Source organism: Phocoena sinus, chromosome 5 (assembly GCF_008692025.1).
Source record: "Phocoena sinus isolate mPhoSin1 chromosome 5, mPhoSin1.pri, whole genome shotgun sequence".
NCBI lineage: Eukaryota > Metazoa > Chordata > Mammalia > Artiodactyla > Phocoenidae > Phocoena > Phocoena sinus.
In genome coordinates this window covers 9,877,759-9,949,847 of record NC_045767.1, presented here as the reverse complement: position 1 = coordinate 9,949,847, position 72,089 = coordinate 9,877,759, and positions in this window count along the sequence as shown.

The following is a 72,089-nucleotide window of genomic DNA, read 5'->3' as shown; positions in this document are numbered from 1 at the left end:
ATTCAGAAATGGAAGGAGAGGAGTAATCATTGCACATTTGCCATAACAATAACTTGCTGTCCAGTGGGGAAGCTTTAACCAGAGCCTATCCCATATGGGAAAGGGCGTCTGTCCTTCTCCAGGTCTCACCTGAAATGGGGAAGAGGGAAAGTTAAGAAACACTTGTGAAGTGATAGTCCAGGGAGACAGACCCACTAAAAGACTGGGATTTAATCGTAATGATATGAAATATGCTTTTGCTCCTCAATCCCTACCACCACACCAACAGGCTTATAGTTGAATAGCGAATGACCGCTGAAGGCTGCAAGACACAGACTCTCTCAAAGGGGGAATACTTGAGCAAACTCAGAGTCAACATGGGAGACAAAAACAAGAACATTAGAGGAAGTAGAAGCCTCAGGTGCCTACAACTATAGCAATATTAAACACAGTCCATCTCTCTGCCAGCTTAAGTTACAACTTCACACCAAAGTCCTACTTACTAAATTTTTTAATACCAACATTTTTGAGTCCTAAAAAAAAATTACAAGGTGTGCTAAAAGGCAAAACAAAGCACAGACTGCACAAAGTGTGCTTAAGAACTAGACTCAGATGTGGCATAGACTTTGGAATTATCAAACAGGGCTTAAAATAACTATGATTAATATGCTAAGGAGTCTAATGGAAATAAACAATATGTAAGACCAGATAAATAATGCAGGGAGGGTGTGGAAACCCTAAAAATTAAAAGGAAGTGCTAGGGCTTCCCTGGTGGTGCAGTGGTTGAGAGTCCGCCTGTCGATGCAGGGGACACGGGTTCGTGCCCCGGTCCGGGAAGATCCCACATGCCGCGGAGCGGCTGGGCCCGTGAGCCATGGCCGCTGAGCCTGCGCGTCCGGAGCCTGTGCTCCGCAACGGGAGAGGCCACAGCAGTGAGAGGCCCGCGTACCGCAAAAAAAAAAAAAAAAAAAAAGGAAGTGCTAGAGATTATTTTACTGTAATAGAAATGAAGAATGCCTTTGATGGGCTCGCCACTAGATTGTACACAGCTAAAAAATGAAACAGTGAGCTTAAACATTAGTTGTAAACACTTCCGAAATGAAATGCAAAGAGAAAAAGAATGAAGAGAACACCCAAGAACTGTGGGAAGCTTTTTAAAGTATTCACATGTGTAACTGGAATATAATAGTAGATGAAAGAAAGAATGGAAAAGAAGAGGTATTGAAGTAATAATGGCTGAGAACTTCCTCAAAGTAGTGATGGATACCAAACCACATATCCAGGAAGATTTGGGAACACCAGGCAGCACAACAACATCAAAAATACACCTAGGGCTTCCCTGGTGGTGCAGTGGTTAAGAATCCACCTGCCAATGAAGGGGACATGGGCCCGAGCCCTGCTCCAGGAAGATCCCACATGCTGCAGAGCAGCTAAGCCCGTGTGCCACAACTACTGAGCCTGTGCTCTAGAGCCCACGAGCCACAACTACTGAAGCCTGTGTGCCTAGAGCCCATGCCCTGCAACAAGAGAAGCCACTGCAATGAGAAGCCTGCTCACTGCAACAAAGAGTAGCCCCAGCTCACCACAACTAGAGAAAGCCCACACACAGCAACAAAGACCCAATGCAGCCAAAAATAAAATAAACGATTTTATTTAAAAAAAAACCTATCCTAATAAGCATCCATTATTTAATAATCAGCATTAAGTATTTTGAATAATGGTATAATTATGAAATGTAAAAAATGTCTTCATCATTCTCTTCGAAAAAAGTTGAACATGTAAAGATCCTCAATTAATTTTAATTATAGATGTGTGTGTTTGAGTGCAGAATTTTATTTTGATGTTTGTACCATAGCATAGCAGTAACAACAGGTTGTAATTTGAGATGGCTTTTGTTTTTACATTTCTTGGGTTTTGCATTTCTAGCATTTTCTGTTTGCTTGACCCATGCTGATGCACTTCATTTTAGCTAGCTGTAGCTTTTTACCCTGAATTGCCTATTGTTGTACTTCCTACTGATACTACTCTGTGGTTAGAAATCTAGCATTAGTCTTACAAACCACTGGAGGACTGGCCTTTGGCTACAGTTGTCTGTAGGGATTCCAGGTGCCCATGCATTCAGCATTAATGTGTGATATAGTCCATTAGCCTCAAGTCTTTATGAGATCCTCTGAGGTTAGGTGAATGTTCCAAGCTGACTTTAAATAAAACAAATTTATTGACCTAGTGTAGAAATTTATTGCCTGAATCATTTTCGGACTGCCTTTGAACATTTTTATTTGTTAATGCTTTTGTCATTTTTACTCCTTACATGCTGTTGAATTCTGAATATTTTATTGTCTGTGAATATTATATTTGGTTATCTAGTGTTCTCACTTGTAAAATCTGTATTAAATTGGAATCATACACACAAGTGTTTTGTTTACCATTTTCCTTTAATGTAGAACTACATAAATTTAAGAAGTATAGAAAATTTTTCTGTAAAAGTGAAGTGAAACACAAATGTAATAATTCTTTATATTACTTAGCTAGAGAGCGCTTTTAGGCAAAATACCTAAGGGAAGAAATGGGAAAGTTGTAAATTGGTACAACCACGTTAATATATTGATTTAATAATATTTACTTAATAATTTGAGGAAGGTGGTAGAATTGGTCTTTGGAAATATGATTTTTCAAGATTCTTTTTCTAAAATGTTACATTTATGAGTCTTTAACAACTTCCCATTTACTACAATTTTCTTACCCACTGATGTAACCATGTGTGTAAATCTATAGCTATATGTCATGTGACATATATATTTTATGCTTACAGAGGTAAATTCTATTTTTATGTAGATGGTGACTTTTGGAAAAATTAAACACAAACACAAACTTTCAGCATCTTCTGCCTAAATTACAATCCAAAAACCAGGTCATCAAGAAGGGAAAAAAAAAACTGAAACACTACTTAGTTCCATAGCAAAATGCAGAGGCAGGGTGTACTACAAGCTGTTTTTGTATAAGTATGGAAACATTCTATACCATCGGATCCATTTCTGGAGCCCACGAATAATCAGGTAGAGACTGCCCAGGAAAGAACATTTCTCAGAACCCTAAGCATGTTGATACACAGATAAAATCACATTCAGAAGAAGAGTGTCCCATCTTGCATGGTGAAAATACTGGGAAAGGTCTGAGATAGGGTACATTTGAACACTGGAATGTTGAGAATTGAATGGAAGGAGCTTGAGAGGATGCTGAAGCTGAGGAGACAACCTTAAGGAGAACCACTCAAGCTAATGGTCCTACGAAATTAATAAAGATGAATAGAGATTCACAAAATCAGAAAAAGGTGAAAATGATTAATGAAATTGCACCAGGCTATACTAAGAAACAAAGTCACTCTCAATGTAAGAAATCAAGTCAGCCACACAGGACTGTTACTCCTGCCTACATAGAATCACTTCTTATTGCTGGTCAGTTTCCAAATGAACAGAAAACAGCTAACAACATCTTTACAAAACTTTTATAAGAAGAAAAGAGAAAACAAGAATAAATTTTCATGATGAAAATCCCCACTCCATCATCCCCCCACAAACATAAAAGCAAACAAAGAGCAAATGAAAAGTATAACAAGATGCCTCAAACACATCTTTAAAGAAATATGTATAGGAATAAGTACAAATCCACTGCATCTGAAATCAAACACAAGAAATCAGAAATGACAAAATTAGAAATATATCAAATGAGAGCTAATGGAACTCTGTAAAAATGCAAGTAAAATTACTGGAGAAATGACTAAATTTCAAAATATTCAAGGGAGAATAATTTTGATTAAAATGTTAAAGTGCATTTTTTTAAATTTGCAAATCACATCTCTGGTAAAGTAATTTTTAAATTTAATTTAATTTATTTTTTTATACAGCAGGTTCATATTAGTCATCCCTTTTATACACATCAGTGTATACATGTCAATCCCAATCTCCCAATTCATCCCACCACCGCCACCACCCCCTTCCACTTTCCCCCTTGGTGTCCATATGTTTGTTCTCTACATCTGTGGAAGTGCATTATTAAAACATAATGAAGTGCAGTAAAGTGCACATTGACAAGTATTAACTGATAAACCAAAATTAATATAAAAATTAAAATGAAAAAGAGACAAAATAATGATCAGAGAAGCTATGATGGAAGTAAAAGACCAAGAAGATCTAACATGCATTTAAGTAAAGTTTGTGAAGACTAAGAAAAATAAATGAAACAAAACTAATCATTAAGACTATAATCTGAGAAAATTTTCCCCAAATAAAAGAGAGCCTGAATCTATATATTGACAGTAACCATATACACCTGGGTGAATTGATTCACAGCCATCAATTTCTAGGCTTTACCCAGGTAAATTAACAGACTTTAACATTAAAAGAAAAAAATCCTCTGAACTTTCGATCAGAGAAATCACTTGTGTGAAAGCGAATTTGGCTGTAACCAGAATCCTTGTTAGCAATGTAAGAAAGAAGGGCAGGTTGAGCAACATTTTCAAGAAGCTCAGGAGAGAAAATGCAAATCAGGCATTTAATATCCAAACAAACTATCAAGTCAACACCTAATTAAAGCAGAAACTATAAGAAATGAAAGAAGGAATAGACAGAAATACACTAATATTAGAAGACTAACACATCACTGAATCAAAGACAGGTCAAGTGGGCAAAAAGTAAGTAAGGATAATACAACTCAAAATAAATGGACATGTATATCAAAATTTCCAAGGTGATAATAGAGAATATACTTCTCAAGATCACATGAAGCATCCTAGAAAATTGACCATATGTTAAGTAAAAAAAAAAAAAAAATTAGAAAAAGCTTCAACAAGTTCCAAAATACAGATATATTACAAATACAATCTGGTCACAATACAAAAAACTAGAAATTAATATCAAACATTTTCTTAGAGAATTTGAAAGTCTTAAATAGCTTATGGGTGAAAGAGAAATACAAACCCAAAATACAGTCTTTATGTTAAAATTGATCATTAAAATATTTGGTATAAAAATTTATGAGTTAAAATTAAAGCAGTGAGTAAAAGAAAATCCATAGCATTGTGTTATCAGTAGAAACATATATCAATAAAAAGAAAAGAAGGAAAATAAATTTTAAAAAGTCTCAAAAGGAATTGGCTGGCAAATGTTAGTGAACAAATAAACAGAAGAGGAAAGTGATACACATAAAGCAGAAGTTAATACAGTTTGAAATAAAAGCAGTAACTAAATAGTATATAATATAGCTTAAAATTAAAGCAGTAACTATGTAGTATATAATATACAAATATGTGTGTGTATATAGATACATAGATAGATGGAGTCTTCAAAAAAAAATGAAAAAAAAAATAGGTAAACCACTACCTAATCTTTAACAGAAAAAAGGAAAGTAGATTTTTACAGAATAGTAAATAAAAAGGAAAAGCCATTTAAATAGAGTATATCAATAATCTTGACTACTTGAAAATTAACTTAAAATCTGGATAAGCAAATATCTTGCAAAATTTCATTGACAAAACTTTTTAGAGGTAATTTTTAGAGATTTAGAAATAGAGATGGTTTAAGCAGATACATTTCTATAGACAAAAGAGAACAAAAGGAAAAAGCTAAAAGAAACAGAGAAGGCCTGATATTCAAATTAACATTATTAATATTAATGTACACATGTATGTCATGCATACCAACATGGAGAGTTAGATAGATGAGGTGGGAAAATGATGATAGTTGATGAATTTAGAGTGAAGAGTATGTGAGTGATTATATTTAACATCTATCAACATTTCTGTAAGTTTGGAAATTTTTAAAAATGGAGGAGGACAATAATACAAACATTTTCAAAAATCTCTGGCTAGATTCAATTAAAAAGAGTCATTGCTAAAATAGCAAAGGCATTGACCTACTTTTTTTTCTAAATCGAGTTCCAGAGGAAATTTCTAGGAAAGGAATTTCTTATATTTCAGTGACAAATTCATGGGATCAAGACCACTAAGAAGCACTTTGGCTGAAACATATTCAAAGTGTGTCAATCTCTGAAAATTTGTGGTTGCTACAGATTATCTTAGTTATATTAACCACAGATGACTGATTTTATGAACAAATCTAGCTAAGCATCCTGAGTATTTAATATTTTATTAAAGCATTTAGTATTAAGCATTTAATATTTTTGTAAAATAGTTTTTACAATTAAAGTATATAACACTAATTAAGACATGTTTCCACAGTAGATTATGGTGCTCCCAACATGGTTGGAATTAAGGATTATTTATTTATTTATTTATTCATTTATTTACTTAATTCTACCTATGAGTAAAGTTATACATACTTATCTTTCTTTATCTGACTTATTTCACTTAGTATAATACCCTCAAGATCCATTCATGTTGTTGCAAATGGAAAGATTTGTTTTTATAGCTGAGTAGTATTCCATTGTATATATACACCATATCTTTATCCATTCATCCATGGATGGGCACTTAGGTTGTTTCCATATCTTGGCTGTTGTAGATAATGCTGTTATGAACATGGATGTACATATAGCTTTTCCAGTTAGTGTTTTCTTCTTCTTTGGATAAACCCACAGAAGTGGAAAAGTTGGATCATAAGATAGTTCTATTCTTAATTTTTTGAGGAATCACCATACTGTTTTCTGTAGTGGCTTCATCAATTTACATTCCTACTAACAGTGTAAAGATATTTTTTAAACTGAAAAGGAATGATAATTGTAAAAGATAAACTAATAAAATATTTAAAACATGAGACAGAATTACCTAAGGTCTGCTATTATGCATAATAATTCATTATCTTATAATATCATAAAATTTCTTTGTAGTTTGTTATATTTCTTAAATCTTGGCCTTGACTTTTCATATAAATTTATTTAATTAAACTTTCTAAAATAAGAAGTGGAGGTCATAAACACTGAAACAACATCAGAGCATCATTTTCCTAGTTTTATGAATAGTTTTTCTTTGTCCCTCATCATCTTTTTCATGATTGTTTATATTCCCTTCCCTATTATGCCTCTTTCGTTGTTATATATTTTCTATATGATCAACCAAGCTTTCATTAACAAATAGAAAGTCAAACAAAGTATTTATTAATATGCAGAGCACATGGGGAAAGAGAAGATTTAGTCTTAACTCTTATTTCTTAAACTTAAATAAAGGAAATTACATTGTTCAGTGGGATAAAAAAGGATCATGGAATTTTGGTGATACAAAATTCTGAGGAGAGTTGGTTAAATAAAATCTCCTCAATTTAACTCTTTTTCTCCTATACTCACTTTGAGAATGAGAGAAATTGATCAATAACTTGTTAGAAATCATTTGTCATGACATAGCAAGCTTGAAGAAGCATCTTTTCAGCCACATGTTTTTAAGCTAATATATTACTATTAAGAGTATTTCATAATTCCTGTTAATCAGGTGTGATTCATCAGGTTTGAATGGAAAGACCATGCAGTTGGGAGCTATAAAATAGAGCTGCTAGTTCTGGCTCTGAAAATGATTAACTATCATTTGGGACTAAGTCATTTCATTTCTCTTGCCTTGCTTATAACTGTCAGAATCTGAAGTAGGTGAGAACTGTTGGGACTGCATATATGTTCAATTTTGGAACTCCAGCAAAAAAGAATTCAATGATTTCATAGGAATTTAATTTAATTAAAAGTGAATTATTTAAACAATAATACTGGCTAAATATCAAGTGTCTGAATAAAATTTGTTAAGAAAAAATTTTGTTTTATTTTTACATGTGTTTTGTAGTTTATTCATACTCTAACATTGCAACAAGTCTAGAAAAGGATCTGTAAAATAGTATTGGGAATTAAATTATTTATGATTATATCTGTTGATAAAAGGCAAAATTTCCAATGAATAATCAGGTACATTGATATAATAAATGATGTAAAAACATATATACTTTATCTAATGGAATTATTGAGCTGTAAAATTTACTGGGCTCAAAATCTTAGTTTTAAGTTATTGAAATAATAAAAATAAATCCATACATTTTTGCTTTAGAAATTACTGAAATGAAACTTTCTGCCATTTAATTACATCTTTCAAAGGACCATAATCTCTTAATCACCATGAGCTTCTCTTTTATCCCAGTAACTGGCATTTATGCACATTGCATTAATATTAAACTTTTCATGTCAGAAAGTAAGGCTGGCTGCAGAATTAGAGGCTCTTCAAAAGTAAAGCTTCTGCTCTTTTAGTTTATGATATATGAATCCCATTGAATATCCCACCAAATATCACCCTTTGATGGGGTTAATATATATGTTAATGGTTTCTCTATTTTTTGTGATATCTTGGCCTTTTCATTTATTTAATACATTGTATTTTCGCAGTTTATATTGTTTAAAAAGAAAATTTGCAAATCAGTGAAGAGGACAGCATACTCTTTGATGACAGGGAAATTGCATTCTGTAAAACTTGTTTAAATACTGTTAATATATTCAAATTATGTTAAAAACTCCTTTGAAAGGGTTTTTTTTTTTCTGTAATAGAAAGACTTATAGGAATTGCAAATAGATCATGACAGGGGCATAAGGGGAGAGTAGGTACTAAGTATAAAACCACTGCATAGGACCTGTATAAGGTCTGTCATATTTTAACATTCAAAGAAGAAAGCAAGCTCAAAAATTATAGCTAACTGACTATACAACTCTATACCCAGAATACTGAAGCTTTAGAGATTGTCCAAAATCCCCTCACAGCTGGGCAGATACAACAGGATAAGTAAGAAAGAAAGTGGCAAAGAGAACTGCTAGGCCATTAGGAAAAATCACCTCTTCTGGAAACTTGTTTTATCTAAGAAAGCACAAATAATAAGGAAATGAGACCTAAGATAATGAACTCAGCTTCGGAGAGTTTTCAATAATCGAGTCATAGTCTCAAGCTAGCTCTTTACTTTAGAAATAAATAACATAGACTATAAAATAGAATACCTGAGTTTAATCTGCACTTCATTTCTATCTATGCTTTCTCAGTGGAATTAGTTTCAAAATTCCTATGTCTCAGTTTCCTCATTTGTATAATGAATAAAATATGTGTCTGTGGAATGAGTTTTTGAAATATATGAAGACTAAGTGAGATGATGCATATTAAATTCTTAATATTTCCTGGACAATGAATATCAGCCAATATTGGCATTATTAAGATAACTTTAGGGACAGCTACAACCTTATCATTATGCTAAGTGTATCAGCTACTTGAGATCAGTCGCCTAAATTTGTTCCTCTCTATGCTAATAATTGGCCAAACTGAGACTGAACACACAGAAGTCATCTGGGTTTATTTGCCAAAATTAAATGCATATAACAGGAAATATTTGATTGCTTTGGTCTTAAGAAAATTTGGACTAAATGTGTAACTAATTCATTCCACACAGAAGTAATGTCACAATATACTTCCACATCTCTGGAATGACTTACTTTTTTTGTATAATTGAGATTTCATTTTTTAAATATATACATTTTAAATATTACATAACTCGCTATATTTTACTTATTATAAATTAAAACGTATCAACCAAAGCTAAGTCTCGTTTGACTTTGTCCTCTCAAACGAACATCCACTATTAAACAAATGGACTGTTTTTCCAGTATTTTTGCTATACATTTATATGTTTTGTGTGTGTGTGTGTGTGTGTGTGTGTGTGTGTGTGTGTGTGTGTGTGTAGGAGGGTGGTTCTCTACATGGAAAGTATCATGCTCCTTGAATCATTATACTGTTTTTTCACTTAGTAACCCATTTCAGGAATATTTCTCTGTACATACAGATCTGCCTCCCTTTGCAATTGTTCCAGAATCCTTACCTCACAATATTTCTTTGGTGTGTAAACTAAATGTGATATGACTTTCTTTCTGTTTCTGAAATTGTCCAATCCAGTTAAAAGTTAGTCCTAGACAAAAACTTAAGAATGCCTTTTAGACAGTTTTTGTTTTGGTTTTATAAAATCAGTTGCTGAGATATCCTCTCTACTCCTTGAGCAGCTCTTGAAAAACAGATTTGAGGGTGTCAGGTGACAAAACTAAAACAATTTAGTGATGAGTTTTATGTCTTTTATTCAAGGCAAAACAATTTATGGATTGGGAGAATACAGTTCCTCACAAGCAGTGGAGCATTCTTCCAGAGGAATCTGGGACAAGATCGAATTTTATAGAGAATTAGAAAAGGCAATGGGGAAACAACATGATTGGCTAGGAGATCAGGGATTTCCTCATAAGGTTAACAGGTCCTGTTTTCTAAGGTAAGCTAACTAAAGCTGAACTGGAGGATTGTGATTAGTGTATGTTAGCTTTCTTTGACAGTGAGGCATTCCCCAAAACTGCGGGCTGACGGGTTTAGTTTAGTGACGTGGGCTGGGCCACCGGGGCAGCATCCCTTTTGTGGGTCCTGATATACGAATCAACTTTACTATAATGCACAGACTAGTGAACGTAGCCACTTAGGTACATGATACACACACTACGACACTTCTTTATGTAAGTGAGGGGTGGAGGGTATACTGATGGAGAAGTCTCAGCAACCCCTCATCTCTCACTTTCTTTTCCTCCTTAGGTCAAAGTCCTGAGAGAAGTTCTGTTCACACTTGTCTCACCATTTTACTTTTCTGCCTCTCTCATTTTGATTTTTTCCCCAGATTTTCATTATCCAGAAAAGAAGCAGTTATTCCTTTACCTCCCCCAAGACATAACACTGATAGTGTCTTAGAGTGACAGAGGTGACATATGTGAAATGAGTTTATTCTCCATACTAGAGGAGAACTCTAAACTGGGTTTCAAAACCCTTAACTAAGAGGAGAAAAAAAGGTAAATGAATTATTTTTCTCTCAAAAACTCTGTTCCTGATAGATATCTTTTTCTTACATTACAGAAACAGTACTTTTATGTTTGCTGATTGCATTATTTTTTAACTCTTTTCAAAGAGATAGATGATTTGGGTGAACTGGAGTACAGAGGGCAGGTAAACAAAAATGAATAACATAGTTTTTCAAAATATCATTCACTTTTATCTACCCATTCCCTTAATCATGAAAAATCTTGAATATTTTCACTTTTTTCTATTAAAGCAAGGTTGGAATGAATAGCCTTGTATGTGTCTTCTGTGTGTATGTGATAGCTTCTTTAAGGCAGACAATGAGTGTTGGAATTGCAGGATCTGAGTGCATTTAAAATTTTTATTCTTATGGATAAATTGTCTTCCAAAATGGCTGTACTCATCTATAGTCCAAGGAGCAATGTCCAAGATTATCACTTTTCTCACATCATTAGCAACAGTTGACATTAGCAAACAAAAATCCATTTTACTATTTATCATTATTTTTAATATTATTAACATGTATTATTTATGGTATCTCACAGATATATACATTTTAAATTTTTATTTTTTTAAATAAAGTATAGCTGATTTGCAATATTATATTAGTTTCAGGTGTACAACATAGTGATTCAGTATTTTTACAATTTGTACTCCATTAAAAGTTATTATAAGATCATTGCCCTAATATCCTGTGTTATACAATATATCCTTGTTGCTTATCTATTTTTTACATAGTAGTTTGTATCTCTCATTCCTGTACCCCTAACATTCCTCTTCCCCTTTGACACTCCCCACTGGTAGCCGCTAGTTTGTTTTCTGTATCAGTGAGTCTGTTTCTGTTTTGCTATATGCTTTCTTTGGACTTTTTTTAGATTCCATATATAAGTGACATCATACTATATTTGTCTTTCTCTGTCTAACTTATTTCTCTAAGTATAATATTCTCTAGGTCCATCCACATTGCTGCAAATGGCAAAATTTCCATCCTTTTTAATTTTATATACATATATATATATATATATATATATATATATATATATATATATCTCACATCTTCTTTATCCATTCAGCTTTTGATGGACTCTTGAGTTGCTTTCATATCTTGGCTATTGTAAATAGTGTTGCTATGAATATTGGGATGCATGTATCTTTTTGAATTAATCTTTTAGTTTTCTTTGAATATATAACCAGGAGTGGGATTATTGGATCATATGGTAGCTCTATTTTTAGTTTCTTGAGGAACCTTCATAGTATTTTCCATAGTGGCTGTACCAATTTACATTCCCTCCTGTAATGCATGAGGGTTCCCTTTGCCAACACACATTTTTAGACCTTTTGATGATAGCCATTCTGACAGATGTGAGGTAATATCTCATTGTTTTGATTTACATTTCCCTAATAATTAGAGATGTTGAGCATCTTTTCATGTGTCTGTTAGTCATTGTTAGGAATTTGTATGTCTTCTTTGGAAAAAATATCTATTCATGTCTTCTGCCTATTTTTTGATTGGGTTTCTGTTTTGTTTTGCTTTTTGATATTGAGTTGTATGAGTTGTTTGTATATGTTATATATTAACCCCTTTTCAGTCATATCATTTGCAAATATTTTCTCCCATTCCATAAATTTCTTTTAATTCTGTCGATGGTTTCCTTTGCTGTGCAAAAGCTTTTAGGTTTAACTAGGTCCCATTTGCTTATTTTTGCTTTTATTTCTTTTGTCTTAGGAGACAGATCCACAGAATATTACCATGATTTATATCAGAGTGTTCTGCCTATATATCTGCCTATATATATATATATATATATATATATATATATATATATATATACATCTCATTGATCTATTTTATGCTTTATATCAGAATGTTTTTGGATTCAAGTAGTAAACATTATCTCTATTCATTAAATAATAGAAAATGTATCACATAATAAGAAGTCTCAAATATATGGTGTCTCCAAGCATGGTACATAGGCAAGGCTCCAATTCCACTTCTCTGCATTTCCTTTAGTTCTGATCTGCTCCCTGTGTTTGTTTTGTCCTCAGGCTATATCTCATTCTGGTCATTTAACGGCAACAGCAGTTTCAGTTCTTGCATCCAGATACAACAGTGTCCAGAGGCATAAAAGAGGCCATTTATCCCTCATGTGCTTGTTAGGAGCAAAACCAGAAAAAAATTCCCAGAAGTCATTCCTTGCCCTCAATAATTTCTCAATAAATATTGACAAAAATATTCTAATGCTTAAGCTAGTCACTGGCAAGGAACTAGTTTATATTATACAGATTATAGGGTTGGTTTCTACCCAAGAGGAACCAGCTCCTTTGGCTAGGAAAGCAGCTGGACTTTCTTGAGGCTCATGGCCATGAGGAAAGAGTGGAAGTTAGACTCATGAGAAGTTCTGTCATGAACAAATTCCAGGGAAGCTGGGGTGAATGTATCTAGGCAGACAACAGTTTCCACTCTGTTTTTTTAAGAAAAAAAGGGAAAATAACTTTCCCTTCTGAAGATATCCCAAATGAAGAATAAAATGTATTCAAATAAAAAAATATATAGTATTGTAATAAGTATATAAAGAGAACTAAACACACCAGAGGCTAGAATCCATGGAATTTCCTGACACAGAAATTCAATTTATAAAACATTAATGTGTTTTTAAAATACAAAGTTACATGATCACTAATATATCTTATAAAATATATAAATTCATACAGATTATTAATTTTAATGTTTCAAAATATTAACAGGGATGGAACTTAAATATATCTTCTCCACAAGCCAATTACTGAACAAAATATTTATTTCCATAAGACAGGAAAATCAGAACAACACATTGTAGGGATCAATATCTGGTCTCTGGTAACAAAAGAACTAGTTGAGTAAGGTTAATACCATCCTTTTTACCACTGAAAATGTATTTGAAGGTTGACAAAATATTAGAGCTCATAATTTAGGACCAGTGACTATGAATAAACATTCAAGTAAATATGTAATGAACTAAATGTTGATAAGTACTAAGGAGAGGGGAAAAGCAAGGAGAAGGGTTTAGGGAGTGCCAGATTAAGATGGGGTGACTTGTTAAGACTTCCCTTAGAAACCGATACTTGATCAGAGGCCCTTAGGGAGTGAAGGAAGGACTCACATAGGTATCAGGGCATTTTACAATTCAGGTAGAGAGAAGTACAAAAAACATAATCAAGTGACATTTTCTAGTTAAGATAAAAAAGGGAATGCCACAATGATAGAATTGTTCACTTTGCAAATCTTATTTTTACTTTTTCTAAATTTTTTATAGTCGAGCCCTAGTTGTAGAAGCATGAAATAATGTATAAAAATTTTCAGTATGTATTGAAACTTTCAGTTAGGTTCTTACTCTATTTCACCAAAGATATTATTGCCAAGGGAAAAATAATGGCTACATCTGGATATATATTTATATTAAACAAGGTTTCTTTCTATATTATAATCAGTGCTTCTAGCACTTAGGCATATCTTTAAGTTTACTACAGACCATACCATTTTTCAGTGACAGGTTATGAACATTCAAATAAAGAGATATGGATAAAAATGTGTCAGGGTTTGTAAAACATTTTCTAAGGGAAACACATAATATGTCTGTCATAACTGAGTCACTAGAAGGAGATCTTGGAATGGGCAGAGATAATTATCCAAATCCTACTATACCATCTTGTAGTTTCTCATATGACTCAGTTTTCTTTGAATGATTCAAAAGGTTGATTCAGTAAGATAATACATTTAAGGCTCTTAAAATACAGCATACGCTTAATCAATGGTTGCTATTTTTATTATGATACCTATTATTCCATTCCATGCTCAACATGCATCTTTGAGATTGTTAGTTTGTTTCCCCACCACCTATATAGGCTTCAACTCCAGTGTACTTGAAGGTGTTGAACATGTAACTATTCTTGGGAGATGCATACTGTTATGTGTGTGTCTGTGGGTCTATGTGTCTGTGTCCGTTTACATGTATATATTTGCTATTCTGCTATAGATCTTGTAAGAGTCTGAGTCTATTTTTTGATATTTACTGACAGCTATGATGCTCCACCTCCCCCTTTCCCTTTGCTGCACAACTGAATAAGCTGATAAGAAAGCATGAGTGTTCTCTCCTTTGGTGCAGATGGGAAGTTCAAATCATAAAGTCCCTTCCCATGCATGGCAACACTCATCCCAGCTCACTTCATAACCACTAGAAAAAGTCCAACTAGTCTCCTTTTCCTGCTTTATTAAGCCATCTTTTTGACCAGCTTCAGAGTCACCCTGTTTTCCCCTGAAAGTCTCATGAGTATACATCATCAGTTTCAACGTTGCAACCAAATGTTTGACAGGGATCCATCCTCTCTCTGTAGTGGCCAAAGTACATCTCTTTCTGTTTCTTACCTGTTCCAGTTACTTATTTTGTTACTTATTTTACTCAAAATATTTTTCTTTCAAACACAAACACACACATAGGTATATCTACATTGAGATTTTGTTTCCTGAGGCATAGTGTTTACGTGCATCAGGAAACAAAATATTTGTATCCCTGTTGGTTGATACTGGCTTGGCATGAATTCTCTACCACTACAAAGGGAATTGGGAAAGATATTTTTGTTTCCTCTCATGAACCTAAGTAATGCTACTTTGGGATATATATCCAGGTCTGGTGTTGCATATGCATATCTTTTGTTCATTTTTCTATTTTTGTTCCTTGATTTGCAGGAATTATTTGTATTGTATATGTTAAATAATTATGTCCTAATTGTGGCTTTTCACAAATAGCTTCTTCCAGGTAATTATCTCTCTGTTAACTCAACTCTGCTTCTCTTTCCTGTAAAGGCAATTTTATTTAATGTGAATGAATTCACAACTTCCTTACCATTTGTGCTACATGGGTCCTGTTTAAGAAGTACTTCCCTATGACTAGTTAACTAGGATAGTCTCAACATTTTGTCCTCTAATTTGAGTCTATATTTTTATTTAATGTAAGATAAGAATCTAGTTTTTTTTTCTCTAAATAGTGATCCAGTTTTCTCAAGATTAAAAATGAAACATATTTTTTCTTTATTGATTGTAATGAATTCTTTATCTTATTGTCATATAAACATAGGTTGTCTCATTTTTCTATTCTGAACCATTTATTTATATTCTGTAGCTTCTTACTGTGTGTTAATATCTAGTAGGGTGAACCCTCATCATGCTTTTTCTTTTTTCAAACATTATCTATTTAATGATCTTTACCTTTAAAATAAAAATTTTCTTGGAATTGCATTTAGTTGCTAGTTTAATCAGCCATTTAATCCATTAGCATGTTAAATCTTTTATTTATCAACTAATTTTTAATAGAGTACTATGGTATTTCTTTATACAGTTAATAGTTATAAAAATTTCCCTGATGATATTGAACAGTACTTTTTTCTAAGTAAAAATTTTAAAATTCAAATTTATTAGGTTTTATTAGTAACAATTACACAGAATAAAATTCAGAAATTCATCAATGATTGTCACCAGTATGTGCTTCATTGTGGCTTTTAAACTGTATTTCTCATGAGTCAGATTTATTCATAGAATAGTTGAATTTCATGCATAGCTTCATAATATGGATATAACAGGTCATCCATCCCTAAAATTAATGAAAGCATATCTTTTATGAAAATGTTTCATAAAGAACATTTTTAAAGTTAAATTTATTGAATTTTCATGAATTCATAATATTCACATATGCTCAAAAGAAAGAAAAGGGAAAATGGTTTATGAAATTCATGAGCAACATTTGAACTCAAATTAGGAAATCTACTGTCAATTCTCCTGATTAGCAGTTTAAACCAGTTATTAAGTATGAAAAGGATATCAGGAGTCTACAATCAATGAATCTAATTGGAGATTTTTATACATGGTTCCACTCAATGCTAAAACAATCCTTATTTCATGAAGTACACCGGGGTAGCTATTCCACACATTTTCCTTGGTTATCCAAATATATATATATTTGAAAAATTAGTATATCTTCAGGACATGTTATCTTATTTATACACACATAATATTTGTTCATAATAAGATGGAAGTTTTGTACAGAGTTGTCAGCAAGTTTTAAAGTCTTGCTTCAAACTTGGGTGGTCAAAAATAACCTCGATAAGCAATTGCCCTTAGAATATCTTTTATTGAAGTATAGTTGATTTACAATATTCGTTTCAGGGGTGTAACATAGTGAGTCAATATTTTTATAGATTATACTTCATTTAAAGTTATTACAAAATAATAGATATATTTCCTTGTGCTGCACAATATATCTTTTTGCTTATCTATTGTATACAAAGTAGTTATATCTCTTAATTCCCTACCCCTATATTGCCCCTTCCTGCTTCTCACTCCCCACTGGTAACTACTACTTTGTTCTCTATATCTGTGAGTCATTTCTGTTTTGTTGTGGTTTTGATTTGCATTTCTCTGATGATTAGTGATGTTGACTATCTTTTCAATGTGCCTGTGGACATTTGTATATCTTCTTTGGAAAAATGTCTGTTCAGGTCTTCTGCCCATTTTTTTTTTTTTATTGGGTTGTTCGGTTTTTTGATATTGAGTTGTATGAGGTGTTTATATATTTTGGATATTAACTCCTTATCAATTATATCATTTGCAAATAAGATACTGAAAACTCCTTGTTCAGCTATTTCTAAGATGTTAGAGCTTTCATTACTATTTTGAGCTATATATGAATATTATATTCTATAATACAGTACAACTGTATGGTAATGCACCTAATTCCGATGTAGGACATTACGTGATTGGCTTTCATTATACTCCTATCAATCTCCATTTACAAACAGGAGTGAGATAAAAAATAATCACAGTTACTATTTTTTACAAGAAGGAAGGGAACAAGAAAGAGATGGGACTGTCCCTAGAGAAATGTTGGGCAACTCGAGGGAGGTAGTGTGTTCCTGAGTCATTACTATTCTTCTGCCCAGTTTTCCTGGATTTGGATCAAAATATAGGTAACAGCCAGGTGGACATTTCTCCAACTGCTATTGTTCTTTGTTGGAAGGGACTGAGTATCACAGCACCAAGAGTCATCCTTAACAAAGTTGAAGCAAGAGTAGACAGCTTCCCACTGACGATGTCAAGACATTTACACCAGGCAGCGGAATCCTTCCTGCTCAGATTGGTCAGGGTGTTTTATTAACTGGTAATAAGGCGATATTGTTTTCAATATTATATATAATTTATATTTTGTGTCATATTTACCATACTGTGGCAGGTGTTACTGTACTTTCTAATTGCTTATTGCTGGTGTGGAAAAATTCATGTTACATTTGACCAAATATTACCATAATCTCTCAACCACTTGAGCAGATGGTTGATTTCGTTAGGTTTTTCACAGTGATCATCATATTATCTTCAAATAATGAGAACTTAATCTATTCCCACCAATTATTTTTTTTCTTTCTACTACCTTATAGCATTGGAAAGTGTAATTTTAAACAATAGAAGCAGGATCAAAGATCCACGTGTTTTCCTGATTTTAAAGCGGGCATGTCTGAAGTTTTTCCATTAAGTGTAATGTTTATTGAATATTTTTGGGATGTAGCCATTATCAAACTATAAATATTCCTTTCTCTTCCAAATTTTCTAAGATTTTCTTTTCCTTACAGACAATATGGAATACGAAATTCTTCTGTAAAGTAACACCCTAACATTTTGACTATAAATTTTTCTCTTGTGAGACAGATTCTTGTGTGTCATATCCTTAAAGTTCAATCACTCATAAATCAAATTTCTGAAATATCAAGCTTTAAGACCAGTTTTAATCATTGTAATCAAATTAAGAGTTAATCAGTGCGTGAGGTTAAAATAAAATCAGTAGATATGTTTTTAACCATCCTAACTACAACAGGTGATTCCAAACTGCCTCAGGATATATAGTTGCACATTTCATTTTGACCAAAACTGTAAGAAATTATTCTAAAAGTAAAAATAATACTGCATTTTTTTATGCAAAGCTAGAATCAAACTTGAATATGCAGAAAACTCCTTTTGGTTATTTACCACACCCTGTGATTATTCACATACACCTGACTAGTTGCATGTATTAAGTTTTAACAAAATCACTTAATAAAAAACATGTCTTAAAAATTATTTTTAACTGTCAATGGTCTTATAAATGTACTTTAAAATGGCCTAATGAGTCTTCTTATGAATGTCAATTGCAAATGTTCTTATAAATGTCTATTTTTGAAGTTCATAAAAATAGATTTTGAAATGTTCTTACAAATATCCCTATGATTTGGACTTACTGATCAGGAGAATAGAAATGTTAGAATTGCACTTTATTAGATTTTTATCAAATTGTAGGTAATTATAAGTCCTGCTGTGGAACAAGCCCAGTGATATATAATATAGAAAATGTGTGTGTGTGTATGTGTATATGCTTAGAATCTCCCTGGGAAGAAATGATTACATAATAAATAAAATTCAAAATAATATAATCATGTGCAATAAATGTAAGATGAATCTGAAGAAGATAAGTATGCATACGGATTTGAGAAAAAGAGCTAGGGGTTGAGCTGAATATTCAAAGATGTGAAAAATTAGAAAAGTTGATGAAGTAACTACATTTACTACGATGAAGGGTCGTAGTAAATGTAGTTAATTTTTTTGCCATCATACTGTGCTAATCCAAAAATATCTTAAAGGTTTATTAAGTATCTTTATCATAGAAACAACTTATTTTAACTCTCACTGATACAGGAAGACAAAGACAATCTCTTTCTTCTCTCTCTGAATAAATTATCCATTTATTGATATATAATTCTTAAATAAATTACATCAAATAGTAAAATCTCAGCTTCATAGTCTTCCTCATGTGACTTTTTGTATTCAAATGTAATAGGAACATAACTAAAATAATGCTGTTAGCAACTCCCTTTGTACTGACCTGTATTAATATAAGCCTTTTATACTGATTCTTACAGATGTCTTTTGTGGTAGACTTGTGTTGCCCTAGTGTCCTTCTTTGATTTATATTTCAGATTTGTAATGCATTAAACCTTGCTCAATATAGCAACAGGGCTTCCCTGGTGGCGCAGTGGTTGAGAGTCTGCCTGCCGATGCAGGGGACACGGGTTCGTGCCCTGGTCCGGGAAGATCCCCCATGCCGTGGAGCGGCTGGGGCTGTGAGCCATGGCCGCTGAGCCTGTGCGTCCGGAGCCTGTGCTCCGCGATGGGAGAGGTCACAACAGTGAGAGACCCACGTACCACAAAAAAAAAAAAAAAAAAAAAGCAACAATGGCAGCAGAATCATCAGTACACCTGGTCATTGCCTTTAAACTTTGAATCTCTATGGATAACAGACAACTATGGGAGAGGAGTGGTCCAAAACTTTCACAAAACAGTGGATTAAGAATCACTTTTACCACTAACTCTTAAAGAATAATGTCTGTAGTCATGGAAATATTGTGATCACTAAAAACAATTTAAAAAATGAGAGACCTGATGAATTTGTCTTACATATATCAGCAGTATTTTTCCCTGCTTATATTTTAATGTAATCATATAATATATAGCCTTAATAGAGAGAGATGAATGCTTTTAAGCGGGGATTTTTAGACATGACAAAGTTAGCAAGGTCACATCATTGTCAGTAAAGTTTCTAGAATATAGAAGCATTAATTGTTTGGTGGATTTAAAAATAAAGTGATTTATTTGCTTTCCAGTTTTGTACCTGGATGCAGCTCACTTATTAGCAGGTGTGGGCATAGTGTCCTCTAATCAAATTTTTCAAATCACCTCTATTAAGAAGTCAGTAAAACAAAGTATTGAAATGCAGATTGCATTGATTTGCTCCAAGTTAATGCAAGGTAAGAGGAAAGAGTTACCTCAGGATAAATCAATATAATCTACATTAAAGTACATTGTCTCTTAGAGTACCAGGAAATATTCAGTGATCTCCATTATAAAAATGGCCATTGTGACCACCTTATGTTGTCAGTCCTTAAATTTATGTCCCTTGCACCTCAAGGTAAGCAAGGTTTGTAAACTTTTCACAACCTAAATTTAGATTCCACTGAGTTTCCTCTCAGTGCTTCTAGTTTCTGGTCAGGTAGGGAATTGGTGTCTGGTTAATTTCATCATAAATAAATATGAATATCCAGATTCTAAATATTATATATTCAACGAATTGATGTTTTTAGGTCACTTCTATACCAAAGCCTATACCTTTATTATAATCTTGGTTATTATGAAATCATGGTTTTCTTAAATATTGGCATCTCAACAATAAATCCATGCTTTTACTCTGATATTCTCTCTAAAAAGTATTCCTAGTGGTGCTGATGATCTTTATCATTCTTTAAGTAAGCATTTCCCATGTGATATTAATTTCTTTGTATGAAGAAAAATGAACTTGTAAACTGTTTCTAGGAAAGTATAAAACAGCAAAGTTGAACCTATTTCATTTACATAAAACTGATTCTTTTACATTATAAATGTATAGGAAGAAACAAAATATAAGACGTTCTTTAATCTCTTCATCGTGATATATCATAAAAATTTCTTCATTTTTCAATTTATAAAACTTCTCAAAATTCTCTTTGATCAAGGGACAAATGCATTTCCATGTCACAAAAGATGGTGTTGAATGTAAGAGGGAGGTATGGAAAAAGCAGTGCCTTTGAGATCATGTTCATTATTGCTTGATTGAGGAGTTACTTTTTGTAGGCCTGTTCTGAGAATGGGACTAAGATGAAAAATCCTGAGTCTTCTAATATTTGAAACAGTTCAAAACTATGATGCTATAGGTCCATAGATACAAATATTTTGAAAAACTCTTAAAATTACAAATTTGGATAATTTGAAAAGTGACTCTAACCTGGATTTATTTTCAATTTATGTTTGCAAGTATGCATGCAAAATTGCTTAACAATTAAAGGAAGCATTCCTGACAAAATGTGATTTTACACTTTTCTTATTTTCTCCATTTTACGTATTGCAGAACTACTTATTAGCTGTCTATTTAAGAGGCATCCTCCTCTTCTGATTTACTCACAGTACCTTCATTATAAAAATGAGATACCACAATGCTCTGGGAATTTGGGCCCCTAATCTTCTAATTCAATCATAGTACATAATCTTATTCCCCCTTTTCCATGACTGGTTGAAGCATAAGGATATCATTAAACTCTGAAGAATGAAATGTACTGGGATATTTGATGAAACAATTTAGGAGAAAATTTTCCTTCTAATACAAGAGAAACATATTAAAGTAAAATTACTCAGCTCATCTGACAAAAAGAATTTGAGAAAGTTATGCCTGCAGTGGTTGCATCTACCCTGTGACCATGTGTTGAGAGAGAATGTACTAGCAATGGCAATAGGAAGGTACGAAGAGGAAGGGATTTTTTAGGTGACCAGTGTATATGCCACTAAATCAACCAGTTGGAACCATCTATCTTCATATTTATTTTAAAGTAAGATAATAAATTCATGTAATGTAAGATAATGCATTGTTTAAAACAGCTTTTGAGTATTCTGTAACTCACACGCCAGTGTTTTCAGATTTACTGAAGTCCACAGATGTCCCAAACATTTTCTTCCAAGAATGAATTCACCATATTTACACATATTTCTATCAGGGGAAACAATCTCCTCTTCAAACAACAATAAAAATAATATAATGTAATACTTATTTGCCCCTATCATCTTTAGGATCTTTTCTTTTACAGTGAGTCTCCATTTTGAATCAAAAGTGAATTAAGCCCACCACTTGTGAACCTCTTTAGCCATTTTTAGGATATTTTTCTTTAGGTTGCACTCTCTCCTGTATCAGTAATGTCTTTTTGTCTGTACGTCAATTCCTGCATGCTCTAGTATCTCCCAATTTAAAATAGAAATAGAAAGAAGACCCAACCATTCCTAGATTCCAATTTTGTCCTATTTCTCTGTTCTTAAATGACAGAATTTATTCAAAGTTTTTACACTACTTTCATTTTTTTTTAACACTGTTCTCTGTGTTTTCTCGCTCTTCAACCCAGTCTAGCCTGTTTTCTGATCCAGCATTTCCCTTACTTGAAAGGACTTTGATTTCCTCCATTTTGAAAATCTCAATGGTCCCTCTGCTAGTCTCCTTTTACTTGCCCAATCAACAGCATCCCAGATAGACAGCGCTTTCCTTGTGTAACACTTCCTCTCTGCTCATGTGACCCAAATATTTTAATTTTTGTTCCAATCAATAGTCTTTGAAAAAGCCCTAGAATTGCTCAATAAAGTTGCCTGGCAATTGCCCCAGCCTTTTCATATAATAACTCAGCAGGCTGGTCTCCTGGTTTTATTTCTGGAGACCTTTCAGAATTTTCCCAATTAGTGGTTTTCATTGAATGCTGGGACTGGCCTTCACCAACAGTCACATGAACTAGCTGATATAAGTCGGAGAAGCCAGGTTGATAAATATAAATGATTATATTAAATTCCTCAACAAATCTGTGAGGATCTTCAGTTACTTTGGGAAAGTCCTTGAGTATGGCTGGCAGTTCAGCTTTAATCCAGGGAGGATAAGAAACTAAGAGTTTAGCCTCTGGGTTTTCAGAAGGCTTAATATTAAAGGGACAGCATCTGGCAAGTTCAGGGGGGAAAGGGAGAGGGGAGAGATTCAGAGAAAAAGGAAAGTTTGGCAAGAGCACTAGTATGGGGGAATTGAGAATGTAGTGGAAGCATAGGCAGTGTGGAAGAGAAGGAGGAAGATAGCTCCAGAGGCAGAGTCTGGCCAGGAGGAGCTAAGGGGGAAAGACAAGATAACACCAATGCGGGAGCCTGCGATGAAAAGCCAAAGAAGAAGAGCCTGTGGCTGTAGGAGCCATTTTATCTTCTTTTAATCCTTTGTTTGCCTCGATTAATCTTAAAATCTTATTTTTCAGAGAGGCAATTTTAGACTCCTGATGACTTTGGGAAGTCTCAAAGTACCAATCGATATAAGCATTCCACACACTTCTGGAAATTTTTGAGCTACTGTAGTACAATGGTTTTAAGGAAATTAACTTTGGGGATATCAAAAGTTGTCAATAATGGCCTTTGATATTCCAAATTGCCTTTGGTCTGGTTGGTCCATTTAGTTAGAAATGCTCATTGGGAAGGACCATTATTTTTAAAAATAAAATCAACCTGCGTCCCTGTAGGGGGTCACCCTTAAAATATTTAAATAACTGGGATCTCATTTCTGAGAGGTTTTGCTCTAGGGTAAAAGAACAATTTTCAAACAGCTAAATAGCTAACAGCTCAAACAGCTCAATTCAAACAGCTTGCAATCCAAATTGTTCAAACAACCTACAGGCTTAATACCAGCCTGTTCTGAGAGAGCAGCTTGTTCCCAAGGAGCCAGGCCCAAGTCTTCTCAGCCAGTTCCCATAGAACAATCCATACTCCAAAGAAATGGGCTGAAGGGTGAAAAATAGCACAGTTTTGGTGAAACTACCCCTGTTCCCCAAGGAATGGGCAGAAGGTTTCTTAGCCAGTTACAGTTGAAACAGTCTGATCTCAAAATCAGACCAAAGTGCCAAATGAATACTTGCAAATAGGACAAGGCCTTAACCAGAAAGGGCAAACCCTAGAAGAGATCATGAAGAAAGCCAGGAGAGCTTCAAACACAAAGAGGGCATAAACTGGAATCTAGGGGACAGATCTTCAAACTCCAGGGTTGGCAAGAGAAGCAGCAAGGGACAATGTGCTCAATTATGACTACCACACCTGTTTGTTCACCAGTCCTGGGGCCATCAGGTGTCTTCTATGGTCCCATATAGGGCCACCAAAATGTTGATCTGAAACAAATAGACTGCCAGATATTTCTCCAGCAAAGATGAGTTTGAGAGACTGAGTGTGCTCAGCAGTTAGGGTATCACTCCTGATAGGAAAAAGAGAGTTTTAAGGGGTCTACTTGTTTGTTTGTTTGTTTGTTTGTTTTTTACCTGAATGCACAGAAAACAATCATGGGATAATAAAGAAATAAGGTGATGAATAAAGACAAGAATATGATAGAAACATGGGTATATTTATTTGATAAAGAACTTTACAAATTCCTTCTTATTAAGAAATTGACTATGTATTTCAGATAGTCATGATTTAAGTGTCTGTAAAAATTGCATATTTACTTTATTCTGAGTTTCAGATTTAGTCATTCTCAATTATTTTGCTGCCTACACAGTCCTGAGCTAAGGAGTGCCTTTAAATTTTGCTATAAAGATATAAGTAACACACATAAAAATGGAATACAAATTTCAGTGCTCCTGGCAATAGACCTGCAAAATCACACTCTCAACAAAACATGGGAACTCAAGATTAAATTATAAACAGTTCGTTTCTAGATGCTTAGCGAGCAGCAACTGTTTCTTAAGTGGATAAAATTGTATATTTCTAGAACAAAACAGAGTATAGAGAGAAAATACAGCATTATGTGAGACACTCTTACAGTATAAACTTATTTGTTTATTTATTTATTTATATGTTATACTTTTGTTTTTTACTGGGCTTCCTTAAGGTGGCTGTTTCTGGTGGATCATATGATAGGTTTAAGTTTCATTTTTCAAAAAAAAAATGCCAAAGGATTTTCTAAATTACTTGTATCATTTTATATTCCCACCAGCAGTATATGAGAATTTAATTTCCTCCACATCTTCAGTAACACTTTGGATGGTCTGTTTTTTTTAAATCTTAGCCAATATAATGGGTTTATAGGAATGTTTTTTATTATGCTTTTGATTTGCATTTCTTTAATAAAATGTTAATGCTATTTATAATGTTAAACATCTTTTGATGTGCTTATTTACCATTCTTAATGTTCATTTGTGAATGAACTTCAGTCTGTTAATTCTTTTGTCTACTTCTCACATTGAGTTGATTTATCTTTTTATTATTGACTTGCAAGAGTTCTCAACAGAAGTCCTTTGGCAGATATGCATGTAGTGAAGTTTTCCTCCCAGTCTGTGACTTGCTTTTTCATTTAATTTGTGAACTGTGAAGAGCAAGGTTTTAGTTTTGATGAACTTCACTGTTACTAAAATTTTCCTTTATACTCTGTGCTTTTGTTTTCTACTTGAGAAACTTTCTATTTGAGAATCATTGGCCACTCCAAGGTCATAAAGGGTTTTGCTTATATTTTCTTCTAGAAGTTTTATACTTTGGGGTTTTATAATTTTAAAATACTTGTAAGTTAGTTTCTTCTTTTATTAATTTAAATATTAAGATGAAGAGTTATCTATCAGTTTTAAGTTTTGCAATTTTATTTTATTATTTTTTTCCAGCGATAATAATGATGTAAATAGATAATTTTGGAGACCTTAACCGTGATCCAGAACTTTTCTACCTGAATTATTACATTTCCTGCTGAGAACAACTATATGTTACATTCTAATGATGTTTTATATAGCTCTGTATAAAACATCTGAAATAGAAGGTTATGCTTAGATTCACTCATCTAGTAGGTAGTATATTTGAAATCTTTCCAAGCAGCACAATTTCATCAGCAAACTCCATTTCATTAAACATATCATATCTCAAATGTATAATTATTCTTGACCAATAGTTTTAAAAATTTTCCACTAATTTAATACAAAAAGCACACTTCAACTTTTGGTTGTTGGCCTTAGACATGCCAATTAATATAAATTTTAAAGTTTTAAAATGTCATATGAGAAATGATTTCTACTTTAAGCTTTTTAATTTATTCTGTATATCTATGTTTTGTCTATATTTTTATTTGTTGAGATAGAGTATGCATTTGGGGTTTTTTTTTTTTGCTTTTGTTTTTCAGAAGAGAAGATTTACTGTGAGTAGTTGGGGAACCTACCATTTCTGTGTTGAATTGGTCCTTCTGGGATGTGTGCTGTGTAAAGGTGTAAATATACCAACCCAACTAACCTATTTTAGGAAAAGTTTTCATAAATTCTGCAAAGATATACTTAATGTGTTTAAAACAGTTCACTTGCTTCTGTCTTTCTTTGTGAAACAAATGTCACATATGTATCTGTAAATCCACAGCATCAGCAGAATTATATATACTTCATCATTACTCATTCAGTTTTTCTAATTCACTTGACATTTGACACTTGTTACAGGTTTTTCCACTCATTTAAGTGAATTTACATTATTTTTCCCTTATTTGTGGACACATTTCTATACATTGAAGACAAAGATGGATGGAAGTAAAGTAAATGGCTAAGGTATATGTCACATAGGTCTGAAATGATTTCTATAGTGACATTTTATACTCAAAAATAATCTTTAAAACTTTTCTAGCATTAAGGAAAATGCTATAAATATTTGGAAAGTACTTACTGAATGAAAAATAAATAAATTAACTGAAAAATTTCACTACAGGTTTATTTGAATCTTTATAATAAAAATAAGTTGAAATCACCATATCAGTACATCATGTTGAATAAGACTGTGGGCTCTGTATCCAGCTATGTTACTTTCTGATGGTTTGGGGTCAAGTCACCCAGCTTCTTGTTCTTATTACCTATTATTTAAAACAGAGATAATAATGACACATTTATTGGATCACTCTGATCTTAAATAATTTACTTATAAAGCACTCTGAATAGTACATGACACAAATTCAGAGCTAATTAAAAGTTAGCTGCTATTATTATTAATATAGATTTCACATGTGTTAGGAAAGAAATAGAAAGCCCCCCTATGTGTTTTTTAGTTAGTACTTACATCATATAGAGGTTTATATGATTATCTTCAATAGCATTTAAAACACATTACCTTGCAAATCCCATTATAAAAAAATTTTAAGGCTTCCTATCCCCTAAAATTTGTGTCAAGAATCAATGACTTCATCTGTCATCTTTTTTCTTTCTTTCTTTCTTTTCTTTCCTTTCTTCTTTTCGTCTATTATGTATCTATCTCATCTATCAATTCTCACTATGTGTATATATTATCATTCCCTTTTAAGTTAATGTTTCACAAAGTAGAGTCTTGAAAGCACCTGGATCAAAAGCATCTATGGAGCTTATTAAAATAATGATTCCAGGATCTCACTCTCAGAGATGCTAATGAGTAGGACTTTGGAAATTCTGAGGAATTTGCATTTTTAACATTTGATCCATGCATCTTAAGCCCATAAAAGTTTAAAATTCAATGTTTTGGAAAACCAAACTCTTCATTATTTTCCAAATGTTCATTCCTCCGTGGATTAAGTGTCCTCTCTATGCATAAATAGCTGTTTCATTAATTATACTCAATCCTCAAGGAATACCATAACTACATTATATTATATATATGCCACATTGGTTATTTCAAATCACATTCATCTTTCAAATTTTGACTCACATCCTATCACTTTCATGTCTACTACAACTTCAAATCCCATGTGAAAAAAAACATGAAATCCTACAGAAACTTTTATGGCATCACGTGATATCTTTATTTATTCTAACTCACATTAATTAATAGTGTATAATGATGGTTAATGTAACATAGTGCATAATGATGGAGAGCACAGCTGTGATAATCAGCCAGACAGACTTGTGTTTGAATTATATTGTCTTAGTTACTGCAGAAGCTACTTGACTTCTCTAAATATCACTTTTCTCATCTTAAAATATTTACCAATATTGCCATATTTACTAAATCGATTATGATTAAATATGATTTACATAAACTAATTCACGCTTTGTACAAATTACTCAGTCAAAAAATTTAGCCTCCTATACTTTCACCCCTTTCACTCTTATTTATTTTTAAGTATCACATGTGAGTGTGTGTGTGTGTGTGTGTGTGTGAGTTCCCAACTAGACAAACTCTTGGGACATTGGTTTTGTGTCACTTTGTATCTATAACAAATAACATCAATATTCCATAAATATTTTAATTACCATCATACTCAAAATATTACTTTACTAGAGTGTCAGAGCTGTATTTATCATTATTGACTGATAAAATATATATTAATAGTTTCCATATATTTTGTCTTCATTAGGCTTGGGCTCCTTCTAGACAGTCACTGTCTTATTTATATATGTCTAGGGCCTTCCGTAGAACCTGGTATAAAATAAAAACTTTATGTGTATGTGTTGGATTAATGAATAAATGAATGGGTTTTACATTTCTAAAGAAGCAATTTTGAGGGGATTTTGAATTCAGTAGCTTGTTTAGTCCTGGAGCAGAATGATATTTTGTTTGTTTGTTTTTTGTTTTGTTTACCTGATTATTGGTGTGTGCAAAAACAATTAAGACCTTTAAACATTCTTTGCTACTCAGTTTAGCTCTTGTGTCATCCATTCTGTAAATGTAGAACCTGGCATCTAGTTGCTGCTGGCTGGGTGAATGAATGAATGAACAAAACACTAAGCTGATGGATGTTTCACAATTCCAATATCCTGGCATTAATTTACAAAATGGCATTTGGGGTGGGTTTGAAGATAACTAGTTCAAAGCAATTATGTCCTTGTTTAGATGTAAGAATTTTTCAGTCCAAGGAATGAGGGGATGTCTCCAAGCTCACAAATTTACTTTGAAGACAAAAAAAGAAAAAAGAGAGAATGACATACATATGGACTTTTTTGTCATTTATTATAACATAAGTATTTTGCATAATAGAAAACAGAAATTTAAAAATAAACAATGTAATAACTTGGGATGGTGCATACATTTCAAGAAAACATAAAAGTAAACATTAAAAATAGCTTTTTCTATCTGTGTGTAATTATATGTAATTACTCATGATCAGAAAAATGTAGACCTACAGGAAGTAAGACTCAGAATTAATTAGCAATGAATTAGCACTAATCAAGTTCTTTAAATTTTGTCTAAATATTTATTATTTTGGCCAGCAGTGTCACTTTGATGAAACGTTGCTCACGATGAATCACAATTGGTGGGTCCTATATCATGTGACTGTGTAGAAGAAATTTTAATTAAATAGCTAATGATAATGATAACTGAATAGAATGACTGAATTATATACAACTTATATATGAATCTACTCTGAGAATGATGGATAGGGATAATGGATAGAAAAAAAGGAAAAAGGACTGTCGTTCTTTTAATTAAGATAACAATTTTCACTAGAAATCAGTGTATGTATCACTTACATTGTTAAATTAAAATTCATTAAATAGTGTTTACATAAGAACAAGTATCATCACTTTTTTAATAGTTAAATATAATGAGAATATATTTGTTTAACAGATGTGAACAAAGTTATAGTTTTAGAATTTCAACATGATTTGCAGGTCTATAATATTTAGACCACAATACATCAAGTGTTTCTTGTGTGTCGATTCTATGCCCTGAACCATGACTGTCTCATCCTGAGGGAACTTCAAGAGCAAGTTTGAAGGTTGGTCTGAATCCTCATTGGCTCATAATTGCCTTAAGTCATTCTCAAAATGCATATTCCTGGACCCTTACTTTCAGAGACTTCCAATGTGTAAACACAGTCATTCCACCATAAAGGTTTTCCACCATAAAGGTCAGAGTGCTATGGCTGGGGTAAAATCTGACAGACCCTTCCCTTTAAATGAGTGGCACGTAAATCACCCAGTAGTTTCTCACTTTTGTAACCCTCTCTGGTACCCTAGGTCCCATATCTAACATTCTGTAGCCAAAAGATGCTGAACCGGTATGCCCTCTCTAGTCTCCAGTCCTTTGAAGATGCTGTTCCCTCAGTCTGGACTGCTTACTGCTTCATCTTTACCTGAGTCTTTTTCTTCTCATCTTCAAGAGGAGAAAAATGATAGGGGTGTTTGGGCTGAATTATATATAACTCCCAAAATGCGAATTATGTACCTTTGTTATATGTTTTAAATTTCGTAAAACAAAAAAACTTGTGAAAAGCGTAAGAAACATATTTTTAGGGACTTCCCTGGTGGTGCAGTGGTTAAGAATCTGCCTACCAATGCAGGGGACATGGGTTCGAGCCCTGGTCTGGGAAGATCCCACATGCTGTGGAGCAACGAAGCCCGTGCACCACAGCTACTGAGCCCTCATGCTGCAACTACTGAAGCCTACGCGCCTAGAGCCCATGCTCCGCAACAAGAGAAGCCACCACAGTGAGAAGCCCACGCACTGCAACGAAGAGTAGCCCCCTCACCGCGACTAGAGAAAGCCCACATGCAGCAACAAAGACCCAACACAGTCAAAAAGTAAATTAAAATAAATAAAAATTTAAAAAAAAGAAATATATTTTTATGTATCAAATTTTCTTTTTGGCAATTCCAAGAGTTCCCAACACAAAAATGCTTATTCAGAATTCTATCTGGAATCTTTACTAATTATTAATCTTTAAGCTTATTAAGACTACTTTGGACATAGCACCATAATCTGAGTTTTCTGTCCTCTACCATAATGGAATTATTTACTTCAACTTCAGAAAATATGAAACAGTATAACTACTTAAAGGAATGGGTGGATTTCAATGAAGGCAAAATCTGATTAATTTTGTGTTGTCATGTAGGTTCCATGCCAGTCATGTCATTTAATATATGAATTTATTGCTAGTTACATTAGTTGAGTATGGACCATGTGTCAGCTACATCACTCCAAAACTCATTAAAACTTACAAGGTAGAAATCATTCCATTGGTCTTATAGCTCAGGAAATTGACACTCATGGAAACTGACTAACGTATCCAATGTCATAAAGTAAGTTTTGAAGACAGTTTGCAAACCCAGTTCTTTTGAACTCCAAACCATTGTACCATCTGTCACCATCTGATCAATCTAGTCTGTGATCAATCTAGACTCTTCTCAAATAGTAATCACATTACACTATTAAACCAAGCTAATTTATTTGGCTTAGAAATATAAATAGGATCCTCCATCTTCAAAAGAACTTTGTTTTATTACCTTTCTCATTAATATTACACATCAAAATGAAAAAATGGCTAGGGAGAGATTTCTGTATTTCCAGTTTATGATTCCAAAGAGCTACTCCTTACAGGGATGTAATCTTACAATTTTCTAACTAATAAAACAGCCACATCAATAGACAACTTGAGAAATAATATCCATAAGGGATTAATAAAAGGAAATATTTCTATATATTTTCTAACCTTCACAGGTATAAAGGGTAATTGTGACATGACAGGCCATACTCAGTGATAACAGCGTCACTGAACACAGACTCACAGCAAACCTTAGTAAACTAAGAAAAATTGCAACTGATAGAGATGAAAATGATATTCAGAAAAGATGTCTTAGTAACTGTCAACTAAACAAACAGTTATAACTAAACTAGCAATCGTATTCTTAGTTCTAACACATTTTCTTTACATGATGTGAAGTATCAATCTTTTACAAGTAAGTAAATAAGGGAAAATATTTTATTAATCTTCTATTATCAAAAAGGCAATACTACCTTTCCAAAGGGAAAAATATCCTATATGTTTCCTGAGTATTTGATAATATAGAAGAGCTATAGAAACATTTATGTTTAAAAACATTCCCAAATGTTATAAAATGGAACTTGGTATTTTGTTTTGTCCTGATTGCAGGTTCCACTGCCTTTCTAAAGGGAATCCAGTTTGCCTTGTTGCTTTGCCGCTTCTCTTTTTATTTTCTCTTTCATTTATTTTTTCTTTATAAACAATCAAGTTTTTTTAATTTAGCATATACTCACAATTGATTATTCACTGAAATTGATTATTCACTGAAATTATTCACTGAAATATATCTACTTTCCATATATTCACCCTAATAGGTTTTTTATTATAGTTTACAGTTTATATTTATTCACAGTTTATGTAATTTATACTTTCCATATATTCATTCTAATGGGTATTTTATTATACTTTATAGTCCCTTTATTCAGAAATCAAATTTTTCTCATTACTTTAGAAAAAATTATATATTTTCATCTGGCAAGTCTGGATTCTTTTTTCTTTCATTTTTGTGTTTGTTATCCATCCTTTCCCAGTATAACACCTTGTTTTCTTAAAGTAAATTATTAAAATAAATTAAAGCACAGCATGATAAGCAACAATGCAATTGCACAAAGAGAAAAAGATTGTTTTGGGGAAAATAAGATCATTTATGCAATTTAGCTTTGTTATTTTCTATATTCTGTAGGATTATAAGCATTAAGTTTACATTTGTAGAGGGAAGAAAGAACAGAGGTCTGTCTGGAAAGCAGGCATGGAAATGTAGCAAATATACACCTTTGATCTAAATGACAGAAATAAATTTGTCAATGACATGATAATATTAGGCATTTTAAACTGACCTGTATTACTTGAAATGCAGGTTCAATATTTTTCAGTTTGATGAGGTCGTTCAATGTAAAGTATAAATGAAATTAAGTTATGTACATAATATCTATAACAGAATTTGCTACATTCACTCTTGAAGATGTGGGTTAATATTTCATTTGCATACATCCTCAAGTCGATCCTGTTCTTTGCCTGAATTTATCACAAGTCTGCAGACATGGCTTGCTGCTAGAAATGGACATGAGCAATTACATTTTCAGTCTGAAATGCAGTGAAAGATTCCACTCCAGCTGCATTTGTTAAGCTCTTTGGTAGCTGTACTGATAAGGCAAAAAGAGGTTCAAGAATAAGAAATCTAAAGTGGAGATGCAAATCTCATGCTCGGTTGCTATATTGTTATCTTAGAAGATGCTGATCCTGACTGGCCTCAAACTAGCTTTACGAGGAGAAATAAAAAAATAAGAGAAAGGGGTTATGGTTCTTTCTTTCTAAGCTATAGTGCATCCATTTTTTTTTATTATATCACCATTACAGTGAAAAACAATTTCATTAATATATATTTAAAGCAATCTGTTTCATAAATTGTTAAACACATAGACTTTAAAAATGCACTCCATTTATATTTCTAGTTGTTACTCTTTTTTTTTTTTTTTTTTTTTTTTTGCGGTACGCGGGCCTCTCACTGTTGTGGCCTCTCCCGTTGCGGAGCACAGGCTCCGGATGCGCAGGCCCAGTGGCCATGGCTCATGGGTCCAGCCGCTCCGCGGCACGTGGGATCCTCCCGGACCGGGACACGAACCCGTGTCCCCTGCATCGGCAGGCGGACTCTCAGCCACTGCGCCACCAGGGAAGCCCTACGGTGGCATTTTTAATGTCATTGCTCCCCAGATAACAATTACTAGATAGTAAATACACAGACTTGAATACAGCATGGCAAGAAATAAAATTTTGTACATCAAAACAATCATTCAAAAAGAGGCCATAGGGACTTCCCTGGTGGTGCAGTGGTTAAGAATCCGCCTGCCAATGCAGGGGACATGGGTTCGAGCCCTGGTCCGGGAAGATCCCACATGCCGCGGAGCAACTAAGCCCGTGCGCCACAACTACTAAGCCTGCACTCTAGAGAACGCGAGCCACAACTACTGAGCCCACGTGCCACAACTACTGAAGCCTGCACGCCTAGAGCCTGTGCTTCACAAGAGAAGCCACTGCAACGAGAAGACAGCACACCGCAACAAAGAGTAGCCCCCGCTCAATGCAACTAGAGAAAGCCCGCGCACAGCAACAAAGACCCAATGCAGCCCAAAACTAACTAAATAAATAAATTTATAAAAAAAAAAAAGAGGCCATAGAATCAATATATGATAATTACAAATTTGAACATAGAAAACATAATATTCACATATATATATATGTATGTACTGTTTCATCTGAAGCTACTTCTCTTTTACTATTCAAAGTTCAGTTCAAAGTTTACTTCATGAAGTGTTTGCTCTGAAATGGATTTCCATAATCTCTTCCTGTTACTTTTTATAATATTTATTCTTCCTAACATATTTTGAAACTATTTCCAGTGTAATCACGCACTCTTCTCTAAGTGTTTCTTATGTACGTTCTTTTTGATTACACACATTGTAAGCAATATAAAAATCATGGGAGAGACATGGGCAACTATTTAATAAATATCCTTTAACTTAATAACAACTCTTTCATACAGGACTAGAAGATTACATCCTACTCCACAAATGGGAAGGTTAAATGGAGAATATGTGGTGTGGCTTTAATTTTAGAATAGATTCATATAATGAACAAAAAATGTCATGTAAATTATATTGGCCAGACCAAAAAAACAAAACTACTATAAAAACAACAATGAAAAGCATTCATTGGGTCCTTATTTAATGTCAAGTTTTACAGATATTGATATTCTAACACAAGTATTACTCCTAGTTTACAAGAGAGGAAAGTGAAACTCAGAGTTTCCATATAATCAGCAAAACTCACCACCTACAAAGGGCTGAGGTAGCATTCAAAAATAGATAAAAATACTAAAAAAAAAATGATATCTGGCATCAAAACCTGTTCTCTCCCTGCTTTACCACGAGTGTTCTCTTTCCAAAGAAAACACTAAATGTATGCTACAGTCTCACCTGCAACGTAATTCTTTGGAGAGCTAGACCTTCATCCTTTTCATCTGGGTGCTGTCATAGCTACCTGGGTCTGTGATATAGTACATGTCCAATAAATATTTGTTGAGGTGAATATGTGTTTTTGAGAAATATTTTCAGCTCCAAATTAAACATCTGTCACAAGTATGTAATAATTTCAGTGGGGCTATAATTTGGATCTCTGAAATTATTTACATTTAACTTAAAATATGGTTATACTTTCAGAAAAATATCAATTAAGTTGACAGAATGCTAAGACTATACTACTCAGTTAAGGTCATTTCACGGCTAAATACTCAAGAAAAACCGACTTTGATATCCAAATAGAATACATTCTAGTGAATGTTTCTGAATTTTCAAAACGGTCACTTTACTGTTAGAATAGTAACACATCTATTGGAGGCTTTTATAATGCACATCAAAAAAAAGCTTGTACCTACGCTTTAACCCATGCTTAGAATATCAGAGTATTCTGAGAAATAGCTCTGAATTGACTCCTAGTAAATATGTTGTTGCATTTTCATTCTACACATTTCTAATTATTTAATGCTATCTTTTAAGGTTTTGTATGTGGGAGGAGGAAAAAAGGAACACTACTTCAAATCAGTTTAATATTGAAATAGTGATTAGTACTGGCATGCCATATGAAACGAGGTCTATTATCTACTGGATTTTTAATTACCTTTTTTAAAAAAAGAATTGTCCTGGGATTTTACTTTCCTTTTCCTTCATTATACCTGCCAGGCCCTGAACTTTTAATTTCAGACTATTAATTACTATGATATCCCCAGGTCATTTCCTACCCTCTGTTTTTGCAAGATTAATATCATTCTAAACATTTACTTAGGTCTCTTTTTCTATCTCCCTAGATGGCTAACTTAACTTTACTCATACTGAATCTTTTTGTTGCTGTCCTAACAAATTTCAATTTTTCTTCTTAACAATATCCTTCTTAGTGCTAACAATGTTTCCTAATTTATCACTAAATTTTATTGTCAGGAAGATTCTGCTGTAGAAATTCAATTGTCTGTAAATCTGAGCACCAGTAAAGCTGCTAAAATCATTGTGAGTCTTATTTAACTGTCTGGCACATAAATCAGGTAGATTTTATTTGATTTCAATGGGGTGTTTTTCTAGACCTTAGCACTCTAACACATACTGATATTAACTAACTACACATTCAAGTGCATATTACTGCTTCAAAGAGGAATAATTCATCCAATAAACACAGCCCATCTTTTTAAATGGCAATTATTAAGAAAAATGTTCTGACTAACGTTATCCTGTGTCCGATATAAAAAGAAACCAGAAATTCAAAGCTTCTCAGTGTTGTCATTACTTCATTCTATGACTGTGGATGAGTCCTTAATGCTAAGCATGTCAGATTCCTGTTGTGTAGCCTTCCAACCCATCACTCTGCATGAAAAGTAATATCTTTATCATGTTATGGTCATGTATTATTGTTCACATGCATTTGTACATATGTTAACACCTTTGTGTTCTTTCAATCTATCAACAAACATGTGTAGTAAATATTCTTATCATTTTACTATAAGATCCTAAAACCTGAAATTCAGAATGAAGGCAACTTTTCCATAGTAGAAGAGTTGGTTTGGTACAGGCCAGAAATCAAGATACATATACACACACACACACACTCACACACAAACCTATGTTCAAATCTTGGTTTGGCCTTAACCAACTCCAGTTCTTCAAGAAGAATGTATGTGTGTGTATATATCTCCTATATATAAGATATATAAATATATATGTATGTATAATGTACATGTATATCCATATGTATGTGTATACATATCTAAATATATGCACATGAAAATATATATATACACATACATATTCAAAAACATTTATTTATAATGTATTTATTAAGGAAAAATACAGATATGAGTGTATAAAATTAAAATCTTCACAAAAATATTAGAGGCAGAGATGGTAAAGCAAGTTGACAAATCCAAATAGACTTAATTTAAAAAAAAAACTATTTAATACTACAATTCAGATACCGATGTAGAGTTTAACCAAATGTCACCTTCCCCTCTTTGCTTGTCTTTGCTTGTTGTTGATCATCTTAGAATCTTTTTAGAGAGACATTTTCTAGGACTGTGAAGGTCCCTTTTATGCCTGTGCCCCTTAATTTCATATGAAGCATTCTCTTCAGGTAGCTAAATTAACCCCATTTAGTACTCTGAGGCATGTAGGTGTGTATCGTTTTACTCTAAATTGCCATCATACCGAAGAAGCCAAAGAATATAACTGAATGTATTCTTTATCTATGTTTGCTTTTTAAATAATTGCTTATAATGGCAATTTATTTCTATTTACATATGCACACACAAGTTAGTTTTGAAAAGGCAAGGTTCACATAAAGAGGACATATCTCAAATAAGGGAAGCTAGATGACATTACCTAAACCCTCACCAGTTTAGAATGTTAATGCTACAGTAAGTTCCTAGAATAAACAAACTAAAGGAAATAAATTAAAAATCAATTTTTTATGTGAAATATAAGTCAGGATTTAGCTGAGGTAAGTAGGGAAGCAGATTTCTATAAAAAATATTTCTATAAAAATATTATAGGAAAGGAATAGATCTAAATATAGTTTTAGATTTAGACATATAGTCACAATTCATAATTTCAAAATTAACAATTAAAAAAAAATCATGAGACAACATAACCGCAAAAGCTTAAGGTACTGGATCTATAAAGTACTACTGCATATAGAATAATAATATTTCTAATATGTAAAGATAAAAAAATAGAGGGAATTGTAAACATGAACAAGGAAAAAGAGATTATCAAAACTGATTAGGAACCTATGAACAAGGATTAAGTAGAATTTTAAACATATAAAATATGATCATTAGAATTAAAAATTCAATGACTATATGAAAGAAATGTGGGGTCATTCACCATCTGTATGATATTGCTATAAAAAACATCCAAAATATAACATAAATAAAACAAACAATTATAAAAGAGGGTGATGGGGATGTCTGTTTTCATTATTTCTATTCAACAATTACTAAAGGATCCAGAAAATATAATTTAAGAAATTAAAAAATAAGTATAACCAGAGAAAAATATATTCTTGGTCACTGATGATATGGTTCCTACTTATGGAATCCGAGATAATTTCCTGACAAATCATAAGAATATATATGCAAATATAGCAATATGAGATTAGGATGAAAAATTCAATTGCATTTTTATATACCCACAGCAAGGAGTTTTAACATATATAATATATTCCAGATAGATGATGGATAGTTAGGTAGATAGATAGATAGATCTTTACACATGTATATACATCCATACATGCTAAGCACACATACACATGACAGAAAAAAATCCTGCCTCTTATTGCTAGTTTGATTTTCTTTCCATGCTATAGTTCTCCCTAGGTATCAGCTGGGGATTGGTTCCAGGATCCCCTGTGTATACCAAAATCTGTAAATGGTCAAGTCCCTTATATAAAATGGCATAGTATTTGCATATAACCTACACACATCATCCAGTATTCTTTAAATAATCTCTAGATTACTTATCATACCTAATAAAATGTAAATGTTATATAAATAGATATAAATGCAATGCAAATACTATGTACATCATTTCCATTATGCTGCAAATTCAAGTTTTGCTTTTGGGGATTTTCTGGATTTTTCTTTTTTAGGATATTTTCAACCCAAGGTTGGTTGAACCTGTGAATGCAGAACCCACAGATAAGAGGGCCAATTGTACATTGATGCTTACAGGACAAATCTTAATATTTAAATGCCATTAGTTGTTAAAAGGAATAATTCATTTTTGAGAGAATTATTTAAATTAATGGAATGCTTTGCAAAACCAGCTTGTCAAAAACATTGGCTGAATAGAATATTTTATTTACTTTAACAGGACAACCAAGGAACACATTTCTACTGTCCAGAGACATATTGGAATTAAGATCTCTTTTTATAAGACTTACCACAAGTTATTTGTAATTAGAGAGGAAGTAAATATAAGGGTATTTATTGGAACACAAAGATGTTGAGTATCTTTTCAGCATACCATATAGTAATGTTCTTATTTCTCTTTGATTAGGGAGAATCCTATACAAATAGATGATAGTAGCTTGTGTGAAATATCATAAGCCTAGAAAATATTAACTAAATTTATATGTTTGTGCTTCCAGCATGTGTTATACTGTGTTTGTATTATATTGCTAAATTATACTTAAGTATTCACTTCATTAAACTAATATTTATGAACCTAAATCTTTTCTATGACAGGCACTTTTGTATGTATCTCATTTAATCCTCACAACAATCCAATGTGATACAGTGCATTATACACATTTTAAAGAATAGAAAACTTAACTTTAAAGCAAGTAAGCTGAATGGTTTCAATTAACATTGACAGAGGGCAAGTAAATGACAGAAATGATGTTGAAAATCATTTCTCAATTTCTACATAAAGTGTTGTTAGATTGATACATAGCAGATTGATACATAACAAAAAGAAATGTGGCAGTTTTGCATGCATTTATTATTGCTTAATAGTTATTTCTAAAAGAAGTTAAATATAAAATGATAAAAACATTAGTAACAGTATTCCTTTTCAACTCTGAATACACTGTCATGGCACCTGTCCCACTGTAGCATCTGTTTCATGGTAGGCAGTTAACAGGTATTTATTTGAAATTTGCTCTTGCCAGTTTAGTAATTATAACCAATACTTTGTTTTTGTTTGTTGAGATAATTTTTCAGATGATTTATTCAACAATTCATTCATTTATTCTTATAGTGAGTTCGCAAATACTTATTGAGCTCTATATCATGTGCAGACAATGTTCTAATTTCTACCTTAAGTGGAGTTAAACTGGTGAATAAAAATAAACAGTCCAGGACTTCCCCGGTGGCACAGTCATTAAGAATCCGCCTGCCAATGCAAAGGACATGGGTTCGAGCCCTGGTTTGGGAAGATCCCACCCGCCGCAGAGTAAATAAGCCCATGCGTCACAACTACTGAAGCCCCCATGCCTAGAGCCCGTGCTCCACAACAAGAGAAGCCACCGCAGTGAGAAGCTCATGCACCACAACGAAGAGTAGCCCCCGCTCACCACAACTAGAGAAAGCCCACTGCAGCAATGAAGACCCAACGCAGCCAAAAATAAATAAATAAATTTATTTAAAAAAGAATAGCTTTATTTAAAAAATTAAATAAATAAAATAAAACAGTCCAATCCTCACTGCACTTAAAATATGATGGAGAAAAAAGATTAATTAAATATTTATAAACATATGGAAAAGTAACTATAACAAATGCTAATAAGTGGTATATACTTGGTTCTATGAATTCAATAAACCAGGGATAGACTTAGGTAGGAGATCCAAGAAGATTTCCCTGAAAATATTACATTTAAGCTGATACATACTGGGTGTCTGGAAGAACAGACCATCCCCGGCAGAGAAAAATGTGTACAAATATTAAAAAATGCATGACAAAGGAGAGGGACTGAAAGGTCAGTGTGCAGATAGAGAAGAAGCAAAGATTGATGAGGATGCCGAGGTAGGCAAAGATCAAATCATAAAAAAACGTAAATCATATTAATTTTGGTCATAATTCTATTAGCCATGGGAAGCTGCTAAAGAGTTTTAATCCTTGGTATGACATGACCAGATTTAAATTTGAAAAAAATTATCTCTGGAAGCAGTGTGAAAAAATTAGAGGAAAGCCAGATAGGTAGAGAAAATATACTATTCTGGGAGTCTAGGTGAAAGATGATACTTCCTGGGACTGTTTTGATGAAAACAGGAAAAGAGAGGAACAAATAGTTTCAAGAGAAAGTTAGAGCAATGATGGATAGAACTTAGTGATAGGTTTGTTATATGGAGCTGAGAAAGAGCTCTCTAGGATGGCTCCTTGGTTTTTTGCTTGATCAACTGAGTGAAGAATGGTGTACTTGAATAAGATTAGAGATACGTGAAAAGACTTTGAACTTCGTGTGTGTGTGTGTGTGTGTGTGTGTGTGTGTGTGTCTATGTGTGTTGAGGTAGGTACAGCTTGTGCAGTTAGGGGTCAATGGGGGAATCTATGTCTTGGTTTTAGATATGCTGAGTTTGAGATGTTTGTGAGGCAGGCTAATATGTAAGTATTGAGGTCAAAAGAGGACTCTAGACTGAATGACTTGCAAATAATTGAAGAAAGTGGTTTGAATAAGTTTGTTTAGAGAGCAAAATAAGGAAGACAACCTAAACCTGGATCTAAAGGAACTCCAAAAGCATGATGGAAGGAAAGGAGAGTGTGCTTGAGAGCAAGTGCTTCTAGTTTTAAATGCGGCTGCACATTTCATTGTGGTATGCTCTAATATAAAAAAGAAATGACAAAGATGACATTGATTTTTTTTTTCCCAAGGGAACGTACAGAAGAATCACACAAGAAAATGGCAACAAATTATTACCCTAATTTCATTAGAGGTTAAATAGTGTCACTTAAAACACAGCAAGATAACTTAAAATTTTAATAACAACTGTCTTATAATTCAGGTCATAAGGCTCTACCTTAAAAAGTTAGATAATATTGTTATAAAAATGGATTGGATCTCATTATCTCTGACCTATTCTATGTTTATATTTTAAAACCAGCTTAATGTCTAGTTTTTCACTATCTAGACAAAGTTAGTGGGGCTTTTTTTGTCTGTGGAATACATAAAGTTTAAAGAGCATTTATAAAGGGATCAGACTTGTTCAAATGATAATGTGAGTGCTATTTTTAACTAAAACTAAAATGCACTGTTTAATAATTATTTTTCTATTAAATATCTTCAATAATGTGTGCATGTGCATATGTGTGTCTGTGTTTTACCTTACACCCAGTCATCAAGGAAATAAAAAGAGCTGTATTTATGTTCATGTTTCTTCCTAAACTGGTGGACAATACATTTGGCTATTAATTTTCAAGTTTAAGTAACTAGAGAAATCCGCATATAGGTTCCCATATAGAAAAATACACATCTAAACAGAAAATCTGTAATTAATTTGACTTATAAAATGCATATATGAAAGACATTATGTCATCAGATTTGTTACCTTCAATAAAAATCTTTTTACTTTGTTGAAATGTATGAGTACTAAAAACGATTATCTTAAAATCAACCTGCTGAATGCCCATCAACAACACAGATTTTCAATGAAATTCTTGTAGATGGAAGGAAAAGGAGAGAAGTGTGTATAATACAAACTCTAAGTATTTAAAAATGTATCCTAAACAGCCACTATTCTTGTTATGGAATTAAACATCGCTCTATATCCTCATAATAATTTATGCTTTCACATACAGAGTAAATAAGCAAAATAATACTGGCAAATTGGATGTTTATAGTTATGATTCAGTTAGTTTTTTTGTGTGTGTGTGTGGTACGCGGGCCTCTCACCGCTGTGGCCTCTCCCGTTGCGGAGCACAAGCTCCGGACGCGCAGGCTCAGCGGCCATGGCTCACGGGCCCAGCCGCTCCGCGGCATGTGGGATCCTCCCGGACCGGGGCACGAACCCGTGTCCCCTGCATCGGCAGGCGGGCTCTCAACCACTGCGCCACCAGGGAAGCCCTCAGTTAGTTTTTTGATATCAAGATTCAAAAAAGTCTATAGTTCAGCTTATAACATATAATTTTATTGTGGATTTCATTGCATTTCAATAGAATTTACTCTTCAAAATTATGAGTTCTAAAAAGGCACCCAATACAACCAAACCAAAATATTTCATCAATTTTTATCTTTTATATACATTAATATCTATATTCAAAATGACTACAAATAATATTCATTTGTTCTTTTCATGAGTGATACAAACCCTAAGTCTAACAGGCAAATAAAAACTAACAGCAGGAAAGGAGGAAAAGTCAAATGCTACATTTAACTGGAGGTGGTTGAGGTGACCACCAACTGTGTAAAATCAATGATGCTAAATTTCAATTTTGTCAAAATATGTCCATGGTATAAAAAGTATTACTTTCCTTCTTTTGAAAAATGGATCAATGGAATAAGAGACTAGACAAAAGTGCAGACTCCTAGTCTGAATGAATTATGAACTCTATAGTTTTCTCCAGAATGGTCATTACAAAGCAACCTTCCAGACTATGGACTCTTTTCTTTTTCCCAAGTTTATAGTCTTCTGTCTTTTGCCTTATTATGTGCTTTTGCCATTTCAAAGGGTAATTTTGGATCTCTCTGATCTCTGGCTGTAGGATAGTGAGAATTTACTTCTTACTGGATTATGTAGCTGACATGTATTGGAAGAAGAGTGGGGAGGATATACTTTAGAAATTAAATGTGATGAGAGAGATTTAAGAATGGAATGTTTTCTGAACTTTTATTCATAATCGCCAGATGGCTCACTCAATAATTTCTTTTTCTCTCTCTCTCTCTTTTTTTTTTTGCTTTAAGGCAGTATTACCAAAATATTTACCCATTTTCTATATATTTCTTTCCCTGAAAACAATATATTATACATCATTTTAACAATGTTTTGAAAACAGAAGACCACCAAAGCATGCATATTTTCAAGCTATGAACATTACCACAGATATCCGAAAATGGAAGGACTAATTAAAAGTTTAAAATTTGCTCTCATGTTAACTCTAATTTACTTTTTTGTAAATGGAGGCATGTGAAAAATGAAACCAATTCCACTAATTCACTTATAACTTACACACATTGTGGGAAATATATAGACTTGTAAATTTAGATAACTATTTCTTTATACAGTTAGTAATGTTGAAAATGGTTTCTCTTCAGTAAAGGTAAAAACAATTAACAGGAAGTTACTAGCACCCAACTACTTTGAATAGCCAAGAAACTTTTTAAAAAAGGTTTGTTGAAACATAACCTATAAAGTGTAGAGAACTTGAATGTAGAAGTCAATTAATTTTTAAATACATTTTTAACTATGTGAAGCATAGTTATATTTCACTGTGTGGAACAGTAATGGTCAGATTATATTGATGGATCCATAGCTAGATATTACGTATTTATCTTTATATCTAGGAGTTGATATTTTTAAATTTCTAGTATTGATTTATCTCCACTGGTTTTACAATTAAGTTCCATATTATCAGTTTTGTCTGTACAAAATTACTTAAAGGGACAAATTAAAAGAAAACCAAGCTGTAATGACACCATAGAGTTCATCTATTCTGATTTGTCTCAGATGATTCCTTTTTTGAATTTAGGCTGTTCAGATGTGTACTGATAGCCAAATTCAGAGTGGAGATTTAAAATATACTTCAGCTACTTATGTAATAGTCTTTCTTTACTGCTTTTTTATATATTGTGATATAACAGGAAAACAAACATACTGCTAACATTTTATAGACTAAGGGCTAGAGTGCAAATGGAAACCAATATACATACCTTGTACCAAATTATTTATAATATATCTAAATATTCTATGTTCTTCTAACATTGACAAATATACCTTAATAAGGATCCTGAACTTCCAAATCTGACCTTAGATTTCTCGGACTCTTCAGCCTTTGTACTTTGGTTTGCCCCTGTTTTTTCCCACACATGGGTCCCCCCCAGTACCAAAAAGGACCTCTTGTACCTGATTATGGATGTCACAGGCTGTACTGCATATCCAAGCTCCATTTCCTCCAAGTAGCCAATTGCTGGCAGCTCTCAGGCCCTCGCCTTGGACCTGAGGTATGTACATCATGGTGTGTCTGCCTTCAGGTAGAAAACTCAGGAGAAAAGAAGAAGAGAAGCCTATAAGTGGGCTCAGGCAGTTTAGACAATTCCATGTTCCCAGGTACAGTACTTAGAATCCGGAAGTTGGGGGATTCTGTTTACTAATGGACTAATTCTCTTGGCCAGTTGGGTCTTAGAAGTGTGACTGGGTCAGAGTCAAGATGAAACCCAAGGCAGGGGCCCCAACTGCTCATACCTAAGGACAGTATTGTATAAATGTACACACTTTAAATATATATGTATATATAAATAGGGCTGCCAGTTTTTTTTTTAGTACAACTGAGTAGTTTGAGGCAGATGAATATTCCCACTGAGAACAAATGTTTAGCAATATCTAATAATGCAGAACTTACAAATAGTCACTAGTTTCACTCCTAAGTATATACCATCAGATATGTGCATATTCATGCACCCAAAGATATGCACAAGATTAATTATCTTTGTTCATAATTGCCCCAAACTGGAAACAACCAGAGTGTGCATATGTAGAGTGTATAAGGGAATAATGGAATACAACTGAACAATTAAAAGGAACAAACTTTGCTGGATGCAGTAACATAAATAAATCCCACACATAATGTTGATCCACAGAAGCCAGACACACACAAAATACATTGTGTATACTTCCATTTACATAAAGTACCGAAACTGGTAAAACTAATCTATGTGATAGAAATTAAAATAGTGATTAGCTTTCGAAAGTATATTAATTGTTGCTGTTTATTAATATCCCAAGTGAGGAGCCTGGGTTGCTGGCATTGTTTTATTCTTTGTTTGTGTGGTGTTAATGTTGGTATGTTTGCTTTGTAAAAAGTCATCAAGTTATACACTTATTTTTTTACACACTTTTCTGTGCATATGTTATATTTAACTTTATGTAAAGGAAGTAAATAACTTAAAGAAATGCTTTGGGGACTTTCCAAGTTTGTCAAAAAAAAATTTTTTTTTTTCAAATAACAGAAGCAGAATACAGCAATTTCAATTGCTGGCATTCAGACTCTCACACGGTCTTTAATTGAGAGGAAACTCATTAAGTCCCAAGTTAGTCCATTTATGTTTTGATAAGCTCTAACACATAGGTGAGTCTTCCATAAAGCAAAACTGTCTGCCTTCAATCATTCTGGAATGTTCCCTCTATCTGTAGATCTACACAAATTATAAAATCCACTCCCACTCAGTCCAACCTTCCAAATGCTTGAAGTGTTGCTGGTTCTCTTCAGATCCTGTCTTTACTAGGCTAATAGATCTAGTTTCTCACATTTTCTTTATAAGATACACTTTCAGGAGGTTTCTCCATTCTGGTTACTCTCCAGTCACCAACATTTAAGCTAGGACCTGAATCTCAGTTAAATTCAATAGGTGTATTATAAGTAGTACAGACATGAGTTATACCATCATCTCCAATGCTTTGCATTTTGACTGTGATTTCACCTTGCAGCCAATGATTCCATTGGCTTTGCTGGCAGCCATATCATTCTGAGGGAGGTACAAATACCACCAATGAAGTAGTTTAAAATAAAAGATCAAAATTAAATCTGATCAAGCTTCCAGACCTAACTACCATTTTATCAGAAATCTAAGAAAAAGGATCTATAATCAGCAAAATCTACACTTCAGGGAACCCTAGAAAAAAAAGGCAATGCTATTTCTTCTACGACAAAGTTACAAGAAGGGAAGGGATGATTAGGAGGAACCTACAGATTAAAAAGACACTTAAGGGGCTTCCCTGGTGGCGCAGTGGTTGAGAGTCTGCCTGCCGATGAAGGGGACACGGGTTCGTGCCCCGGTCCGGGAGGATCCCACAGGCCGCAGAGCAGCTGGGCACGTGAGCCATGGCCGCTGAGCCTGCGCGTCCGGAGCCTGTGCTCCGCAACGGGAGACGCTACAACAGTGAGAGGCCCGCGTACCGCAAAGAGAGAAAAAAAAAACAGAGACTTAAGAAACATAATGACCATCACAATATATAGAAATTACTTAGATCTTGATCCAAGCTAACAAAAAAGTAATGTTTTTAAAATAAGCGTTTGGAAATAGGAATACTGACTAAGTTTTTGATGATATTAAAATACCGTTGTTAAAGTTTAAAGCTACAATAGCAGTACTCTGGTTATTACCTTTTTTAGAGCTTTTTTGTTTTGTTTTGTTTTTAGAGATACATATGGAGATAGAGATGAATAGAAATAGAGATAGAGATGAATGCCATGAGATAATGTCTGTGATTTACTTCAAAGCAAGATATATCTTAAAAGATAATTATAAAAACTGGGTGATGAGTACATGATAGTTCATTATACTAATCTCTTATTTTTATGTGTTTTAAGTTTTCCATATGAAATTTTAAATAATAAACAAATATTTTAAAAATATGTTCTTCTCATGTTTTGGGACAATTAAAGGTTTAAAGTGCCAAACTTCCAAAGGATACAGATATAAGTCACAGAGCGATTACTTATGAAAAATACAAAAATCACCTGAAGATGGATTTAGTAAATTCATATGTAAAACAGAAACTTGAGTTACTCACTTAGCCAAGGTAGGATTAGTAGAAAATTTTTCTCTCCATAAGTTAATAAAAGAACATTTTGAAGAGGAGGGAGTGTAATTGGTATATTATTTCAATGTGTAATTGCAGAGATACTGGCAAACATGGTGAAAGGTACAGTTCAGCTGAAAAGAATAAAATTTGTCTACAATTGTGATTGGATAAAGCACACTTGGCTATATTATAAGGCTGAGCCATTCTCACCTCTCACATCTTGTCTTTACTATCAACTTCCCAGAGTGGTCTTCCTTAAACAAATACCTCACCAAAGAAGATACACAGATGGCAAACAAGCATATGAAAAAATCCTCCACGTCATATGTCATCAGGAAAATGCAAATTAAAACAAAATACCACTGCATATTTACTAGAATGACCAAAATCCAAAACACTTACAACATCAAATGCTGACCATGATGTAGAGCAAAAAGAACTCATTTGTTGCTGGTGGGAATCCAAAACGGTACAGACACTTTGGAAGAAAGTTTGGCCATCTCTTACAAAATGAAACATGCTTTTACCATATGTTCTAGAAATTACACTCTTTAGTATTTATCCAAATTAGCTAAAAGTTTTATCCACACAAGAATCTGCTCTTGAGTGTTTATAGGAGCTTTATCATAATTGCCAAAACTTGGAAGTAACCAAGATGTCCTTCAGTAGGTGAATAGATAAATAAACTGTGATAACCCAGACAATGGAGTATTATTTTGTGCTAAAAAGAAATAAGCTATAAACTCATAAAAAGACAGGGAGGAAACCTAAATATACATTGGTAAGTGAAAGAAACCAATCTGAAAATGTTATATATTTTATGATTCCAACTATGGGACATACTGGAAAAGGCTCAACTGTAGAGACAGGGAAAATAATCAATGGCTTCCAGGGTTGGGGAGGTGAGAGAGAAATAGGTAGAGCACAGAGGATTTTAAGGGCAATGAGAGTACTGTGTATGATACCAGAATGATAGACAGATGTCATTATACATTTGTCAAAACCGATAGAATGTACAACGCCAAGAGTGAACTCCATTGTAAACTGTGGACTTTGGGTGATAATAATGTATCAATACAGGTTTATTGACTATAACAATGTACCACCTTGGTCCGTGAAGCTGATAGTTGGGGAGGCTGGTGTGGGAGGAAGTGGTGTATGGGAACTCTGTACTGCCTGCTCAATTTTGCTGTGAAACTAAAACTGCTCTAAAAAATAAAATCTACTTAATTAAAAATATATACATTGAAAAATAAATAAATAAATAAAGCATTTTCCAATCTATCACTCCAACTGAAAGCAGTTATGCTTATTTATTTTAAAGCTGTAGAAGGGATATGGAGTGTTACTTACCTTTCCTTCTTAGATTAAATAATAGAAACAGGCAATTAATGACAAGAAAAACATAATGGTACTTTGCACTTGTTCAGTGTTCTTCATCTTTGGGTTCTAGAATGTTTTCACAACATTAAGTAAATCACTTTTTAATTAAATCACTTTGATGAAGAAACAATTTTTGCAGAGTAAGATGGAGGAACTAAAATTATGAATGACTTGCTCAAGGACACAGTGTAGCATGGCTTTAGAACCCATCAGTCAATCTTATGTTTATTTTGGTATAGGATAGCACATTTCCTAAACAGAGATTCATCAAAAGCAGTAATTAATTCTTTTATGTATTCACCTTTTTAGGGATAAAAATATTGATTGGTTGCTCTTACCTGGACATTTGGTATCAGCAAAATTATTGCCTTTCATCTTACTAGCAAGCCTCAAATCACTTCACCTAAAGATTAATTTACCTAAGACAGGTTCACCTAAAATTCAATCCCATTAAAAACAACTTTTTTGCACACTGTACTTTTAATTGAGCAGTATTTTTATGTGTCTCCAAAAAATTAAGCACTTCTTAAACATTTTATCTAAGAAGTTTAAAAAAATTAGAATCTGATCCCAGTTTTATTTCTCTTCAGAACAATGCACATACATACCACTTTTATTACCTGTGAAATTAATTTCCTTAAAAAATCATTTTATTTCTGTAATTCTTGATGTGCTGCCCAGATTACCATTCAGAAATAGAGGATTTAAAACCTCAGCAGGGAATGCTGACATCAGACTGCCTCTCACTGTCAATCCCCACTCAGCTGACGACAGCCTCACACAAACCAAATTGACTTCCTTTGGTGGCGCATCTCCAAAGACCAATCAATGCCAGTGTAATAAAGACCTGGCCCATTCGCCTCAACTACAGACCACTCTGAAGTTCCAGCTCAATGTCAGAGTTCCACGTGGGGTCACCTGAAGCTAAAGTTAGGACTGCATCACAGCTCAACTTCTCCCTCTGACAAATCTTTTACTCCACAGATGGTGATCCTAAGAGTACTCCCCAATCAACCTCCTCCACATCAAAATATCTGCTTCTGAGGGAACCTGATCTCAACCAACAAAAGAAATATCAATGTTTCAGTACAAAAATAAGGATCAATTTCAGGAAAAAAAAATGTTTTTAATGGTGTAAAAAAAACACACACAAAACCCCACAAAATACACTTCAATTCTAATACAAAGGGAATTCCAAAATAAAACTAATTTTATAGCATTTAAATTAGAAAAATGAAAGTATTGATAATATATAATGGCAATTGCTATATAAATTTTTTGGCTTCTATTCAATTTTTACCACTCAGTTTGGTCACAGCCATGCGAAAACACTGATTCACAAAGTATGTTTTATCAAATGGAATCAATATTCCCATGATAAGATATACTTATTATTTAACACTAGTTATAGAGGCCTAAAACAAACATAATTTTAAGCAAAAATAGAGATTTGCTTTTTCCTCATTTATATCCTCAATATCATATGCTTTTCCTGTTTTCCATCTTCATTGTCCTTAACATGAAACTCAAGGTGATAATATGACTGCAAGACCACCAGACATCAGGTACATGTTTCCAGCAGTAAGAAAAATGAAGAGGAAACACTAAGAGTTTAATAACTGCTCATATCTTATTGCTATCTCATATCTGAAACACACACTGGAAAACGGAGTCATTTTGTTGGCTGAGGAGGGGGGTATATATTTCTACCTCCAATATTAAGCAATCTAAGAAATAAGGATTGGTACTGAATAGAAAACTAGCAGTCTCTGCCACAGAAGAAACTCTTGAATCAAGAGGCACACAATTATCCCCAACTCATTGCATTCCAGTCATATTTTACAATTTTTTTTTCAGAAATCAACAAAGTCAATTTTGGTAAGCTCTGCTAGTGTTTCTTCCTTAGTAACAGAGTTGCAATTAGTCCACATTCCTTTTTTAGTGGTATTAAGGAAAGTTGCTGTCAAAACTTATGTATTTGATTCTAGATGTCCATTGATTTCCACCTGCAGCAAATCTGACAAGTCTTCAAAACACACCCTTCTTCTGCCTTCAATCACCATCTCCAGACAGGCGTGTTGACAAAGTACATGCTTAGCAGCATGAGTTTGCAATCACAGAGCCTTAAATAAAAACCGTCCTCATTTGTGTGGCCCCAAAGATCTAATCAGGGAGTAAAGCCGTAGATGAACTCCCTTCAGTCAAGTTGTTGCGTTTCAGTCAAGTTCAAAAATGATTTCATTTTGTATGAGAAAATTGTGATATTTCCCAATAAAAATTCTATTGAATGCTTCAAGACTAATTCTCTGCAAATCTAGCAAATTCTCTGAGTGGTAGAGAAGAGCCTCATGGTTTATTCTAGTCACATTCATTTAAAAGAAAACTTTTATGAAGAGGTTGAGTCAAAGCTATAGCTCTAATTATGACAAAGATTTTCATCATGTTTGAAAGGATTGATGGAATAACACCAAAATAAACACAGCAGCACTTGCCAGTGTAGAAATTAGAGAGTCACAATTTTCTGTGCAGCTTCTTGACAAAAACAGTAAATCTAGACATGTTTCCAGGTATTATATGTGTTTTGCTTATACTGTAACTCAAAGATTTCATTTTTAGACAGAACTATGGTTGGTAAAGAAACTTTCCAAACTTTCAAAATCACTAAATGTATTTTCAGGTTTCCGAAATCTACTCATAAATCAGTAATTCTCATTTTTAATGGAATTAGTATGCATATAACAGGAGAAACGAATATTATTGCCTAGAGGGAAGGCAGTATTTTCAATCCTATTGCATAGTGACTAGAAATGGCATAGCTGCATTTTCTTCAAAATATTCATTTCAAACTATTAAATGATATTTCAGTATTTCTAGACCAAATAATGTAATTTGGTAGCAGAAATGGCTTTGATTTTCTTCCTTTGCTTTAAGGCTTAAACCAATTCAAGCATTTCCAAGACACATGTTCAATTTAGTCATCTATTTCCTGAGCAGATGCTTATGTGGTTTTATCTGCTGCATGTTATTAATAAACTATTTATCAAATCCCTGTCATCAAATTTTTAGACCCCTTTCCAGTTGTCTTAATTAAATAAAATGCTAAAGGTTTAGGGGGAAAATATCTCAGCTACACTGATATTTTGCCCTTTCTCTATTTACTCAAGTCCCTATGACAGTTTGGTTCATTGAAATTAATCAGGATGTTTCTAGTTAAAAGGCCTGTTAAAAATAACTCTTCAAAAGTTGATCCACTAATCTGAGATTCTTTTGAGAAGAGATTCATTTTAAGTTGCTTCAAATTAGTTCATTTTGTTTTTCGGTACTTTCGCATTGTCGTATTGCTTCAAATTAGAGATAAAAAATATCACCAGATTATCATAATTGAAGTGTTCATTTGTAGCACGGAGGTAACATAAAAATCACAATAAATAGAATAGTTTATAGTTAAATGTATTTACATGTAAATATAAAGATAATACAGGGCTTCCCTTGTGGCGCAGTGGTTAAGAATCCGCCTGCCAATGCAAGGGACAAGAGTTCGAGCCCTGGTCCAGGAAGATCCCACATGCTGCGGAGCAACTAAGCCCATGCGCCACAACTGCTGAGCCTGCGGTCTAGAGTCCACGAGCCACAACTACTGAGCCCACATGCCACAACTACTGAAGCCTGCGTGCCTAGAGCCCGTGCTCTGCAACAAGAGAAGCCACCTCAATGAGAAGCCCATGCACCACAACAAAGAGTAGCCGCCACTCACTGTAACTAAAGACCGTGCGCTGCAGCAAAGACCCAATGCAGCCAAAAATAAAATCAATAAAATAAATAAATTTAAAACAAACAAACAACAAAAAAGATGAGTTCTAATTTTAATTTTACGTTCAGTTAATTTACTTTTATTTTAAATCAGTGGCCCAACTTGTAGCAAATTATAATGACATTGATATGCTAGTAACAAACCAAGTGTTTGCACTCATATTGGTGTGAATTCAAGAAAAGAAATGAACCAACTAATAACTTGTTACCAACATACTCAATTAGATAAAAAAGGCAAATTTTGTTTTCTAGCAAAATAAGATTATTTTATTAACTTAAGGTAAGAACAAATAGTTTTCCACTCCTCCTGCACAGATGTATACCAGTACCATGTATTATTTTAATTAATTAAATAATTTTAATGAATCTTCTTGAAAATAATTAAAAAGAAGTTAACATTACCAGAACATACAATGGCATACTTAATAGATTATATACTCACTTTTAAAAATATGTTGAATAAGAATTTTGACTTTTAAAATATGTAAATGACTCATACAATTCAATATAAAAGAAATGAACCCAGTTATAAAATAGGCAGAGGACCTGAAGAGGCATTTTTCTAAAAAAGACATACAGATGGGCAACACGTATATAAAAAGATGCTCAACATCTAATCATCAGGGAAATGTGAATCAAAAACCACAATGAGATATCACCTCACACCTGTCAGAATGACTATTATCAGAAAGACAAGAAATGATAAGTGTTGGCAGTGCTGGAGAGGGTGTGGAGAAAAGGGAACACTTGTGCACTGCTGGTGCGAATGTAAATTGGTAAAGTCGTTACAGAAAACAGTGTGCAGTTTCCTCAAAAAAGTAAAAAGAAAATTACCCTAAAATAATCTAGCAAATCCACTCCTGGATATTTATCTGAAGAAAACAAAAACACTAAATTGAAAAGATATATATATATATATATATATATATATATATATATATACCACAATGATCATAGCAGCAATATTTACAATAGCCAAGGTATGGAAGCAACCTAAGTGTACATCAACAGATGAATGGATAGAGAAGATGTACTATGCTTAGTGAAGTAAGTCAGACAGAGGAAGATACATACTACTGTATGTTTTCATTTATATGTGGAATTTAAAAAATAAAACAAATGAACAAACATAACAAAACAAAAACAGACGTGCAGATACAAAGAAGAAAGTAGTGGGTACCAGAGGGGAGAGGGATGGGGGCAGCAGGGGGTGGTGGCAAAATAGTTGAAAGGGGTTAAGAAGTGCAAACTATTAGGTATAAAGCAAATAAGTTACAAAGATGTAATGTATAGCACAGGGAATATAGTCAATATTTTATAATAACTTTGTATGGACTATATTTATAAAAATATCAAATTACTATGTTGTACACCTGAGACTAATATAATATTGTAAGTCAATCATGCATCAATTAACAAAAAAGAATTTTGACTTCGGAGGCTCTTAATATAAAAACATTTTCCTATTTTTAAAAGCATTTGATTTTATTTGAACTGGAGTTATTTTAAAAATTTAAAATGGCTATTTTAAATTTAATACACTTCTATCATTATTATACACTGGGTTGGATGTTCTTAATATATAACTCCCTCAAGGAACTTATGGTCTGAAAAAAGAAAACTATATACATCTAAAATAAAGGCAAAATAGAACCAGAAACACATGCAATAAGACACAAAGTGAACATAAACTTATTTATTTTAAAAAGTATAACAGCACTGGGTATAACAAGACAATCTCAAAGTACAGATCAAACATAAATCTTTTATGATAACAGAGTGTGTATTACTAGTTTATGAGAACAAATATCTGACAATTCACATTTCTATCAGTAAACTAAAAAAAATATTTCAATAGATTGCTTTACTGGGATTGCTTTATTAGTCATGTGTATCATTGTGTAAGACATATATTATTGTAATAACATTTAACTTTCTTAAGTGATAACTTATGCGTCTAATTTTTTCAAGATTACACATTTGAAATGATCTAGAAAAAAATCTTCCATTGAAAGGAAAGCGTCTTCTTCACTAATTATCTAGCAAAATACAAATAAAGAAATAAATTATATAACCCCCAATATGAAGCAGTAGTATTGCCTGCACATGATAATCAGAATTATAGAAACTATGTCTTACTCAAATTTTTCTAGATTTGTGCATTATTAAATCAGAATAGAAACTATACTTGTTTAGAGCATTGGGAATGAACAAGCAGTATATTCTCAACACAAACAGAACAAATTTGTCACTTAGCATATGAACTCTTTCTTAGTCTGACCAAAATCACACTAGCTTTATCAACATCAGCATGGGAAATTTTTTCAATTAAGTGGTAACTTCATACACTGCTGGTGTCTATGTAAATTGGTACATGTCTTGAAAAGCAATATGTCAGTTCATGATAAGAAACTTAAAAATAATTATATTTTGGTCCCATGATTCTAACGTACATTTTCAAGAAATAACAAATTACACAGTAGAATGAGAAGGAAAAGGTGAACTAAAATGTTCAATAGAATGCTTACACTATGGAAAAAGCTTGGTTCACCTCAGAGGTACTGGGTCTTGGTTTGAGTTCCCATGAAAGTAGGGCCTAAGTATGTGCAGCTAATTTATTCCAAAGGTGATCCTAAGAAGCCAGGAAGGAGGTGTTGGAGGAGTGAGACAGAAGAAGAGAAAACACCAACAAAGGGTGAGCTGTTGATCTGGACTGCTTTGAGAAACTGGATTTAGATCTTGCTGTGATCCTTCTGAAAAATCATTCCAAATCTGCATCTTTCTGTCCCTGCATAGGAAGGAAATTTGGGGCATTTATCTACTAATTTGTTAACCCCAGTAGATAAATATTTTGCTTAGTATTTTAATCTCTCACATTTCTGGGTTGTCCCATATTCCGTAATTTGGGGAGGAAAAAGGCAGAAAATGTAAAAGTAGCGTCAGAGGGCTTCCCTGGTGGTGCAGTGGTTGAGAGTCCGCTTGCCGATGCAGGGGACACGGGTTCGTGCCCCGGTCCGGGAAGATCCCACATGTCGCGGAGCGGCTGGGCCCGTGGGCCGTGGCCGATGAGCCTGCGCGTCCGGAGCCTGTGCTCTGCAACGGGAGAGGCCACAACAGTGAGAGACCCGCGTACCACACACACACACAAAAATTAGCGTCAGAGCCTTGCTGCTGAGTTACATAAGGACTGTTCACCACAGGTGCAGCTAGAATTAGTAATGGACTAAGAATTTGTGGACCAGGGCAATATACCTGACACATAAAACCCCTTGTCACACTCAAATCAGCTCAAGACCACATTAAGTGCACTCAATGTGGTGGCTTATTACACTCTAAAAAGACTTAAGACAAGAGGATTAGTGGAACAAATATTGTCCAAACCCTGTAGTTGTTTTGAGACTGTAACTGATGGTCTCAACAACTTCCTCTACCACTGATACTCTGTTTGCATCAGCCTCAGGCATATTTCAGCTTCCCTAGGTTGCATTTATGAATGCTGAAGTCATCCAGTTCCAATTCCTAAGGGAATAGAGCCCTTAATTTCAATGTCTTGGTCAGGCTATGCTTGCTGAAATTGTTATTCCAATGTTTTCACTAGACATGGAAGCAACAAAGAGACCCCAGTAAATTTTTCAAGTCCTAGACACACTCTTATGTGCCTGCTAGCTACACATGATAATCAAGATAGATTACCCTTTCCAGTATATAAATTTTGTCTTTTCTTGCCGTAAAACAACACTATACATCATCCTATGTTTTAATTTATAAACATCTCGGAGCACAGCACTCCAGCTCCTTAGGGTCATTTCAAACTGGCACTTTAGCTGTTTAGTGGTCACTTGTTCTAAGATGACATATGCAGGATTTCACCACTGTAAACCAGGCATTCTGTAAGCCCTCAGATCATGAAGTCATGAACGTTTCTTATCACAATCTATCTTCAAGTGATATGATACCACTTCACGTAAGAACTGTCCAATAGTACACAGTCAACACTATATACACAGTTTGTGCATTCAACCAACAGTGGATTGAAAATAACCACATACACACACACAAAAAAATAAATTCAGAAAGTTTAAAAAAGACATGAGGACTTTCTGGGGGCTGACGGCTAGGCTCACTCTCTTGATTGTTTCAAGAATGTATTCATATCTCAAATGTATCAAATTGTAAATTTTAAGCATGCTGTGTATTGCATGTCAATTATGTCTTAAAGTTGTGAAAATATAAAAAAATATATAGGCTGATATGAATTATTTGCAATTATTTCCAAAAATATTGGAAAATATTTCTAGGCCATTATCACATTCAAATTTATATATTATGGGTTCTTAGAAAAATTCATAAAAATCTCAATTTTACTGCAATATATATATATATATATATATATATATATTTTTTTTTTTTTTTGCGGTACCCGGGCCTCTCACTGCTGTGGCCTCTCCCGTTGCGGAGCACAGGCTCCGGACGCACAGGCTCAGCGGCCATGGCTCATGGGCCCAGCCGCTCCGCTGCATGTGGGATCTTCCTGGACCGGGGCAGGAACCCGTGTTCTCTGCATCGGCAAGCGGACTCTCAACCACTGCACCACCAGGGAAGCCCACTGCAATATTTTCAAATAGAAACTCTTTGAAATCAGCAAGCAAGCTGCCCATTCTACTAAAAGGAAGCAATTCATTGCAGTGATTTTTCTCCTTGCCTTGACTGATGATTTTATGATATGATCTGAAACCAGAATGCATAGACTTGCTGCTATTCCTCTTATCACATTTTCATTTTAGGTACTTCAAGAAATGACCCCAATTTATCCTCTTACTAATGACTTAACATTACGTTTTCCTCCCTAGGCTGGGTTCTGTCCTGTAATTCTCTTCTTTATACCTATTCAGAATTTATACCTAGTTTGTTCACTTAAGGGAATTGAAGTGTGAAACACTGACCCTGTATATTACAGGTATTTTATCATTAGTGCCTAATATATAGTAAATATTATAAAATCTTTCCTAAATGGCTGCTTAAATTTATATATATGTATACATACATATATATACTTATATATCCTACTTGCATTTAACATTTTATTAAGCAACCTAAATAATATGGATCATTCAATTATTTAACAATTGTTTTTTGAGTTTCTGCTCTAAGCCAGATCATGCACTAACCTCTAGAGATTCAAAGATAAATTGAACAAATGTCCCGCTCTTTTAAGGCCTGTTGAACATACTATGACAGTTACCAACCTAAGCTTTGCAATATGTATATTATAAATATTGTATAATATTTCTGTATACATCATTGTATTTTATTAAGCAGATGTTTATTCATTACATATAGTTCACAGATATCACTAGAAGTCGTGTTCTGTCAAGGTAAAAAGAGTTTCTGTACAATTAATGACTTCTTTGAGTAGGACTAATGGAAGATAACTGAATTTACTTTCCAAGATATAAAATATTTCAGTTTGCTATGTGACATAAAAAGAAATATGCCTCAAAAAATGAGAAAAAATTAATCAGAACACATAAATCTGGCCATTTTTTATTTTAACATACTAACTCATTTATTTGGATATATGACATTTGAAACATTAATTTCAAATTCTTCATTGCCTGTGTTCAAGCAATATTTCTGGACAAAATCTCCATGACTGCCAAAGCCACATCCATTCTCAGGAGAGTCTCTTTCACTTTGGCTCTTATTACAGCAAAATGGTTATAAAAAATGATAAGGGATCAGCAGTGCAGTATTGTTTGGAAATGTTTGGCCTGGTTACCTGGGAGGCGCCCAAAGTTTGCCTACCAACAGATTTTTGACGGCTTCTCAATTGCCTGAAGCAGCCTCAGTGGTTGGTTTCACTATCATAACCCTAAAGGACTATGATTGTTGCTCTAGTAAGTGTAAGTGGGACAACTTTACAGTTTTTTCTAATGGAAATTATTTAACATATATATATGATCTGCTACAGGATAAAAACCCATTTAAAGTTTTGTAAAGATTTAATTTGTCAAGGATCACATTGCCTAAATGTAAGCACCAGGTAGAACTGAAATCATATATAAAAATTATATATGTATATATCATGTAGAATGTATCATGTATTATATAAACATATGTGTGACATTGCATCAGTGAAAATTATATGAATAAATATAAATATATTGTCATTGTTTGAATCAAAGTATCCTCAGCGGCCAATATTGGTAAGGCATATGTACGATTTAATATTTTAGCATTGGTTATAAATTTATGTTGTACCCTACCTCTTGTGCAGTACCTAAGCCAAATCACAGATAGATCTGAAACTAGAAATAAACTTCCTTTGTGTGTGCACAACAATGTGTGTTTTTGAAAAGTAACTTAGAAACTTACTGATGATAATGTTCTCAGGTAATATTTATACATATTCAGGTATATGTAATATTTATTTATAATACGACTAAGTAATTTTGAATGAATAAAAGTCATCTACTTTTTTGTATATGGAAGTGATCAAATTAGCTGTCTCTAATCTAGATTCTTAAGGAAAGTTATATTACTAGTTTGTTACTTAACTATTTCTTTATTTGTATTTTTTTAGTTAATCTTGAATGATATATCATTTAAAGCATCGTGCCTTCAAATTATCTTGATCTTTAGTTTTTATTTAGTGAATACTTAAGACACATTTATGCAGTTTGCACCTGTTTTTCTTATATTTGAAAATGTAGCTGGATCAATATTGCCTTGGCCAGTGGATCAAGGTCAACATCCACTGTGATAAATCAGCTTCATAGTATGTACCCTTCATATGATATGGTGAAAATGGCATTTTACCTCTGTGGTCTTCCTCCTGAAAACATAACCCAACCTCATCATGAGAACAACATTAGACAAAAACCAGTATTGGGGTATTCTACAAAACACCTGACCTATACTTCTCAAAACTGTTAAGACCCTCAAAAACAAGGCAAACCTTAAAAACTATAACAGCTGACAGGACCCTAAGGAGACATGACAACTAAATGTAATGTGGTGACTTGGATGGAATGTGCTGGAGCAGAAAAAGGACTTTAGGTAAAAACTAAGGAAATCTGAATGAATTATGGACTTTAGTTAATAACAGTGTATTGATATTTGTTCATTATATATAGCAAATGTACCATATTAACTTAAGATGTTAATACACAGAGTAACTGGGTGTGGGGTATATGGGAACTATCTACAGTATCTTTTTAATATTTCTGTAATCTAAAACTGTTTTAAAACAAAAATTTATTTAAAAATCAGTAACAGTAAAGATCAATAAATTTTATATATTGTTTAGCACAATGACAGAAGAAGCAGAAGACATAAACATTGTGGGAAAATAAAAGATGAAATTATTCAAATAGTTTTATTTTATTATACTTAACTTAGATTGCTTCATCATATACTTTTAAGAAACTTACTTGTACTCAGGGTTGCTGGAATGAGAGTACACAAATACAACGCCTTTACAACTATACTGTAAAAATTTGATTATATTTTTATGTGACTTATATTTCTATCTGTAAATATACTCTGACAATTTTATATCAGTCCCAATACAGCAGCAGATATTTTTTTTAAAAAATCATATTTTCCCTTCTTATAACAAATGTCACCAATAGATCACTCAACTCTGTAATCCTAATTGTATAATTCTATATCGGGGGTTATATCTTTTTATACTCACAGCTAGTGATTAGCTTTTGTCCTAAATCACAAGGATTCTTACGCCCTTGTAATTTCTTTGTTAGAAATTTTAATAACAATGGATATTTTAAAACAAATGCTGCACCTATTTTTCAATATTGTATATCTATTGAATGCTAGAAATTATAAATATTAGCAGTGATCTCTTGGGCAAGTCACACTGTGGATAACTATAATAAGATAGCTAAATCATCATCATCATCTGTCACTGGAAAACTCAATGGTTTCTTTTTTTTCCTTTTTGAATGTAGAATCATTAAAGTCACCTGATCTGCAAAATCATTGATTTCTAGAAAAATTCTTTGCTGAGACTTATTAAAAGCCTATAACTTTGCTTTTCACTTTTTATATAGTCATCTTGTAATATAATTTTATAGTTTACTCTTTTATATAGGGGCAACTTGTACTCTAAAAGGATTGTGAATATTTAAATATTGCTAATTTCAAAATACACTTTTCAATGAGATATTTTTGATAAATATCTTTGACTCACCATGTTATATATTTTTTTTATCGGAACTCCGTAGTGGCATATTTTCTCATCCAATATGTAGAAATATCCATCACACAATTGAATTGGGAAAGCCAAACTCATTGTCATTTCAATCAGTCAAATCAGATTAGCTTCCTGTAAGACAAAAGCCTGACTTTGTTTTTTAATTCAAATAAAGATATGAAGACAATTTCCTAGATTAAGCATTTCTCTTCTTAATTCTAATTTGTGATAATAGCTAGATAAGGCACAGATCCTTCCTAAGATTGTCACATGGAACAAACAAAATACCACTCTCTTCATGACTTTATGCAGATCTTTTGGACTTTGACTCCTATAAGACTCACAGAAAAATGTATTCTTTGGCAACAGTAGAGAGTTATCATAAATCCTCCTTCATCTTACAAAATATATAAATTCTGACTATCAGAGCATGGGTCAAATGATTGTGTTTCCTCTGCTTAACTGCTTTCTAAACAAAAATTTTTATGATATAGGGGAAGGCAAAGATTCTTACAGTGGATAATTTCATGCCTTGATTAAGGGACCCGCCCAGACACCAATATTATTGCTTTGTTTGGCACCCTAGCAGGCAATCAGCCAAAGTGAAATACACGCTTTTATTTTGTCAAATGGAAAAAGAGGGAAAGGGCAATTATAAGAGAAAAGAAAACGATGATTTTTTATTACAGATATGTTCTCCAGCCACCTTTAGGAAAGAGTACATATAGAAGTGGAAGTTTGGAAAGTGATGTTTTATAGACTATATATGTTCATGTAGCCTTTAAAACACACTTCGTGTATCTCCAGTATTACTAAACTTCTGTCTAAAGACTGTGGATGGATGGCATTATTAGAAATAGGAAACACTCTGACCTTTGATGGTGAGACACGTGAAAGGTGTCTTGTGTATTTTTTCCACATTAAAGAGAAAACAAATTTATTCTTAAACCTAAGAAAGTTTGCATTAATTTACAAACATATGAGCTTTTGTGATGATGGAGCTGTACTTGCTGCTTTAAAACTGACAGAGTTGAAGTCACCTCTACTCCTTTCTACAAAAGGAATGTAAAGCATAATTGAAACTTCTTATTTCAGGACTTCCCTGGTGGTCCAGTGGCTAAGAATTTATGCCCCAATGCAGGGACCACAGGTTCCACAGGTTCAATCCCTGGTCAGGGAACTAGATCCCGTATGCCACAATCCTATGTGCTGCAACTAAGACCCAATGCAGCCAAATAAATATATATATTTTAAAGCCCTCCTATTTCTAAATTTTAAATATGAATTAAACTTAGGCATATGTCAAATATACAGTTAGAAAAATATAAAACTTCAGAGAAAGATTATTGTTAGATATTTTTTTTAGTTGCAATACTTCTCCTAGTAGAGGCATAACTGATGTTTGTTAAATGTATGTCTCAAGAAAGTATATTATAAATACTTAATTGTCCCCATAATATATTTTTAAAGTTTTCATACTCTTAGCTTATAATTGAAGCCAAATAAAAATGCTAGCAAATTACTTACTATCCATTTTTTGAACATTAACAATGTTTTGATCTGACAGTAGAAAAGCACTTATTGTTATTATTATTATTTTGCCAATACTTTTGGAAAGAGTTTCTGTTTATCCATACTGCGGTTCCTTCAACATATAAGAAATCTGTTCTGTTGTTTTTTGAGGGTTTTTTTTTTGCTATAGAATATCATAAATTATTTTCCTTTCTGTTCACAATAACAACTAAATGATAAAAATAAGCTACCATCATTGTTGCTGTCCTCTTCCATAGATTTTACAAGTGATTGAGTTTGAAAATTGTTAGTGTGGATAATCGAATCCCACTACACAAAAACTTATGTTTTTATTCAATTACTTCTTGCTGCTTTTCTCATCATATAACCCCTTCCTATTTAACCCAATCATAGCCTTTATTTAATTTGAGAAAAAGCAAGGCATTTTTCATTGAGGAATCTAGACAAAGTATCTACTTTTACACAGCATAACAGATTTTAATAAGGAATTTTCTCAGATCCGCATGCAAACTATTGGTACTTATCTACAATTTACCTCAAAAATTAATGAGGAATTAGTGATTGATGTGGAAAGTAGTGACTGCTGTATAAAGCTTTACTTTATGCCCCCATTGATAGGTTATCTAGAGATTAATCTTCTAGTTCTTGTAAGACAACCTCTACTGAAGCTTATAAAGAGCTACTTATCTACCTTTTCAGAAAACAATGTTGTCTGCTAAAATCTGAATCCATTCTGAAAACACTTGGTCTCTGTGTTAGTCAGGGTTGTCCAGAGGAACAGAACCAATAGGAAGTGTGTGTGTATGTTTGTGTGTGTGTAGAGTGAGAGAGAGTGAGATTTATTTTAAGGAACTGGTCCATGGAATTGCACAGTCTGGCAAGTTCATACTGTGCAGGGTAGGCTAGCAGGCTGGAAACGCAGAGAAGAGTCTACCCTGTGGTTCCAGTCATAAGGGCAAATGCTAGTAGAATTCTCTCTTCTCTGGTAAAGTCAGTCTTTTTCTTAAGGCTTTCAGCTGATTGGATGCACCCCACCCTCATTATGGAGGGCGATCTGCTTTACTCAAAGTCCACCAATGTTAATCTCATTCAAAAAATACCTTCACATAATATCTAAAATAATATTTGACCAAATATCTGGGTACTGTGGGCAAGCCAAGTTGGCACATAAAATTAACCACCACACATTCTATCCTTTATTCTTTCTCTCACTCTTAATTTTAAATTTATGATTTAAGTGTATAGTAAGCACGGTAGGCCAGTTTCAGGGTCACAGCCAAAATTCCAGGTATATATAGTTTCATAGAGATACTGCGTGCTGCATAGTTTAAATGCATTTTCTCTTTGAAAGAAAGGCAGCAAATATTTTTATTTCATGTCATATCTTACTGGTCACCCTATTAACCATGCATAAGGCAGGAGTGAATCCTGATCAACATGAATGAACTTTGGCAACTCTGAATAAACTGAAGAAGAAATACATTTATTAGGATTTTTTTGAATTTAATTTTATTTATTTTTTTATACAGCAGGTTCTTATTAGTTATTCATTTTATACATATTGACTCACGCTGAGAGGACACATAAAACTCTGACCAAATCATCGCTTCTAGGTTCTGATGTAAGAAATGAAAAACAGTTATAGTCAATGGATTAGTGACATTTGTATTTATGCTGAATGATTTAGTTACCCTCTATCATTTACTTGTCAGCTCAGTAATACAGAGCTGGTGTATTCCTATAACCTTAGAGATGCCCAGGATAAAATTTGTTTCACTAAGATCTGGTTATTATTTTATTCCATATGTTTCCTCCCATAAAGTTTTATTCACTGCCCATACAAGGAGAGATGATGGTGTCACATTCCATTTCTGTTTTGTTTATTAGGATGAGTTATGCTGCACACCTTTTCATCAAAGAGCATTTCCGACAGCCAGTGAGTAACAAAAGTAACTCCAGGGCCAGAGAAGTGAAAGAAGAATATAATGTAATCATGTGCTTCCTCATTACAATCCTGCCTGCAAATTTATCACAGTCCTTTCCCCTATTTTTTGTGTGTAATTACTTGCTTTATAGAACTATGAAAAACAGACTCCACCAGATCCAGACTTTCCACAAATGTAAAAACACATAATTCATAGGTGTATCTATGGAGATCTGATCTACAAAGCAAAGGTAATACTTAATAAAGTTCATGACAATAATCTCTATAATTAGCTGTAAAATTAAGGTCATCCATAAAATTAAAGTCAAATTTTTCCTCAATTTTCTGACATGTGTAATTGACCACATTGCCCCTGAATGCATTCACTCAGTAGGCTGAAATGTATCTGTGCGATATTATGGACCTTTATTTCCTGCTGTATTTCATTTTGGTGATGAGATAAACATTAGCTTATCCTCAAATTAATTTTCTTTGGAAAAATTTATGTTTGTAATTATTTGTTGTATTTCTAGGATAAGAGGAGACTAAGTTTAAAAATCACTTTACGTTCTCTCTACCAATTCTCAAACTCAAACTTAAATTCTTCTTCTAAGCCTCTGTGGGTTAATCTAACTGAAGTAACGACAATCTCAAATGTCATCGTTGCAAAATGTCACTATCTATTTTTTTAATCAAAAAATTATTTTACATATTTATTGGAGTCTAATTGCTTTACATTGTTGAGTTAGTTGCTGCTGTATAACAAAGTGAATCAGGTATACATATACATATATCCTCATATCTCCTCCCTCTTGCGTCTCCCTCCCACCCTCCCTATCCCACTCCTCTAGGTGGACACAAAGCACCGAGCTGATCTCCCTGTGCTATGAAGCTGCTTCCCACTAGCTTTCTATTTTACATGTGGTAGTGTATATATGTCCATGCCACTCTCTCACTTCATCCCAGCTTACCCTTCCCCCTCCCCATGTCCTTAAGTCCATTCTCTATGTCAGTGTCTTTGTTCCTGTCCTGCCCCTAGGTTCTTCAGAACTATTTTTTTTTTTTTTAGATTCCATATATATGTGTTAGCATATACGGTATTTGTTTTTCTGTTTCTGACTTACTTCACTCTGTATGTAAAATGTCACTATCTTTTATGCTATGTTTACTAGGGGCTCATAGTCTCTTCAAGGAGACAACTGAATTCCCAACTACTAAATATTTATAATTAATATGTATGACTAATTCATGCTGGTGCTTGTTTCTTACTTGTTTACTCTGTTTTTTTAAAATTTATTTTCCCTTTTCAGTTGCTTTTCACCTTTGCTCATCATTTTCTCTCATTTCACTTATTTTCATTTTTCTCCTCATTTTACTGAGAGATAATATGACTTTGAAATTTCTCATTTCCATTTTCCTCGTTTCCTTTTTTTTATTTCACAGGAAAGAGGAAGTCCTATTAATTTGTCCCCCAAACCCTTTTATTGCAATGAGAAAGTACCATGTGGCTGGCAGTGCTACCAGGAAGATAATCCTGGAAGAAAGCAATTCAACTTAAAACTTTCAATTGATTCCATGAGGAAAGAAAGCAATAGGTTTGTAGTTGAATACTCGAAAAAAATTTTCTATATTTTGTTGGGATATAATATATGATTATTTATCCAGGGCTTAGTATTATAGGAGCTGAGAAAAGAAAAAGGGGAAATGATGGAGAGTAGTTTGAGGGTAGGAAAAATAGAATTGACAAAAATATTCAAAGGTCCTTAATAAAATAGAACTAAGATTTTGAAAACCACATATTCATATGCATATTCGTTAAAAAGACGGGGCATAAATATTAGCCAGTCCCACCCAATTTCTCCCTTCCTACTTTTCCAGTTTGTTCCACAGTTATATAACTGTGGTGTCCTAGACCAACCTATGAACAAAGTATTTTCCTCTCTTCTGTACCCTTCAATATAAAGATGGTAAATAAATCTTATTTCACATGTACACTCAATTTCTGGATATTGACTCCTGGATATTGTTCCTGTCTTGGTTCAGGAACAGAATAATGATGTGTGTTGTGAATTAATGAGGGGAAGAGGGGACACACCACCTACACCTACATTTACATTTTAGATAATACATAATTTTCACATAGGAATTCGATTTATTATTTCATTTGTGATTCATAGTAATATTTAGGAAATTGCTTTGAATTATTTTATAAATGCCTGAAAAAGTACAAAATTTGAACTAGGAAGAAAAAGTGGTGGGAAAATGTACTTTATATAATACATAAAATTATTTTATATATAATATAAAAGATGGAAAAATGGATTTTATATAATAAAATCAAATACATTTTGTAATGTTAACTGTATTATTATGAAAGTTCAGAACTTAATTAGGCTAAAAAGAAGTACTTTCAGGTATGTGTAACTAAAAATTAACAGGGCACTATGAAATACCCTTCTGCTGTTTAAACATCCAATTAAAAAGTTATATATGTGCAAATATATATGTGAGCATATACAGTGCATATATAGTTATCTGAAAATCTTTAAGAAAATTTTGTTAAATTTTTAATTGTCCGAGTTTCATTTTATATATATATATCTATAATTTTTTTTTTTTTTTTTGCAGTATGCGGGCAGCACAGGCTCTGGACGCGAAGGCTCAGCGGCCATGGCTCACGGGCCCAGCCGCTCTGCAGCATGTGGGATCTTCCCAGACCGGGGCACGAACCTGAATCCCCTGCATCGGCAGGCGGACTCTCAACCACTGCGCCACCAGGGAAGCCCTTGTTCTTATATTTAAAAAGAAACTTTCTTATGAAAAAAGAATGTTAAATAATTTGATATGTTTCTTCTATGTGTCTTTATGCTCCAGATTTTATATTTCTGATGTTGCCCAACAAATTGAACTGCATATGATTTTCAATGGCTCATTTATAAAATAGCTGATTTGATACACATATCAAATGGAAACAGGCCATTGTTTCAAGACAGGAAACCAATTCTAAATATAGCTCACTGAGATTTCTTTACAGAAAATCCGCTGTTGTCCTTTAACAAACCGCTGAAGTGCATTTAGTGGCTGGGAAAACTGTCAGACAAATAGAAATACAGACCAAACTCCTTTAAACCATAGAATTACAGTATCAAAGGAAGTATAATTAGCACTCTTCATATCGTGGTCCTGCTGGCAACTTCAATTCTGCCCTCACAGAGACTCCAAAATTTTAAGGTGAGAAACCAGGCTTAATTTTGGTTTTAACAAAATCTAAATTTTCTATACTGATATCTGCAGATTAAATATCCTTCTTTTTTTTTTCTTTTTTTTTTTAACATCTTTATTGGAGTATAATTGCTTTACAATGTTGTGTTAGTTTCTCCTGTATAACAAAGTGAATCAGCTATACATATAAATATATCCCCATATCCCCTCCCTCTTGTGTCTCCCTCCCACCCTCCCTATCCCACCCTAAATATCCTTCTTTACATTACGTTTTTTATAAAAAACTAATAATTCTTCTTAAAATATCAACATATATGCAAACTTGTCACAAGCATATATGCATAAATGTTTCAAATTAATAATAAAAAGCAGCTGTCTATTTACAGGTGAAAACCTAAAGGCATTGAAAATACAGTTAGAATAATGAAAGGGAGGCCCTTCTTCGCGAATAGTTTTAACATAGGTATAAACGTAAAAACATAGTTAAAAAAACGTAATATCAATGTTGCAAAAGAAAATAAGGAAGTTATCAACCTTAAAAATTAAGGTTGAAGGAAGGAAGAAAACTATTAAAATTGATATATATTATATATAACACATATATAATACATAATAATATATTTTTTAAGGTTTGAGATCATATAACACATAAAGTCAATAGCTTTAATATAAATTAAAAATATTTAAAAATAAATTTCAAAATTGATCCATTTGAAATGATGTGTTTCTTCTGCTTCCTCTATGTGTATATATTTAACTTGTAACAAGTAGAAATGCACAGGGTCTATATGAAGATAAGTAACAACTACTGTTAAGACACCTTAATGAAGACTTTGAATAAAGGCACATGTAATGGCTTAGAATATTTGATTTTATAAAGGAGCTAACTGTCCTTACAATAATCACCATATTATTTTATCAAAATCGATCATATTTCTCAACATTTCAGGGAGATGTGTTTATCACAATTCAAAGACTTAATTTGTTTAAAAGGTATAGCTACATATGTAATAAATATAATATAAAATATATGTAGCAAAATTTCTAAATGCTATGCAGGATTGATTTTATATAACTAGTAAATTTTACACAATTTTAATTTGTGTTATTTACTCAGCTTATTTTTTTTAAACTTTAAAATAATCTTCCTTTATAAATTTTTAATTAGAAAAGTTTAATTATAGAAAAAATACTTTCAAAACTTTTGTCATACAAAAGATAAACTCGATGTTGGTTTGTGTGCTCATGTTTGTGTATTTCTGAAGTTCAAAAATGAAAACAGTGCTCCCTTAAGTCATTGGGGGGTTTCAGATGTGTTGTACTAGGGAATTATAAATTAAAAGAAGGGAAAATGTTCTACTTAGCAAAAATATTTTTAATGTAAATGGATCATTAAAACAATTATATGCTCTTTTCCTATAAATTTGGCCAATATTCACAAGTGTTAAATACCCTTCAATATCTTTTGGAATAATTTCTATTATATCACAAGCATTCAGTACATAATTTTTTTCTCTAGGTTTGTCTTTACTCTTATATTGAAATAAAATAATTTTACCTTGTTATAATGCCAAATGCATTACAAAAGCCATGGTTTTCAAAATAATTATTTCATTATTGAAGTATTAGGGGTATTTAAACTATGTTTTCATTCTGTTTTATATTACATATTTTATTCCATTTCTCTTCAACCTTGTGCTCTACAAATGATGGTGTGAATTTTATGATCAAAGACAGGATATTTGTAGAAAGACTAAGTACTCCTCTTCTCCTGGTGTCTCCTACAAGCAATTCAGTCTTATTATTGATCAGTTGTTCCAAAATCTATAAAATAACATTCAATGACAAATATCATTGATAACTTATTACTAAACTCTTAGAACATTGTTAATTATCTGGGAATCACGAATGTTTTTATAATAGTAATAGAAATTACTATATTATTCATCATTGCTGCACAATTTGAAAATTATTGAGGGCATTAACTCATTTAATTTAAATAATAGGCATATCATGTATTTTATCTAATTATGTAGTTTAAAAAACAAGTTTAGATCAAGTAAATGACAAGGGTAGCATCAGAGAACTAGAAGTGATTGACTTAGGGCTGAGATCCAGTTTCTAGTAGAATCCTATCATTTTTTTTAAAATGATAGAATCCTTCGAAAATATTTTCTTACAAAAAAAACAGCACAGGTTTTTAATCACACATGCCATTGTTTTTGACTATTTGTGGACCATGGGTTGTCATACTTCATTTGAAAATTATAAAGAAGAGTGGTATAACAAAGGGATCATATTTCCACACTGCTTGCATCTACCACACCACTTAATGCTTCTAACAATCCCAGAGATGAGGCATTACTCTCTCTGAATAAATAGAAGTTCCCTCAAGTGAGGCAGTTTATTCAAAGTCACTACATTAGAAAATAACAAAACAAGGATTTGAATCCAAACTTATGTGTTCTTCCCTTACAGCACTATTCTGAGTATCAGGCTCTATCACAAGGCTTTTACTTTGAATTCCACAGTAAGTATTTATTTTTCTGTTAGTCTCAGGAATTCTCTTAAGATATATAGCCTTGTATTAGGCCAATAACTTAAGGTAATTGTATATTTTGCTTATTGTAGTATATTCATAGTTTACCCACATAAATTGTGTCAATGTATTTATCAATAGATTTTATTCTTCAAATTTCTGGCCTATAGATAGCTCTTATTAAGTCGATAGCTGACTCTCTTAAGAGAAACATATGCCTAAATTCTTGGCTACACTAAATCTATATGGGTGAACTACATTCTTGAATGAATCTAGGGTACACATTCTCTTATATCATTAGTTAAATGTTTTAAACAGTCAAGACATTTAATAATTTAAGTAGTTATCATTTCCATTCTCCAATTGTTTTATTACTGGAGAACTCAATTTGGTTCAGAAACTCAAAGTGTAACTTCTAAACTGCAGTCTCCTTTAAAAGAAAGTACAGGTTTTAAAAAGCACTCAGTTGCATGGAAATACAAATGGAAAATACCTCTGATCAAAATCATTTCAGTTGCATAACAGCCAATTTGTAACCAGGACAATAAACAGTTGCTGACACCAACGTTGGATGGAACATAATTTATCAGATAAAACCTAGAGGTCATGATGCATTTAAGACAGCTATTTGCACAGCTGAATTTTGTTGCATAATAATTTAGTTGCATAGCTAGGACTTTTGGAGCAATTAATTCATTAAAGTCTGCCACTGATCTGCCTAAACAAGACATTTCTCTTCCCTTCAAATAAGAAATAGACTATTCCAATCTATTAGATTCTCCAAGTATTTTACAGTTTATAGTTTAAAAATTTAGTGAGATAAATAACAACTAATCACATCAAACACACTCTTAAAAGGGTCTTTAGGAGATATATACTAATGACTTTCTTTAGCATAAAAACATTTCAAAACTTGAGTTAGACACAAATACATGAGATGGACAGCTATCCCTACAGGTACCATGGCTAATAAAGAAAAAATTGACAGTCTGGGGCTTACGTAGATGTGTCCTTCAGGACATCTCAATTTTAGAAAAGTAAAGGGTTAACAAAATAAAATATATCCTTATTTTACTAATTTATACGTATTTCTTTAGCATAGGATATTTGTTACAGTTCTTTTAATGACTGATAACTACAGTGTTATTATTAGTTACTATATTTCTTAGAAGGTCCAATTGCAAATACCAGCTGGATAAGTAGGTCTTAAAAACTGTAGTATTATTCTAGTATCTTCTACAATTCGATGCCTTAAAACTTAATTGACTGCAACCAAATATCTGGTCAGTTGCTTTCTTATAAAATCAAATAATAATTAATAATGAAAAAATAAAGTCAAGTACAAAGTATGTTATTCCTTATATGAATTTACTTTAAATTATAAAAATGAATTACTTAGAGAAATTAGAACAGGATCAATCCTTTCTAAACTTTGCCTTTCAAGAGATATTTTCTTCCTACTATAGATATTAACAAATATTTATTGATTTAGTATTGATGTAAGTGGTGTGATAGAACGATGAATTACACAGGGCAGGGCTCTCTCCTTAGGGAATTTATTGTCTAACTTGGAAAAGAAACACACTAATTCAATATTTGCGTATTAGAAGGGAATAAAGAGGGAGATATGACAGTGACCAATGTAGTTGAAGGAATGGAGTGTCTTTTCAATGAATGATCAAGCTTGTCCTATCTGAGGAGGTGATAGTTGAAGTAAGATTCAAAAAATGAAATTAGGCAACTCTCACAAAAATGAGAGGAAATATTTCAGTGTAAAGTGTAATTCTAAAGATTCAGAAGAGAGAAATAACTTGTGTTATTCAAGTGAAACAAAGAAGGCCATTGTGGCTAGAGTGGAATGTACAAGGGGAGAGGTGGTGCAAATGGAAATAGGGAGGTTGCGGGGGATGGTGATCAGACAGGGCCTTGCAGACCACTATGGTCCGCCTTTTCCATTGTTTTCTTCTCCAGGTTAACATTGAAGTAGAATGTA